This window comes from Amblyomma mixtum, chromosome 4 (genome assembly GCF_055824585.1).
Source record: "Amblyomma mixtum isolate Tamu chromosome 4, ASM5582458v1, whole genome shotgun sequence".
Taxonomy (NCBI): Eukaryota; Metazoa; Arthropoda; class Arachnida; order Ixodida; family Ixodidae; genus Amblyomma; species Amblyomma mixtum.
Window position 1 is genome coordinate 73,920,893 of NC_143015.1, and position 72,089 is coordinate 73,992,981.

The 72,089-nt window shown below is 48.8% G+C and overlaps 3 pseudogenes across 1 annotated transcript; 1 reads left to right on the top strand and 2 right to left on the bottom strand.

The window, feature by feature from the left end:
- Nucleotides 1-24,787: 24,787 nt before the first annotated feature.
- On the top strand, nucleotides 24,788-33,639 carry LOC149347022 (uncharacterized; annotated as a pseudogene).
- A 14,659-nt stretch (nucleotides 33,640-48,298) lies between these two features.
- LOC149347023 (uncharacterized) lies at nucleotides 48,299-53,702 on the bottom strand (annotated as a pseudogene). Its single transcript, XR_016292493.1, has 5 exons — nucleotides 53,155-53,702; nucleotides 52,573-52,865; nucleotides 50,993-51,178; nucleotides 50,056-50,856; nucleotides 48,299-49,099 (listed from the first exon to the last, which is right to left on the bottom strand). The product of XR_016292493.1 is annotated as an uncharacterized LOC149347023 (transcript).
- Nucleotides 53,703-58,194: 4,492 nt separating this feature from the next.
- Nucleotides 58,195-72,089, bottom strand: part of LOC149347024 (uncharacterized) — a 42,528-nt pseudogene continuing 28,633 nt past the window's right edge.

The following is a 72,089-nucleotide window of genomic DNA, read 5'->3' on the forward strand; positions in this document are numbered from 1 at the left end:
GTTCCTTCGTGCGCCTTTGCAAGGGTGTTTTCATCTTCTGTATCAGCGTTTCCGCCACAGCTACGATCATTTCGGCGGAGTAGCCAGAACTACCTAAACGCTCCACTTGGGTGTGGAAACTTTCTTTTGTTTTATGGTGACAAGACTTCAAGAGCGCTGCACGAAGACATGATGTAGCTATCCCTCTTTTGACTAACTTGGAGTGAGCTGAGTCAAAAGGAAGCAATTCCTTTTCAGAACGTGGCGTGTACGCCCAGCACACATGTCCAGGGTCATTAAAAAACAAGGGAATGTCTAAAAACTGTAACGACTCAGATTGAGGTAGTTCAAGGGTAAATTCTAGGCCTGTCGAGCACCTGTTAAAAACATCTAAAATCGAGGTAGCCAAGAGGTGTAAAGTGTCCCCGTCCCGTCCCGTCCACGTCTCCACTTTGTCTTTGTTTTGTTTTTTTGCGCTCTAACTTCCTCATACTGAGTTGAAACGATAAGCTGGCTAATCCACAAGTGTAGCCTAGAAGGGCTTTTGGGCTAAAATATGTTGATGGCAGCTTGAATCGACCAAAATAACTGCTGCCAATGAGTGCCGTCCTCTGTTACATAAAAAGCAAAATTGGAGTAACAAATTAGGAGCAAAGCTTTTGCAGCGTCGTAACGACTTATATTGGAAAAGAAGACACTGTAATCCGAGTGTTCCTTGTGCTTTGGAAGGAACAAGTTATGAAATTTCCTGACGCTTTTGTTTTTAGACGGTCAACGCATGGGAAATTTTATGTGTACAGTAATTACTTGCCTCGTACGAGTTTCAAGATGTTTTGTTTCAAGATGCAGCTGATGCCTTTATATATGCGTGTGTCAGCAGGTGTTCGCATACTGCGGCTTTCGCCTGGTGCGTTAAGCTGTTTGAAGCTTGACTTGAGTGCAGGCGATAATCAGATGTACGGGTACATAGCCACGTGTGCGCCCGCCTTCATTAGATTACGGAACGCGACTATTGTAGAGCCAATTACTTTGCATTCAGGACGCTTTTGTTGACAGTTGCTTTTGAAACGTGTAATTATCGTTACAGTATGATGCTTTTATTTAATATTATGTTTCATAAAGCTGGTGCTGCGAACTGCGTCGTCAGGGTCACGTGTGCCTCATATCGTTCTGCTATTGTTTGCGCCGGAGACCACGCGCGCCACTCGGCAGACCCCTTTCTTTCCTCCTTCCTTTTCCTTGGCTTTAAAAACGCAAGCCGTTGAATAAACGCCGACCGTTTGCCCCGACTGCTTGCGTGGTTTGGTTCGGCCCAGCGCTGCCGCCGGCCGGTTGCTAGAGATGGCGTATCTACATCTGACTTCAGCCAGATTTAGATCTTTTCTCTTTCCGATTTCTGTCGTCCATTAGTGATCTCAGTTTTCTCCGTCATATACCGGCTGTTTCAGCGAACACATTCAAAAATTTTCGAAAATAGGCTTCTTGGTGTTAAAATATGGTTTTTGCGGCATAGTATTGCCGGTGTTGGCGGACGCTAGAAATCCGGTGAATTGTGTTTAGTAAGATGTTTAGCTAATTTTTAATAACCTTTTAACTATTAGAGTTTGACGCCTAGTTGCAGTTGGATTTCTAGCGGATCGTTAGTGATAGCCGTATCGTTTGAAAATTTCGAAAACGCGATTACCTTCGACGCTGTGGCTGGACAAAATTTGACTGCATCGTGCGATGGAGGCAGAACGCAAAAGGCGCCCGTGTGCTGTGCGATGCCAGTGCACGTTAAAGAACCCCAGGCGGTCGAAATTTCCGGAGCCCTGCACATACGGCACCTCTTTCTTCTTTCACTCCCACCTTCCTCCTTTCCCTTACGGCATGGTTCAGGTATCCGCCGAGTTATGCGAGACAGATACTGCGCCACTTCCTTTGCTCAAAAACCAATTTACCAATTTACTAATTTATTGTGCGAAAATACTTGCGCTTTCGAAAGCATGTATGCAAAGTAACTCCTCCAGTGCACGTAACTAGTCGAAAAATCCATTTTGTCGAACCACGAGGCCAAAGGTAGGATGGATGGATGGAAACAACTTTATTACACCAAAAAATAAAAAAAAATCATCCAGGGTGGTCCCCTACTGGTCCAGGAGTCCACGGGCTTGCGCTTCACGTAAAGCCTGATCCACCAGCCATTTCTGGCCGGCGGGCTGAGCGGTCCGTAAAGCAGCCTACCAGGAAGAATGAGTGGGATTGGGGATAGGGGGTACTGCCTTTGGGGAAGGACATTCCCAAAGGTAGTGGAAAAGTGTGGATCTGGGCACGCCACAGGTGGTACAATCAGGAGGAAAGGTAATCGCGTTTTTAAAATTCTACAAACTGATACGGCTATTACTAACGACCGGCTATAAATGCCTAATTGGAACTAGGCGCCTAACTCTAGTAATTAACAAGTTCATTATAAAATTAGTTAACGAACTTACTGCTTCAGACGATTCATCGGTTTTCTGGTGTCCGCAAACACTCTGCCGCAAAAGCCATATTTTTAACCCAAAAAGCCTATTTTTGAAGGTGTTCGCTGAAACACCCGGTGGCCGCCGCGGTGGCTCAGTGGCTATGGTGCTCGGCTGCTGGCCCGAAAGACGCGGGTTCGATCCCGGCCGCGGCGGCTGAATTTCTTTGTAGGAGAAATTCGAGGCCCGTGTACTGTGCGATGTCAGTGCACGTTAAAGAACCCCAGGTGGTCGAAATTTCCGGAGCCCTCCACTACGGCGTCCCTCATAGCCTTAGTCGCTTTGGGACGTTAAACCCCCTAAACCAAACCAAACCGAAACACCCGGTATACTACGGATGGCACCACTTGTTTAGTTCCCAACTTGGATAGCTATAACAATTCTCCCTCATCTATGGAGCTTGAAAGTTGCATCCTGCGTTGCTATAAGAACAGACGCCTTGTACTTTGTGTGTATGCGTTTTCTAATGGCTTACCTGGGTATGTTTCGAGTTACTTCAATGGCACATGTTTGGATTCGTTTGTTCAGGTCATTTAGCGTGTTCCGCATTCCTCGGATGATCATTAATGATTATGCGAACGGTACTTTTTCAAAATCGAATACGAATAATCCAGCTTCGGTACCGAATCGAATACGACCGAGTAGTGAAAGAACCGAATCGAGTAAAAAGTTAATATTCGTGTAATTATTCGCTACTTGTGCAAATACTTGTACAAAGCGAATGTTCATGCGAAAAATCGGTGCGCTAGAGGCGGCGCTGTATATAACTGATGAGATTAATGCAGATTCACACTGACGAGTAACTTCCCAACTTGGATAGTTATAACAATTCTCCCTCGCCTATGGAGCTTGAAAACTGCATCTTGCGTTGCTATAAGAACAGATAAGATAGTTAAAGTAGCTGAAGAGTTTTACTCAAATCTATACAGTAGCGATTGCAATCAGAATGTTACTGAGAGAGGCAGTAGAGCACAGCAATGGGACATCCCGCCAGTAAAGAAGGAGGAAGTAAAGAAAGCCTTAGGAGCAATGCAAAGGGGGAAGGCAGCTGGTGAGGATCAGATAACAGCAGATTTGTTGAAGGATGGAGGAGAGATCGTGCACGGAAAACTAGCCACCCTGTATATGGAATGCCTTTTTTTTTATTTAGCAAATACTGCCGGCCTGTGTTATAGGCCTTAGGCAGGAGTGGGGTACAAACATATTGATAAAAATGACAAGTACATTGCAAAAGAAGCAGATAGCGAACAGAGCAAAAACCAGAACATACAACATAAAATCGATTGCAAAGGCATAGAACATATGATGACATCGAACCTGGCCGCAAACGAAGGCATCGGACTTGGCCCAAAACAAGGATACATAAGAGCCCTATACATCCTTCAGAGCTTGTAAAAATAAATTCACCGAATCGCAATTGACAACATCAGCAGGTAAACCATTCCACTTAATGATAGTATGGGGCAAGAACGAATACTTAAAAACATTAGTTTTGCATGAAAACGCGGCACCTTTCTTAGTATGGTAAGAGCGTGTAGGGTGTCGAGATGTGTGCTCAACTAAAATTCCTTCCTCTATGGTTAGTTTATTGTGATAATACAGGTAGAATAACTTTAATATTTCACGATGACGACGCATGGCCAGGTCTTCAAGTCCTGCGGTATGCAGTAGGGCTGTTGGGGAAATATTCCAACTGTAACAATTAAAGATAAACCTAGCAGCTTTGCGTTGGACATTTTCTATTTTAAGTTTGTTACTTTCGGTCAAGGGATCCCACACTGCCGCAGCATATTCCAAGGAAGTGCCGCAGCATATTCCATATTGTGACCCCCAGCGGACCTAGAGCTTGGAAAAACGCTAACATCATCTTAATTCATTAGAAAGGAGACGTCAAGGACTTGAAGAATTACAGTCCGATCAGCTTATTGTCTGTTGCCTACAAGGTATTTACTAAGGTAACCGCTAATAGGGTCCGGACAACATTAGATTTCAATCAACCAAATGATCAGGTAGGCTTTCGTGAAGGATACTCGACAATAGACCATGCTCACGCTATTAATCAGGGGATAGAGAAATGCGCAGAATATAACCAGCCCCTATATATAGCGTTCGTTGATTACGAGAAAGCATTCGACTCACTAGGAACCTCAGCAGTCATGCAGGCATTGCGGAATCAGGGTGTAGAAAAGTGTTATGTGAAAATATTGGAGGATATTTATAACGATTGCACAGCTACCATAGTTCTCCGTAAAGTCAGCAATAAAATTCCAATAAGGATAGGTGTGCGGCAGGAAGACACGATCTCGTCTATGCTATTCACTGCCTGTTTACAAAAGGTATTCCGGGGCCTGAAATAGGAACGGTTGGGGATTAGAGTTGAGGGAGAATACCTAAGTAATCTGCGATTCGCTGATGACATTGCCTTGCAGAGTCACTCAGGACATGAACTGCAAAGCATGATCAATGAATTAGACAGGCAGAGCAGAACGGTGGGGCTAAAAATTAGCATGCAGAAAACCAAAGTAATATTCAACAGTTTAGCAAGAGAACAGCAGTTCGCAGTTGATAGCGCAGTGCTGGAAGTAATAAGCGGGTATGTCTATTTAGGGCAGGTAGCGACAGCAAACCATTTTTACAAGGAATATCGTACAGAACACGGCGGATTTTTTTATTTTGCCTACATTGAAAAACAGCTGTCGAGGCTGGGCTCGAACTCGTCACCTTTGGTCCAGCAGCCGAACTGCAAATTCATGAAGCCATCAAAGGCAGAAGAGTTTATACCTATCCAAACCATTTGCAGAAAGGTATGCTGCATATTTCCTCGTGACTAAACGAACGCATGGGCATATTTCTGTATTGCCACTTTGCCAAAGTCTTCAGCCTATCTGAAATCACGTCCGCACATCTGTGGAAGAGACAAATGCGTCGGTTCGTGCTGAAGCGCTTGTAGAATAATGCCAACGCAGCGGAGTCAATTTAATTTTGACAGGTTTATTCGCACTTACACAGCAATACCGAAAACACTCGATAAAACATGCTGGCGACACAGAATAAATATCGTCATCATAATCATCATCAGCATCATAATCGTCATCATCATTTTTACCAGCCTGTCTACGCCCACTGTAGAGCAAAGACCTATCCCATGTTTCTGCAATTAACCCTGTCCTTTGCCAGCTGCACCCACCGTGTCCCTGTAAACTTCTTAATCTCATCCGCCCACCTAATTTTCTGCCGCCCCATGCAACACTTTCCTTCTCTTGGAATCCACTCCGTTACCCTTAAAGGGACTATGAAACAAATTAATTGAGATTACGTAAAGATAGGCAATCCATCACTCGTCACCCCAGCGAAAGAATTTTCGAGCTAGCATGAATAACAACGAAGTTATAGACGATTAAAAATCACGCTTCTCCTCTCCCCCCTCAACTCATACGCGCGGAGCACCAAGAAAAAATAAAGAAAACAGCTCCGGGACTGGGCTCCGCCCATGAATACGTCATTCGCTGACGTTCGGTTTACGGCTTCCGGTTGTCGCACTCCCGAGGAGCAGCGTGCGTCGGCAGCGTCTCTCCGGTCTCGGCGCTTTCTTTGCTCCCGAACTCCCGGCAGAAAGAGGCGGCAGAGGTAAATTGGAAACATATGCGTGAAGGCAATGCCCTGGCCCGCGCTTGCCCGAGGGGGTCGCGCGGCGCCTCGAGCAGACGATTTTCACCGCTACCGGAAGTGTGCCCGTGACGTCGTAGCTGCCGCGGCTCGAGCGAATGACAGCGTGTGGTGGCCTACCGACGTCATGGGACTAGTGACGTCTGTTTTCCCGGTTTTGGTTTTAAAATCGCTCCCTACGAAGACACCAATCGGCCCGCGAATTTTAAAAAACGCGATTTTTAAAAAGCCATAATAAATTGCCGGCTCACTTCCGAAGACTCATACTTGGTGTCAGTGCTTCTGAGCATAACTTCTAACATTTACAAGCGTCTTTTAATTCTTTTCATGGTCCCTTTAAGGACCAGCGGTTATCTTGCCTTCGCATTACATGCCCTGCCCAAGCCCATTTCTTCCTCTTGATTTCAACTAAGATGTCATTAACCCGCGTTTGCTCCCTCACCCACTCCGTCCACTTCCGGTCTCTCAACGTTGCACCAATAATTTTTCTTTCCAAAGCTCGCTGCGTTGTCCTTAACTTACGCCTAACCCTTTTAGTTAGCCTCCACGTTTCTGTCCACAGGTGAGTACCGGTAGTGCTGTATAGTTTTCTCTTGAGGGAAAATATCCACAGCAATAGACAAATGAAAAGTTGTATGCACGACAGGAAAGTAAAAATTTGATAAAGTGAGTGTGTGAACAATATGAACAGGGAACAAATGTGCAAATAAGAGTTCTGTCAACAGTGCTTCAAACCCAGTCAAGGCGGTGGTTACTGTTCAAAGTCCCGGGGCTGTACGTGGGCTTTGGGCGACGCTGTAGTGGAGTGCTCCTAAATAATCATGACCGTCTAGAGTTTGGTATTATGCACTGATAACGCGCAGTGCCGGAAATTGTTTCCATTTCGCCTCTGTCATACATCGAGATGCGACCGCCGAAGCCGCGATTTGGTCTATCGAACTTCGGCTCGCCACCAGATGCCGTGCCTACTATGTCACCACTGAACCACAGTCGTGAGCAAGGATTCATACATTTGAATTTCGGGATGCGTGGTTCTAGATGACAAACGAACACAATCTGGTATTTGACAGCTCGATACAATTTGCATCATTCGTACATATTTATAAGGGCTATCACCATTGCTTCATAGAGCTCAGGGCTTGAAGTGATCAACTGTTATATATAGCCAGGCCACACGCCTCTTAAACTGCGCATGCTCCATGGTGGCAGAGTTGGGCACTGTCCGTTTCTGCGAGCAATGCGAGCTTCTCAATGATACGAGCGATATAGAAATTTCGGCCATACAATAACACATAGTGCTCAAAGTTGGCCATGATAAGCTTTCTTCCAAAACGGCTCGTCTACTTCTACGATCCGTCACAGCAGCTCGCACGCTCGATATTGTGTATCAAAAAGTCTGCTATAACCTTGCTCTACAAATATAGACGGACCCAAGGTGACGCGAATGGTGTTTCGCAAGCTCTTGTCGACACGCCGTCGCACGATCAATGCGATCAATGCAGGTGCATAAGCACTGGCAACAGCATCAGCGAACCGGAATAGGCTGCGAACATGAAGCTGCAAACCTTGGGGCCCATTTCACCACCGGAATCCTGGATGTTGCTAATGGCGAAGCGAGGTCTTAGTACTACAGACAGCTTTCAAGCTATACCTTGTGAGTACTGTTAGGAATCCTAGATGTTGTTAATGGTGAGGTGAGGTCTTAGTACTACAGACAGATTTAACGCTATACCTTGTGAGTACTGTTAGGAATCCTGGATGTTGCTAATGGTGAAGTGAGGTCTGAGTACTACAGACAGCTTTCAAGCTATACCTTGTTAGTACTGTTAGGAATCCTGGGTGTTGCTAATGGTGAGGTGAGGTCTTAGTACTACAGACAGCTTTCAAGCTATACCTTGTGAGTACTGTTAGAACTTTGAGTCTTTACTGCACCCTCTGCTCCCGCCCAAGAACCAGCTCCAAGCAAAACACAGCCAATGACAATGCGTACAGAGACAGGAGGAAAGAAAAAAACACTGTGAACGAGGACAGCTTCATTGCTTGGTCATCAGCGTTGGCTTGAGACTCTTTTTGGGCACTGTTTTTATGAACGCCACAGGCTACCGAACTGTGATAGTAGCGATTCAGAGCAGTCTCGAACATCGTGCGCAAAAAATGGCTGTACACCTGAGAGTGCAGGAAGTCTTTCCGGACAGGGGTGGTGCCCATTGCGAGATTAAGCCTCTCCCGAGATTCTATGAATCCATCGCGGTACAATTCAAGCGAGCAGCGCCCCAGACGGTATAAAAAACACGCGGATACAGGCTTGGTTGCGCAGCTCATACACTCTTCTTGAAAACTGAAAAGCAGTGGCGTGTATTTGCTGTGTCTCTGAAAAGCGAGCCTCAGTTTCATGTCTAAGCCAACCTGAAGGTCATCCTCTTCGGGCTGTACAACTGTGCTCAAAGAACCGCCACTGACGATGCATGGCTTGAGTTGCCCTCTGTCCAGTGCTACCTCCAGCTCGTCCAAAGTGTCCAATGGGTTTGGGGGCAGCGTAACGCTTAAGCGTGACGTCACCTCTCCCCGAATGTAAACAGCCAGGGGAAATATACCTAGGAGCCAGAACAGCAAAATAATCTTCCGACCACGGCCCGAGTTGTACGTTACTGAAGTCATGAAAAAGGACGCGATCAGGAACATTGCAGAGTCGAATGCGGATTGTGCCAGGTCACCACCAAATCGAACATATTCCACGGCGATTAAGGTTAACCATGTGGCGGACATAGCGATAAAGAGAAGTACGAACGCCACTTGAGAATGAATCAGAACTGCAGAAAAGGAGACTTGAGAGACGTACGCTTCCTTCCACGTGTAAAATGTTTCGGGGTGGTAGTCAACTACAGCGGGAAACTTGACAAGGAGCAGATCGTCATGCTGAAGAGCAGTTTTTTGCATGATAACGTCAAGATTGCCCGATAGAATGTCCCAAAGTGCGCTCCTCTGAGTCTGATAGCCAACGAACTGCAGCGTTACATTCAAATGACGCAGCAGTGATAGCAATTCCTCGGCGTCTATTGTTTGGCATGAGCTTAATCTTGACTTTTTGAAGGCTCTATGGAGCAAACATCCGAAAGTTATTTTCTTATTTCTTAAAGAAAAGACACTCTGCTTATCTCTGTCCCGGATTGACTGCGCGCACCTTTTAGACAACACTGTTAGCTCTGGGATTTTCGAAGTTTTTCTGCTTTCACTTGCGTGGAGGGAATAAGTGGATCTTTTTGTACAGGCGCGTAGCTTTACGTCGAACGTGAGAAGCTCTTGTGGGTTCACATTCACGTTGTTTTTGTGGTGGAAAACAAACCAGTCGATTAAGTTTGTCCAAAGGGGCTGATATAAGGCGCGCCGCAAGCAGTCTGACTTCTCCCCGGAGGCTCCTAACAACAAAACCACCGTCTTCTTGTTGTCCATAATGTTCTCCACCAACGTACGGTAAAAACCAGAGTCGCAGCAAAGCCAACGTGTTGCCTTCGTTGGAACCATGCGCATCAACCTCGTTTCAAACTGGTCTCTGTGGTTGTGGCAAGAAAGGAAGGCCACATCGTCATCCCCTCCAACCCAGTGCTCTAGGAATGTTAACGTTTCGAATAACGGCGTGTGCTTTCGATTCCAATCTGGCATGCCTTCCCCATGTGCTGATGCAACAAGAATGCACGTAACTGCAAGAAGGCGATGCATCAGGTTCTTAATCGCTTTACTGGAGCCACGTGTAAAATAAACTACTCCTAATTTTGAAATTATGTATTTGTTACGGAAACACTGAGCCTGAATAAAGTCAGAATAGTCAAAAATAAGTCGAAAGTATTACTTTGCCGTCGAGAGAGGAGGTTTGCTGCGCTGGCGCTCGTCTTAGGCTTGTATGCTTCAAAGAAACAATAAATTACACGAAAAGAGGGGAATTCGCTCCAGCCGTAGAAATGGAATTATTGCCGGGAGAACGTTGTGAGACTTTACTGTTCTACTTTGGAGATCGGGAAATTCAATTTCTTTAAGTTTTTATGCATCGCAGTGGGATAGTATTTTACACCGCGACACTAAAATGATCTATTTTTAGAGTTACTGACACGTGCAAGGGCGGCAGAACACTGGAGCATGAAAAGTTCACCTTGAGTTCATCAATATTGTGACACTGCAATGACTTGAAAGTGAAAGACGTGTTAGCGTAGGCGACGTGTTAACGTAGGTGAGATGTCCACATCAGTTGCGAGGCTTTTGGTTGGGCCACTGCAGTTTAATTTCTTCCTCACAATATATCTGTGAACCGAAGAGCAGGTGGCTCCTGTAATGGAGAATACACGTCTGTCGCAAATCTGGATATAAAGTTTACAGCAATAAGTTTACGCAAGCATAATTAATTTGCCGAATTTTTCAGGAGCAGACAAAGAAACCTTGCTGTTTTCAGTAGCCACGTTTCGTCCATCGTTCTTTTCTGGATGCAATGCTTCTAAGAAGTGTGCTGCGAGCAGTCTCAATTTTCCTGAGATATTTCTCAAGTCACTACAGCTTAGTCTTGATGCTGCTTCAGCTTGAATGTTGCTTCGACCGGTCAGACACTACAACTGTGTATTCTCCGATTCGAATTACGGACCCTTGGAAATCACCAGACACCCTTGGAACGAACCACTACAGAGCGACATAGGAAGTTTACAATAAACAAGAAGTCAGAGGCACCGTAGCTCCAGGGTGAAAACATTATCTCTTCTGAAACATTTCAGGTTGTGTTATAAACGGCGTAAAAAACGCGGCAGGGAATCGTTACTGCTTGCCTTGTGCTGCTTCCTTCGTGCCTTCAGTGATAACCCAATATTGAATTCATTTCTTGGCCTTAGGTATGCGCGTAAACGCTTTTGCTTTGACCACAATTTCGGCTCAAGTGATTTCGGCAGCGAAAAAATTTTCGGCAACAATAATAAGCACTATTCGCTCCTCCACTCTAGGTTGGAAAGTTAATGCTAGGATTGACCAGGACAGCATTATGTTTCGAAACTATGAATGATCTATGATATTTTGCGGGGGTTACAATGAAGGCTACCTCCTAAAAGTAATTGCAGTTGGCCGGCAGAGATCATAACCCGGAAACAATGACGAGATGACGTCACGGACGTTTCCAAAATATTGCTACGGGTCGACTCAGAGAAGATGAGGCAGACGAAGTGAGAGGGCGCTTGGCGCGTGCTCGGGCTCTGAATCCTGCGCGGTGGCTTGTGTCTTGGCGTCCGGTGCGCCCTGTGCTTGTGTTGTGTTCAGTGTGACTGCACCAGTGTTCTGCGGGGTGTGAACGCCTCCTGCCACGTAACATCTTGGTGGAGGTGCTGGGAGATACGGTGGGAGATGTTCCGGTAAGAGATACGAAGATTTGCACAAGGAATATCAAGCTTAAGCTTACCTTAACGAAGTTTCCTTGATGCGCCTAATTGTTCATGGGAGATTTAATAGCAGCATTGAAGATGATTCGTGGTGTCTTCTTCTGCTTCTCTCTGCCAGAAACGTGGGCACGGATCGACCGGATGATTAATAATCATGGAGGACAATAATAAGGGGGGGGATTAAACACGTTAAAAGGAAGGGTTTAAGAAGGACGTTGTGGTTAATAATTTTTCTATCACTTGAAGTCCTTCACTGTTCATTCAGACGGGCCTATTAGCGCTCAAGTGGACACAACGGGTGTAAGACATTTGAGCATTGCATTAGTGGTTTCGAAGTTATATAATCATTAGCGTACGGTTGAGGTTGGACTTCTGTTTCTTTCAAGAATGAAATAGGGAACTGTGACAAAAAGCGGTGAAGCCTGAGGATATCACAGTTCCCCAAAACAGTGGATAAAGCAGCGTGCAACAAAGATATTCGAACTAATAACAGAGCATCACTAGCAAACAAGATAGTCACATCAAACGCCAATATATCAATGCCAAATTACATGCATGCACAGGCAGTACACCAAAAGTCAAGGCATTCTATAAGCATAGCACGGAATAACTAAATAAACGACTGACACAATCTACTAAGGTATAGCCACAAAGTTATTGGGCGCCCGACGAAAAAAAGCAACTCTGACGTGAAGAAGGTATTACACATTAGCAGTGAAAGTAGTTGGATTGTTTTGTTGCACATGAGAGTCCCAACCTCTCAGCGTAACTCTTTTCTGGGTTGTGTTGAACTATGTCTCTTATGGCAGAGGTAACCATAGGCAACAGTCCACCAACAACCAGGCAACAAACTTTAGCGCACATCGTAAACATCCAATAAAATTTTCGATTGCTCTGGAGATGGGGCTTATTGGATGACTGTGATCCCTTGAAAGTATACTGCCTTCCTGGTACGCCCCAAAGGGTGCTGTATAAAAGATTACTTTGGAAATGGAGAGTGGAAATTTGGCAATCAATTTCTTTTTCAGGCAGCTTGTTTCAGCAGTTTCAGGCAGTGGGGGTCGATAGCAATGCACTCAGGTAGTTTCATGGCTCTGAAGATGAAATGATTAGTATCGGCAGCAAATAAATTGCAAGGGCATTTGAGCTCGAACGTGATGGAAGCATAACTCCGTGCTTTTTTTTCATCTTGCTTTTTTTTTGCGCTTCTTGAGTAGCGCTTTTTGCGACTCGTGAAAGACCAGCATACGTGCCCGTATTGACGGACACAGGAGATGCATGGAGTGGTCATAGCGCCAGTTGTTCTAATAGCGCGCCACTTCTTGATTCACCCGGCAATCTGAAAATATTAGAAAGACTGGGAACGCTGCCAATAGAGCCAATGTTGAACCAGTACGGCAAGAAAGGAGGCGGTGGTAGCTGAAACACTCCTAATGGGAACTGTATCTACAAAGCATGCCTGCATGGGGCCATAAAGGTAGTGCGTGCTCAAGTTTTATTTGTGCATATTCGCGCTGCGAGCAGGGACACTACCCTTACCCCTGCTGTGAGAGGGGTTATTTGTGCACTGCACTGTAGTTGTTGTTGTAGCCTACGACAGAATGGCACATATCCACTCTGGGGGATCGGCCAAGAATCGGGTGGTAAAGGTTGGTATTCACCTGTACGTAGTAAAGGCAAAAGGAAAGCACACGGGAGAGGAACACCGGGGGAGTCTTCCACAAGAAGGGCACGGAGAGGATAAAAAAAAAGAAACAAAACAAAAAACAAATAATAGTAATAATATTTATAATTAATAATCATAATCATAAAAATATATATATATATATAAAGGAGTTTGGATTGGATAGAGAGTGAAAGAGAGAAAAGAGAATAATTCGAAAAATAATGAAGCATAAAAAGAAAATACTGAAAGCTTTAGCAAGGTAGTCGATGAGATTTCAGCAAGATATTTTGAATAGCGTCACAAACAGACCTGTGGCTGAACCCAAGTGTGGTGGCACCAAATAATAGCAAGTGTGGGCTGCTCAAACTAAGGCCAAGTTGCTGTAAGGGCAACTCCAGCAGTCTTCTTCTCAAAGAGGTGAAACGACGACAATACACTGCAATGTTGATTTTGGAGAAACGGTTTTTTTCTTCACTTCTGGATGGACAAGACTTTCGCTAAAGAGATTGATTCGGCGCATACGTGATGAAAAGACGTAATATTGAGACGGCTCTACGAGTATGGAGTCTATGCACTCTTTGCAGGAACTTTTACTAAAGCACAGTACCGGCCCGGTGACTTTCATACACGTAGCCTATTGGTAAGAACTATTCTCTGCCTTCTCTTTCACTCCCCATGGTATCGCTAACGTACCTTTGGAGGACGACGAAGTGTTTTTGAGAACGACGAGGACGCTGTGGTGCGCTCTTGTGATATTTTGTGAGCGGTTCGGAGCTGTTCAAGGACGCTGGGACTCAGGTGTTCAGGAACCACGAGCAAGAGGTTGTTCTAGTTGAGCACGGATGTGACGAGGGAAGCATCAGACCGGTTGGCAGCGAGGTGGTCGATGGCGGGGAGGATAGCGAGGAATCTAAGCTCCGTTCTTGGGAAATGTTGCGAAAGTCTGATATGGACAAAACGCATGCGTCAGGCTCACATCCGTTTGAGGAAGGGGGGTCGACAGGGTAACGGGACAAGCAATGTGCGTCTTGGTGCAAGCGTCTGGATTTATGGATGACAGAAAATGTATAATCTCAAAGGCGAAGAGCCCAGCTTCGAAGCCGGCCAGCAGGGTCCTTGAGTGAAGATAGCCAGTACAAGGCGTGATGATCAGTGGTAACAGAGAAGGGGTGGCCAAACAAGTAAGGGCGGAATTTGGCAATTGCCTAAACGAGGGCGAGGCATTCCCGCTCGGTTAAAGAATAGCTACGCTCTGGCTGGGAAAGGAAACGGCTCGCACGAACTAGCACAAAGATGCGCGCGCACAAAGGTCCTCTCTCTTTCCTTTTGCCTATCCCCTTCATTAAAATTTCAGTCGCTAGTCCAGCGTTGTCTCGTGTTCTTCTTTTATCCTAGCTGTTTTTCGTATTTTGGCTGGTGTTACTTAACGAATTTCATCGAAGCAAGGTTTGTTTATATTGCACAGATTAGCTGGGATGCAGTTTATATTATGTAAGATGATTGAGTACCAACTTGCCCTGTCGCCAGATTCGTAGGGGCACAATCAATATCTTTTAGTTTATTAGAAAAGCGCTACTTTGCTTTCTGCTTGAAGCGCCCTGTGAGAAAGGCCCTGGCTGGTATGAATAATTTAAGAGAAGGCAGTTTACGTTAGCGCTGAGTATGAGTTTAAAATGGTCCAGGCGCGCATGGCTTTTGCCAGACATAAATCCATGACATTAAAGTTAGAAGCAGTTGACAACACTGAGCCAACTGAGGCAGGTGGGATCGCTCAGGACTAGTACGATGACTGCATTGACCTGAACGAGCCTGTCTCTCTGTCTTTTTTGTTTATTCCATCGCGTAGAGCACCTTTCCTCCGTTTCGGATAGATGGCGGTAGGGTATCAAAAACGAACTATGCGCACATTCTTGCACGTCCCTGTCTTTTGTGTAGACTAAGCTATGATAACGGGAAAACGCCGCCATAAAAACGCAGCAAGCGTTCTTAGGGGCGTCAAGAGACATTCTAGACATGGTGCATTCTTGCGAATTCATTGCAACTCCCTCAAACCCTCCGACAACTCTTTCTCAGTGCAAAAGTTCGAGGTCTCCTTTTCGGATGCTTTATTTTAAACGCCTCTGGAATTACTTGGACACTTGCGGGCAGAAATGAAAGCGGGGACTCTTATGGGCAGCATTCCAAGTGGTCCTGTCCAGGCGGTGGTCCAAATAGAGTCACCAGAGTGTGACCAGTAATGTTTTTCTGTGGTTTTAAGCCCCTTGACGGACAAGAGGGACTTCGAACCTACTGACGCACGCCTTCGGAGCCAGCACGAGTTTTAAAATAAAGTGCTGATTTGATATGTGGCGCTTCAGCACCAAGGTTGAACACATGGTGTGACAATCGCAGAGGTGTTGGGCATCGGATTAATTTCGACCACCTGGGCACCTACAAAACACAGTGACACAGAACTGCACATGGCCATCTTTTGCATTTTGCTTCTATCGAAATGCGGCTGCCTGTTCAGGGATTAATCTCGAGTTGTTATTAAATAAACTGGTACTTAAAAAAACTGTTTGCTGAACAGCGCTGCTGCAAGAGGAACACAAACAACCACAAGAATACAAAAAAAAAACTCATAAGTGAATGCTCATGGAGCGTTTGCTGGAAAGCATGTGACTATAAATTAGGCTGAGGTGATGAAAGATGGCACTGAAAATGCACCTCCATCTTGATAATAATGTCAAACGAATGATTTTGCTGGGCCTCATGCCTACGGCCAGAAAGTTCATGGAAATGCCGCCTAGCGAAGAAAGACAGGCTACAATTGATCTGAATGTGGCTGCGGCAGTTGAGCTCTGCGTTGTGGTTGATGCTTTCTTCACTTGAAGTCGGGCGCATGCTTGACACAAGGCCTCACATTGGCAAAGTGTAGTGTTAGGCATTTGTTTGTGTGCAGATTCTGCGACCCACCTTGTGACCCCAACTTCGTCTTCGCCTCGAGTCCTAACACTGGATGACACCACCCCCCTTTTAACAAAAAAGGAACACCTCCGGCGCCGCACACGTGCTCTAATCCCTCCGTGTGCGGTAACCCTCCCCCGTGGTCCTACCCGCGCAGAAGAGGTTGCGCTTCGGAGGATCCGGGTCGGGGTTGCCCTAACTCCGGCCGTTACACGAAAGTGGCCGCAATTCGAAGGTGTATTTCCCCGCCCCGGGTGTCCAGTCTGCAAGAACCGAAATCTTGAGGCCGACATTCACCACCTGCTCACTTCACAAGAATTCGGCACGTGGCGGCAGCGGGTCTTTCGCCCGCTAACAGTGCTTCATACACCGCTCGGACACAAGGACCTCATCATCGTTCACTGCTCGATTTCATTATATCAGCGAACCTTTACTCATTTATTTAGGCATCCTCATTTATCATTACATGCCGTTTTATGCCCTGAGGCAATCAACATCGCATTAAAAAAAAAAAAAAAGTCGGGCGCATGCTTGACACAAGGCCTCACATTGGCAAAGTGTAGTGTAAGGCATTTAAACTATCAAGAAAAAATTAGCCTCTCCTGCAGAACTGATGGCCCTCACAGTGGATGATTTGGTGGGCCTTGCGGTGGAGTATCCAGTTCACATTCGGGAGGTGCTGGGCTTGATCGTATGTGCCGTCGAATACCCACCGCTTTACTGATGGATACAAGCATTTTCCGGAATAGTACAGTGTTTTGGAGTGTTCGAATGCTGGGGAACAGGTTACTGAACTAAACCGTAGAGTTTACGTCGGTGGTTCGTTCCGCCGTCACAGAACTGAAATCCGCATTGTGCGGTAAAGCCTTTTCGCGTCCATGTCAAGACAAAATGTTCAGTCAAGATTTCTTATATCTCTGAGAGCGAAACAGAAGACACAGAACTGTACTGTTTTGTAGTGTACAGCCTTTGTCAAAAGTAACCAGGCTGCATGGTTTCCTTCTAGCTTGTATAGTGGAGCCCTTGTGACTTTCCTAAAGACCAAAAGTTGTTGGAAGGTAGGAAGACCCCCAGTCCTTACCTTTAACAACCATTTAATCTTCAGGGAAGCTGTACGGGTTCCGCTGTACGAGCTAGAAGCAAACCATGCAGCCTGGTTACTTTTGACAAAGGCTACGTGCCGAAAGTTAGCTGGCTCGAAACTCTGCTTCAGTAACAGTACTTACAAGCAGTGAACGCACACAATAGTCTGACAGTGGTACCAATATTGGAATTTCTCATCAATTTTGGGCCGAATGAACCGCTGTGACGAAATTCTTGTCTTTACAGAAACAAACATATGCCTGTCCTCGTTAAATCGGTATTTCAGTGCAGCGCACAAATATTTCCTACCACAGCCGGGGTACGGTTCAAGCAGTGTTGTGGGTCGTTGTCTGCATATGCACATAAAGGCACATGTTTCTGACGTAGTTACACCATATGCGAATATGTGCGCTAGCATGGTGGGTTTCGCAATTTTGGCATCATTAAGCATTGCTGCCCTAAGATGTTTGTCGTCGGGTGTCGTCTTTATGAAAGGTGATGCACTTGCTTTAAAATGCAGGTGGCTCACCTGCCACCAAGATCATTTGACCTTGTGACGTCATCACAACCTGCCCAGGCTTGTGTGTGTGATTGTATACAATCACACACACAATCACACAATCACAATCACACACACAAAGTGCATCACCTTTCATAAAGACGATGTATATATATATATATATATATATTGTACAGTGCTTTATTGGCACGTTGAAGCCCTGGCGACGAAGACCCGGGCGCAAGTCGTCTAGAAACCAGCGAGGCGAGAGCCCGGCGCACAAGCGGCAGTTCTCCAGAACGAGCCTTCCACGGGCGGCGCTAGCGCTTCGTCGTCGTTGGTGGCGGTGCTGAATCATCTTCTATATATATATATATATATATATATATATATATATATATATATATATGTATATATATATAGGTTGCGAGAGCATAAAGTACTTGACTGCTTAGAAGAGTATGTAGCGAAGTATACGCTTCGTTAAAGGAAACATATTTATTCGACTCGACGTTTCGATCGGAAGACCGATCTTCTTCAGGAGTGATTTTACTTTGTTAATGCATCCCCTCTTATAGGGGTGGGTACAGAACAGGTTTTCTTTTCCCTCTTTTTTTCCCCTAAGTTTCTCTTTGTTAAGGGTCAGATTTTTATTTTTTATTTTTTTTTCCTGCCCTCGAGTTGCTGCACGGCCACGCACCTGTCGAGCATCTCCGAGTGGGACACGCCTGTCAACAAGCAAGCCTGTTTTGCTTAACAAAGCAGAGGCCGCATCTGGACGTTGTATTTTCTGCCTGTTCCTCAACCTAGCTTCTTGAGTTTCTTAAGGAAATTCGCTCCTGCTTCGATTCCCAACAACGCGTTTTGGGACGTATGTCGACTGTCGAGCACCGCATTGACACCGGTGCCTATTCCGCCACTGAACGACGACTTATTGAACAGGCGGACACCATGCTGAAAAGCGGCGTTATCCATGCTTCCAACAGCCCATGGGCCTCCCCGGTTCTCCTCGTCAAGAAGGATGGCTCCGTTCGATTTTGCACCGATTACCGCCGCACTATTAAGGCGACCGCAAAGGCGTCCACCGTTTTGCCCCGTATTGATGACGCTCTGGACTGTCTACAAGGCGAAAAGCTCCTTTCGTCACTAGATTTGCGCTCTTGTCATTGGCAGGTTCTGGGGATTCTATGTCACGTGAGGCATGCAAAAAGACGATATAAACGCTGCTTTATCGCTTTAATTCACAACAGTGCTGAAGGCAGCCTTCCTCATGAGCCAGCATGATAAAGACCGAGGAAAAAGCAATTATTTTGCAGATTTTTCATGCCTCACAAGAAGGTTTAGAGGACGCCCAGGAGGCGCCGGCGGACATGTTTATCCGAAGGCTGCCGAAGAGATGATAGCTTCAGAGCGGCGGCGGCAGCGTCCGACAGAGGCCGAGGTCCAGAGCGTTCTCTCCCGCGCATACTCACTGCTTCGTCTTCCTTGCGCGTGCTGAAACGGTGGTGGTACAACATAAAACCTATCTTTGGCGTCACAGTCCTCATTAGGCCGCTGCAACTAGAACGAAACACCATGAGAAATTCGGCAATAGATTTTTAGCCGTAGTAGAATAGAAGTTCGTAATCCACGTATAATAATGATCATTAAAAACACGAAAACGCGCACCCAAAAGTTGGACGTCCATGGTTGTTTAAAAAAAACATTTTTTGCCATTTTTTATGGTATATTCACCGTAAATACCATGACGTTTATGTTAGTTCACCAATGATTTTAACGATGATATGCCCGTACGATATAAAATATTCTTTGCTTTTCCTCGGTTGTTCGGTAGCTGCATGAGATATTAAAGAAATGCACTGGCAAAACTTTATTGGTGTGGCCTTGGGCCTTTCTTGCCACCCAGAGAATCGTTTTGGGCCTTCTGGAGGGAGAACGTGTATTGTTCCTCCCCTAAGAACATGCTTAGGGGCCCCATGGCAACCAACAGTTACCCGGAGATACTTTTATAGCATCGAGGCACACGATGGGAAATCTTGCGATGGGGCACATATCCTGTGACGTAACACCCAAATGTTAAGCCTGCTCGGATTTGCGTCGAAACAGCACGTTGCTCGTAAAGAAGCCCTGCCCCGACCGATGGCACATTTGCCATACTATATATGGCCGACCTGGGCTAGCCACAACCATCGGTAGCGGATTGGTTGCGCCACCTCCCATCCAAGCCGAGCTGCTCTCAGCAGAACGCTTAGTCTGGTTGAATGTACACAGCACATTAGACAGCTATGAATGTACCGCTTCTCGGGTATCCTTGCACTGTGGGTAGCTAGGAGAAGAGAAGACTACAGAATCTGCATAACGCATTTTCAAGAAGTATAGAAATGCAAACCTTCTACGGCTATGGTTGCGAGAAGGAAAACTTTTTCCCTTTGTGCAGCTGTACATTCGTTGAACAAGTACTTCAGACCGCGTAGTGGACACATCTAGGGTGGCCATAGTAGCTCAGTGCGCTCGTGCTGAAGGGCTCAGCAGTCAGTATGGCAATGGCAGCTAAGACATATTCTGGTAACGTAAACATCATCAGCCTCCATACGCACAGTGCAAGGCAAATGCCTATTCCATGTCTCTCCAATTAACCCTGTCCCCTCTGGTGTCTGGTAACCGGGAGCGGGAGGAGTGGGTGACGGAACAAACGAGGGTAAATGACATCCTAGTCCAAATCAAGAGGTAGAAGTGGGCTTGGGCAGGGCATGTAATGCGAAGGCAAGCTAACCGCTGGTCCTTAAGGGTAACGGAGTGGATTCCAAGAGAAGGAAAGCGTAGGAGGGGGCGGCAGAAAGTTGGGGGGGGGGGGATGAGATTAAGAAGTTTGCGGGGATATGGTGGCCGCAACTGGCAAAGGACAGGGTTAATTGGAGAGACATGGGAGAAGCCTCTGCCCTGCAGTGAGCGTAGTCAGGCTGATGATGAAGTTGATAAGCTTTTTAAAACGAAGTTTGAAAAAATGAGATAGAATATTTGCAAAAATCAAATAATATTCAAAATGTAGTAGACTTATAAGAAGAATGTGATTGTCTCTGGTAATACGAGTTGATTTTGAATAAAAGGTTAGCGCTCTACCTTAGCGGACATAGAATATAAGGCAAAAGTTGCTAAAAAAAAGAAAACGTTACTCTACACTTGCCACAAGTAGGTGATTCAATGTTAAAAAACAGAAGGTAGTGTCCAGTCTGTTTGCCATTTTTAGAGCCTACTGTACTTTTGTTCTTTTGCGTTGTTCCCTGTTTTGATTCACATACTTCAGGCTATGATGAACCAAAGCAGAAATAAAAATGAGCGCATTCTAAGTAGCGCGGTGGTACGTGGTAGCTTTAATCCACCCGTTCTGCAGAAATGTCGGTGTTGTAGACGTAGTCTTTGACGTTGGGAGGGAGAAATTGCTGCACTAGAAGTAAACGTCACTACTCTTCTGGAGGGTAATAATTGCTGCGAGGTTGGAATTGGCTTACTATGAATGATGTTCAACAGCAATTTGTGGCACCATTGATCGGAAGTCTCAGTGCTCATTAATTACTTCTCTTTTGTCGTATTGCGTTCTTGACTCATACCTTGCTTCGAATTCAGTCAGATTTTTTGAGTTGACGCTTTTTGTGATTACTATTACTTCACTTAGTCATTGTTTGATTTCTTATCCCGTCATTTTGTTACTTTATGTGTCCTAATTTTTTTATTAGTAATTTAGGGCCTTCGTTTTGTTCTCGGAATATATTACTTATTTACTACTCTGTAACTCACTTCCGGATATTGCCGTCCTTGGATTAGTGTCAATAATTAAAAAATAAATAAAAATGACGTGATGACGGCAATATCAGTTTTTGAAATTTCAAAAAGGTAGTTGCCCTCGGGGATGTGGCTCAACAAGTTTTGATGATTCCTCGGGTAATTTGAAAGTCGAGTTGTCGTAATGCGCGCAAACGGACGCCCACCGATGAGCGACATTCCGTGGCGCCTGTAATCAGGCATTCAGAATATTGCGACAAATCTTAGTGTTTGTTTGGTCAGTGTTTAAAGCTTCCGCGAAGCCGGTTTATTGCTTTGTTTGTTGCAAGACGCAACCAAATTTATCTCGACTGGTCGGATCCAGCCTCAGCCCGTTCTAGGTTGTTCCAGACTGTTGTGCTAACGTTGCGCGCGTATCTGGAAAGTTCGCTATCAGCTTTAAGTTCAGTGCAGCTGAGGGCGGCAGGCATTCTGTTCCACGACCGCCGAGCACGCTTATTGCTTTCGCCGCCGCCGAGTCAGGTCACTGTGGTCGCAGATCAGCCCAATAAAGAGATTCATTTGGAAGCCTTCTTTCGCTGCCTTCCTCAACTTAGTTGCCCTCGGGGATGTAACTCAAGAAATTTTGACCATTTCTCGGGTAATTCGAAATTCGCTTGGTCGCGAGGCGCGTAAAGAGACGCCCACCAGTGAGATATATTCCGTGGCGCCTATAATAAGGCAGGCACATTATATAATATAATATATTCAGGCACGCTTTCGTAAAGGATACTCGACAAGTGACCATATTCACACTATCAGTCATGTGATAGACAAACGGGCAGAATATAAACCTGTCCTATATATAACCTTCATAAATTACGAGAAGGCATTTACTTAATCCGAAACCTCCGCTGTCATGCAGGCATTGCGCAATCAGGTTGTAAAATAGGCAGATGTAAAAATGCTTGAAGGTATCTATAATGGCAACACGGCTACCATAGTCCTTCATAAAGCCGGCTGTAAATTTCCAATAAGAAATGGTCTCTGGCAGGGATACATGATCTCGAAAAAGCTATAAACTCTTGTTTACACGACATATTCAAAGGCGTTGTTTGCAAATTGTTGGGGATCGAAGGTAAAGGAGAATACCTTAGAATCTGATACGTGCTGATGACATCGCCTTCTTAAGTGAGTCACGCGAAGAACTGCAAAGCATGGTCAGTGAGTTATACAAGAAGAACGGAATGGTGGGTCTAAAAATTAATTTGCAAGTCTCGGAAGAGAACAGCACTTTTCAATTGGTAGCGAGGTGCTGGAAGTGGCAAGGGAATACGTCATTCTACGGCACGTAGTGACCACAGATTTCGACCACAAGAGTAAAATAAATATAAGGATAATAATGTGGTGCAGCGTACTTTACACGTTCTCTCAGACCATGAATGGCAGTTCATCATTATCCCTAAAGGCAGAAGTATATAACAGCTGTATCTCGTCGGTAATAACCCATCGGGCATAAACTTGCAGGATAACGAAAAGGGTTAAACTTGAGTTATGGACAACCCAGCGAGCTATGAATAAGAAAATGATAGGTTTCAAGTTAAGATACAGAATACGGGCAGAGTCGGCCAGGGAACAAACGCGAGTTAAATGCATACTGGTCGAAACCAAGAGGAAGAAATGGGCTTGGGCAGGGCATGTAACGGGAAGGCACGATAACCGATGGTCCTTATAGGGTCCATGGAAAGGGTGTTTGATCCTGGTTACAAAACGTTTGCACTATGCAGGGTTCACGCCCCCGAGCATCCATGCCACGTGCGAGACCTCATGAGCGAGGAAGAAATTTACATTTTTATAATTCCAGATTTTGTACATCCCGGCGACCAGCGGAGGAAGTGACGACAGCATTCGGGGGTTATCATTGATTTGCAGCGCAAACTCTTCAGAAATCACGCAGTCACCATAGCCGCGGCCATTGAGGTAATTAGGGAAGCATCATCCCTATCAAGGGCGCATTGGCACAGAACAGCGTTAATTATTGACATATGGTAGATGCTTTCGCACTAAAGCGGGCGAAGTCAGGTTAATTATGATTGTGTCTATTGTAATAGAAGGTAACCCTGGTATTGGAAGTTAGTTAACGAGCGTAATAGTTAACACGCTTCTCCTGTTCTCTGACGCCTGCCATGGAACTTAATTCCTTGCCGGAAGGTTTTTTTTTGCCACAAAGAGCAGATCTTTAAAAGCTCATGGCGGGCTTACCCAAAAGCACATGGAGATTGTTTGGTGTGTTTTGTTGTAGGCGTTGTTGATCAAAGTGTATTATGTTTGATTCTCTATAATAGTATATATGCTCTGAATGCATATCAGCGCTATTTTCGCAATTGGGCCTACGGTATGAGGAGTGCGTCCTTTTACTTCTATTTAGGTGTGATTCCATGAAGTGTGCAAGAACTCTTGCGTCGAGCGCGCAGTCTTCTGCCCCACTCGATCATGTTTATCTGCATGGGTCTCACGAGACTTCGGGTTCGGATCCGCTGAGCATTGTACATGTGAAGTTTATACTCCCCAATGAGAATAATATGAAATATAAAATTGAAAAGAAAACACCGGTCGGCAAACAGCTTCAACGGCACCTCATGTTCGTATTATTTGTGTCTAGGCCAACTGTAGGAGAAAAGCTTCTCCCATATTTTCAATGTAACCAGGGGCCGTGCAGTCTGCGGCAGCAAATTACTCAATTACATTTCTGTTAAAAAGATTATTCTTCTCATTCCAAACAGTTTAGCTTCACCAAATCAAGAAATCGTAGAGCTACGCTTATTTTCCATGCGCATTGACCAGTCAGAGCAGACTGCATTTAGGAGCAGAGAGTTCCGGAGAGAAGACGAGGTTTAAAGGAGGAGGACACGGTCAGACCGATACGAGCTGTATGGTCAGATACAACCTAATTTTACAGTGAAGCGCCGCCTGTGGCGTTATCTATCCTCGTGTGATAGTATCTATCGTAGCAAGTGCACGTGTACTCTTGTGATGCTCGGCGCATGCGTGACGTACTCAGTGTCTGTGTATATACTTGTCAGGTTGCAATAAACGGGGCTTTTTCCTTTGGGCGTGGGCCTGGGGGCCACGCACTAGTATTCATCGATGTGTCGTACTGCGAAACACCACATGGTGTCAGAAGTGGTTGTCCAGGTTATACGGGACCCACGGCAGACGTAAGGTTACCGCCTGTGGCCGCCTGCCAGCAGCATCGTATACCAGCCCGATAACAGCCCAGAAAATGTCGGAAGAAACGAAGGTTTCGTCTCAGCCTTTTTTGGTGCAGCCACCAGCGAGCTTCAACTTCGACAAGACGTTCGAGTGGCCTGGGTGGATACAAGAATTCGATGACTACCGATTCACCTCAGGACTTAAAGAACGAACTGAAGAGTCTCAGGTGCGTACGTTGCTGTACACGATGGGACGACAGGCGCGCAACATTTTCAAGACTTTCAACTTGTCCGAGGAAGACTCGAAGAAATACGACGTGGTGAAGACACAGTTCGACACCCATTTTGTCGCCACAAGGAACTTAGTCTACGAAAGTGCGTGCTTCTATCGCCGCCACCAAGAACCAGGCGAGTCTGTAGATCAGTATGTTACAGAGTTACATACGCTGGCCGATAGATGCGACTACGGGGAGATGAAAGAGCGGAGGATTCTCGACCGGTTTGTAGTTGGACTACGGGATGCAAAGTTGTCGGAAGCTCTTCAAATGGATGCGGCGCTGACTCTAAAAAGTGCCCTCACCAAGGCACGGCTGAAAGAAGCTGTGCAGCGACAGCAGCAGGATCTTCGGAGCGTTGTGGACCGCGAAGAGCATTACGAGGGCTGAAGTCGACACTGTTCATAGGCGGGCATCGAACCAGAGACGTCCGGATCACCAGACGTGTGCCGCTTGCGGTAGGGGCCCTTATTCGAGGTCGTCGTGCCCTGCCAGAGGAGCACTGTGCTACGTGTGCTAGCGCCGGGGACATTTCGCAGTTGTCTGCTCACGTACACACAGGACCACGGAACCCGAAGCATGGCCTTCAGAGGTAGGCATCCGCAGTCCTCGGGGTGAGCAACCGAACATGAACTGTGTAACATTTTCCGTGGGAGATTTGGCTGGGTCATCTGCAAAGGCTCGCTTTGTTTATATTGCTGTTAATGGTGCAGTTGTTTCGGCGAAAGCTGACGCGGGAGCCGAGGTAAATGTTGTCCCAGGGTCGTTTCCAGCACTGCCGAAGGTACTACAGCCTACTGATGTTATTCTGATGGGACCAGGCGGTGACAGGTTGAACTTGAAAGGAAAGTTTACTGCCGACATTCTGTGGAAGCGTGCTTCGGTTAGACAGGATGTTTTCGTTGTCGATTCGGTGAGCAATGCGATTCTTGGCTTACCGGCATTAGAAGCCCTGGGAATAGTTAAATTTGTAGACGAAGCATAAGTTCATCAGGTAGTGCAGACGCGATTTGGTTCCTTGTTCCGCGGTCTGGGGACCATGAAAGGCGAATACTGTATTCGTCTTAAACCAGATGCCGTGCCCTGTGCCATTCACACTGCTCGTCGCATACTCATCCCGCTGCGAGACGGCGTAATACAAGAGCTGGAAGAGATGGAAAAGAATGGGGTCATTCGTAAAGTTCAAGGGCCTACGGAGTGGTGTGCTGGCATAGTGCCCGTCTGGAAGCCGTCAGGACAAGTGCGAATATGCGCTGACCTGACTCAACTAAACAAATCGGTGCAACGCGAACGGTTTGTGCTCCCCACTATTGATGAGACACTCGGGTTGCTCAGCGGTGCCGTCAAGCTTTCCAAACTCGACGCAAACTCAGGTTTCCATCAAGTGAGGTTAGCAAAGGAATGTCAGCCGCTCACAACCTTCATTACTCCGTTTGGCCGTTATTGCTTTGAGCGGCTACCCTTTGGCATAACTTGGGCTCCGGAGTAGTCCAAAACCAAATGTGCAACCTTTTTTCTCCAAGGGGCTAGAGCGAATAATGCATAGACGTTACTACAATTTCCTACAGAAGCACTGTGTAATAGCCAACTGTCAGTATGGATTCACAAAGCATCTTAGATCAACTGAGCATGCTCTGCTTGATCAAAAAGAATACATATTAAATCACTTCGAAGCTCAACACCTCACCTTAGGCGTCTTTGTAGACTGTTAAGGACGAGGTAGCAGCACCCCACCGCTGCCACCAGTTTGTTACAGACGAGGTAGCATGGTCGTGTGCGGGAGAGAGAATTGAGGGACGCCTGAGACGAGGCTGCTGGAAAAAGACAATGAAAGAGGACTTTATACAGCAATTTTCATATTTACAAGTGAGCTGCAGGAACGCTGCATCACGACAGCTCCTCAGGAGATCATTCAAAGACAAAGAGCTCCTCGGCCGTGCCGCTGCCGAGGTTTTAAAAAGTTCCCTTCCCTAGGGTCCCTAGATGGGGGCCGGGCCTTCAGGGGAAGGAAGTTCTCACTGGCACCAATCACCGACACACACGCACTCACTCACTCCCGAGAGATCACGCCGTCGTCACGCGCTGGGAGAGGGGAACGATGCCATCCACGTAGCGCAGACGCCGGAATGTCCATGAGCGGCGTTCGCGCGCATTTCGAACGCGCGTTCACACTCGGTGTACGGGAAACGCTCGCTCAACCGAGCAGACGGACGCGGCTTCCGTGGCAATCCAGGCGCTCACCCAACGCGCGTCTCGGGGTTTGTCGGCGTTTCGCTGCTGCCATGTCGTTGTCTTCCCGACGACGAAGGCTAGACGTAACAGACTGCCCCGCCGGGGGAAGGAGATCCCGATGGACAGGGGACAGCATCCGCTGTCCGGAGTGATGTCGCTTGAGGCTGGTCTCAACCGGAGTCAGTTGTCTCTCGGCGGTTCTGGAGCTCAGCGCACCCCGAAGTGTTCCTTCGCATGTGCAGGTTCCCAAAGGGCACTGCAAAGTGACTCGTGCTCCGCTAGCGTTAGAACCACGCCGAAAACCCGACCGCACAGTCCGCAAGCACGACACAATCCCCACTAAGCAATGCCAGGCTCTTTCCCTCTTATAGAGCCAATTAGTCCCTGGGAGTAGTTCAGCAGCACTCAGAAAACTTCCACAGATCGGCACACTACACCACAAAGCGCATCTCAAATTTAAAACAATAAACAAAACCAATAGGTGCAAAATCTTACATCAGGAAGAAAAACACCAGCAAACTGCAACTATGATGCTGATTCTTGCGCTAGGGACCTCAATTTAAGCTATCGGCATTACCTTTGAGACTCCCCTTTTTGTGATGTATTCCGATTCGTAATGACCACAACATTTCATTCTGCATAGCAGCATACTGCCGTCACCTTGTATATCCCCGCAAAGATTCGCTCAACATCGGAGCCAAAGTCACCTTAATTTCCCAAATTCCAAAAAAATCAAGCGACTCCAGGCGCTTATGCTAGTGGCCTAAATGGCCCGTCTGGCTAGCACTTCGCGTTTTAACGGACGCTGCTACACATGGGCACCACTAGTGCATTTTTCGAAACAATCTTTATCAAAAGAAACGCTTTCAATGTAAACAACGCGTCGGAAACCTATGCCTGCTCAAAACTTTTTTTTTTCTGCAAAACTTTTTGTCTGCAGGAATGGTTTAAAATAGAAAAAGCAAACAGCAGAGACATCCTCGGAATCCGCTTCTAACGAGCCGCGCCGCGGCTCAAAGGGGTCGCCTATTCTTCAACCGCGCCCTGCGTGGTCGCACACCAACAGTGGCTTTAGCAGCCGGCAATTCACAAAAATCGAAGGGCGTAACTCCGCTTCGACAACTGCGAGCCCCAGACGCCACGCGACATTGATTTGTTCCGCACCCCGGCCGCGCGTCTCCAACACCTGAGCCGCGTCTGAACATTTGAATGCGAGGGGTTGACGGTCGCGCATAAAAGAAACGCCTGCGTGTACTCTCTCGATTCATGAGTACCCTTGGCTCCTTTTTTTACAGGAGCGCGCTCTGCTGCGTTCCCTCATGAGGTAGCAGTGCGGGCTTCTCTGTGGCCCGCTGCGAGTTTTACGCGTCCTGCAAGAACTACCGCGGGGTCGCCGCGATGGGTCAGGTGGCTTCCGCTTTGTCTGAACGCGCCTTGTTAGCCTGGCCCTTTTTCGGCGCCTGTCGCGTCTGGAGTACTCGGTTGACTCGCAGTAAATCTCCTTACAACAAAGCGTCGTCTCCAAACTTCGGCTGCTATTGTTCGCCGGCCGCTTCGAAGAAATGTCTCCCATGATTCCCTCATTGGGCCGGCCGGTGAGCTCACTATTCTCTTCCTGAGAGAAAACGCCAGCCTCACTTTTCAAAATAGCCTCGGCCTCAGAGTTCGAGACGGACGCTTCTTTCTTAGCACTGACAGTGCTCGCAAACAAAGCAGGTCGCTCGGCTTTGTTTTCGATGGGAATCCTGCAACTCACAGCTTGCTCTTGATTCCCATTAAACTCGGCCTTCGCAGAACTTTCATCATGACCTTCCTAGAATAATACAAGGACTACTTTTCCCTGGTCACTGAGACCTTCGGCGTCTTTCTCCTGGGTATTATCCTCTTGACCGCAGGAATCCGCCTCCGTCCCGGAAAGTGAATGCTTCTCTGGGCTCAAAACCAACGCATTGCCCCTTTCCTGATTTCTAGCAGTGCCTACATTACCGCAAGAGCCCTCACGGCTTGCGGATCTGCACTCTTCCTCGTTGCTAGCCTTAGTGCCTACATTATCCCCCAAGCCCTCATGGCTTGTGGATCTGCACTCTTCGCTAGCTTCTTGACCGAACTCCTCGGTCCTCGCTGCCGAAGTGGCCTTTCTTTCCTGGACCAAACCTGTCCTATGCCGCCACTTCTGCACAGCATTCGTGTCATCCGGCGACTGAGCGGAGCTCCTAACTCGGTCCCTGACACACTCGCGGTGTAGGTTACCACCGTCAATTTGGCCTTCCAAATCTGCCTCCGCGGGAATTCGAAAGTATCGGAGGAGCGCACTTTTGGTTATCGCATAGTTGTGGGCATCCTCGTCAGACAACCTCGCCCAGACATTACAAGGTTCACATGGGAGGAATCCCATCAACACAATTGGCCAATAATCCTCGTCTAGCTGCTCCTCCATGCAAATTCTTTCAAAATTTTCTAGAAAATCTCTGAAATTTTCGCCTTTTCTAAGAACACTTAAACGAGATCGCACACTCATTCCTCTGATCGCGTTAAGTTCACGCGTGAGTTCCCGCATCTCTCTTTCGTATTCCTGTTCCCGCAGCTCTCTTTCGCGTTCCTGTCTCCGCAGCTCTCTTTCGCGTTCCTGGTTTTCTCTACGTTCTAGTTCCTCTTGTTCTCTTTTTGCCAATTCCCTCTCCTCAATGGTCTCACGGCATTCCGCAAGCTCGACATCTTCAGCCTCTACCGCAAGAATAGCCTTCAGCAGTTCTGGTTTTCTGAGTTTGTCTGATACCTCCAGACCCAACTCTTTCGCAAGCTCCAGTAACTTTGGTTTGCGCAGCGTCTTCAAATCCATGGCTGCTCCGAGTGCTGCTTCTCTACTGCCCGCTATTGTCTTGCTGCAACTAACCCAGCAGCAACGACAACCCAATTACCAGCTCTGTTCCTGACACTAACAAAAGCCTGGCAAAACTCAGCAGAAGAAAGTCCCGCACTCACCAAACCTCGCAGCCAAGAATCCAGCGCAGTTGTTCCGCTGCAGGCAACCAGTCAACACACAGGGCTCGTTGCACTGCCCCCGACTCGCCGTTCTGCTGCTCAGCGTTCCGTTGTCCGCAACTCTCCGCTGGCGTCCGATGTTTCGCATCCCACCGCTGCCACCAGTTTGTTAAGGACGAGGTAGCAGCATCCCACCGCTGCCACCAGTTTGTTACAGACGAGGTAGCATGGTCGTGTGCGGGAGAGAGAATTGAGGGACGCCTGAGACGAGGCTGCTGGAAAAAGACATTGAAAGAGGACTTTATACAGCAATTTTCATATTTACAAGTGAGCTGCAGGAACGCTGCATCACGACAGCTCATCAGGAGATCATTCAAAGACAAAGAGCTCCTCGGCCGTGTTGTTGTTGTGACTGAGAGAAGGATGAAAAGGAAATTGCACGGGCCTGCTACTGGCTCGAGGCAAGCCACCACCGCTGCCACGTGCAGAGAGAGGAGAGCTATAAGATCAGAGGAAAGAGAAAAAGGAAAGAAAAGACGCGCGTCGCAGCAACAACTGCGTCCGCCGGAGCGGACGCTGCTCAAAAAGAAGCGGCCGAAGCCGCGCTCGCCGAAGCGAGAACAGATACTCCTAGCTCCTCGGCCGTGCCGCTGCCGAGGTTTTAAAAAGTTCCCTTCCCTAGGGTCCCTAGGGTCCCTAGGGTCCCTCACTGGCACCAATCACAGACACACACGCACTCACTCACTCCCGAGAGATCACGCCGTCGTCACGCGCTGGGAGGGGGGAACGATGCCATCCACGTAGTGCAGACGCCGGAATGTCCATGAGCGGCGTTCGCGCGCATTTCTAACGCGCGTTCACACTCGGTGTACGGGAAACGCTCGCTCAACCGGGAAGACGGACGCGGCTTCCGTGGCAATCCAGGCGCTCACCCAACGCGCGTCTCGGGGTTTGTCGGCGTTTCGCTGCTGCCATGTCGTTGTCTTCCCCACGACGAAGGCGAGACGTAACAAGACTTTAGCAAAGCATTCGATACACTGAATCACGAAACTCTGTTTAAAAAAGTCGACCACTACGGTATACGTGGCCACGCCCTCTGTCTCATTCAATCGTATTTCAGTGCTCGTCGCCAGTATGTTGCTTTAAATCACTGCTCTTCGGACTTGTTAGCAATCACAAACGGGTCGCTCCTATTCAACATATATGCTAATGACGTATGCAACATCAGTAATTTAGTTAAATATATCATATATGCTGACGACACCAGTCTATTTTTGTCCTCACCTGACATCAAATAACTAACTAGCACCGCAAATACAGTTTTGTCATCATTATCTGAGTGGTCTACTTTGAACTAATTAAAAATAAAGAAACTAAAAACTAAAGCTTTATTGTTCCATCCGAAGGGGCAGCAATAGGCAGTGCACCACCACTCTATTTCGACAATGCCCCCATTGAGTACGTGGAAACCTTCACATTACTCGGAGTGGTATTTGCTGCTACTATGTCGTGGGACGCCCATGTAAGCAAAGTGTGCCTATCCCTTTCCAGATATATTGGGATAATTTCGCGGAATAAACATATTTTACCAGCCAAAACTAAGCTGAATCTGTACTATGCGTTCTTTTATTCTTATGTATCGTATTGCTTCCTTGTATGGGGACAAACCACAGCATCTAACATCCAGAAGCTTCTGGTACTGCAAAAAAGAATACTTCGCTTAATTGCTAATGTACCGTATGATGCTCCGACACGTCCTATCTACCAGCAATACAGAATGATACCCGTAACAAGAATGTTCGATTACAGGTTTGCATCCTTCTATAAAAGAATAATAGCGAAGAGGACACATTTTTTTTTCGTATTGTGACACTTACACCACATCGGACACCGTATATGACACGACAGCGTACCATCTATTCATTGCCACGATGCAGAACAAACTATGGCTTTTCCACACTAAAATACATTCTTCCCAAATACTTCAACACGCCATTTTACGACACGTTGCTCAGCATGTCTGTCTCGGCTATTCGAAATGTGTTTGCAAGCTAGGCCCCACAGTATGCGTACCCATGTATTGAATTCTATTGCATTGAACCGTAAATGTTGTGTAAAACCTTTGTTCTGTTGTGCGGAAATACTACTTCTCCATGCAAAATAAAAACAAAGTTTCCTTTCATGCGCGTATTAAAAAAAAGTTTCTTTTTATGCACGTATTTAAAAAAAAATGTTTCCTTTTATGCATATATTTACATGCCTTGTATTTCCGTGTACCTTGCGTTGTTACCAGTGTATGAAGTAACCGTCATAGTCGCTACCAAACTGCCTGTTTGTAGGGGTGGCGAGGCTTGTCAAGCGGTCGCAATGACTGCTTTTTTCTTGCCGCCCTCAGTTTTTGTAAAAAAAAAAGCTGAAATAAAGTGATTGATTGATTGATCCTTGAGGGAATTCCGGGCGTCGTGAACTTAATGGACGATGTCCTGGTCTTTGGCTCTACTCAGAAGGAACACGACGAACGGTTGTTTTGCACCTTCGAACGCTTGGCCGAATACGGTGTGACCCTACAAAAAGAAAAGTGCCAGTTCAGTGTAAAAGAGCTTTGTTTTCTTGGGTGCCGCGTGAGCCAAGATGGCATGCGCCCGGATCCAGCGAAGGTTCGCGCAATTGCAGATCTGAAGCCGCCATCGAACGTTGCAGAAATGCGAAGATTTTTAGGTCTGGCTAATCATTGTTCACGATTCATTCCAGACTTGGCTGAGCAAACGATGCCTTTGCGTCAACTGCTGCAAAAGAACACTGAGTGGGTCTGGGCAGCGCCTCAGCAGATAGCTTTTGATAGCGTGAAGAGTGCTACCTGCTCAGATAGGTGTATGGCTAAGTTTGATGCACAACGTCCAACGATTATTTCTGCAGATGCTTCGTCGTACGGCCTAGGAGCAGTCTTAGTGCAAGTACAACCGAATAAAGAAAAGCGGCCAGTTGTTTTCGTCTCAAGGTCATTGACACCAACTGAGATGCGCTATGCGCAAATTGAAAATGAGACTTTAGCTATAACATGGGCCGCGGAACGTCTCGAAAGCTATGTGCGTGGACTGCACATTACTGTAGAAACAGACCACAAACCGTTGGTTGCTTTGCTAGGAAAGACGCCACTTGATCTGGTTCCGCCTCGCATTCAAAGGTTCAGAATGCGGCTAATGCGGTTCAGCTTTGAGGTGCAGTATGTCCCGGGCAAAAATCTCGAAATAGCTGATGCACTCTCCAGAGCACCAGGGGCAGGCCAAAAGACGATGAACTTTCTTTCGGTCCAGGAAGTCAACTGTTACGTTGCCGACGTGTTATCGGAGTTGGGCGAGTCGCAGCACTTCGGGCTAGTAGCCGAAGAACAGGCGAAGGACGAGACGTCGTGCATTGTGTCGCTACATCCGTGAGGGGTGGCCTAGTCTACATTCGTTATCGGCCGTTTTGAGGCCCTATTGGCAGGATCGCGCCGTTTTGAGCGTATTTAAAGGTGTCCTCATGCACGGCGCTCGCATTTTTGTGCCACACTGCCTTAGAAGCAGAATGTTAAAATTGCCTCATGAGGGCCACCAGGGTGTTGTAAGGTGTAGAGCAAGGGCAAGGGAGTCCGTGTGGTGGCCAGGTTTGAGCGCTCAGCTTGCGGTATTCATTGCCGGCTGCCGCACGTGTTCCCAATTTCGATTCCAGCCGTGAGAAAGAATGGTAAGAACTGTGAAAGAGCTGTTGCTAAAATCTGGAGACCTACATCTGGCTTTGTTAGCATACCGGGACACGCCGGGACGCGTATTGCCAAAACATATCCTGTACACGCATTCGAGCCGACGACGCCCAGGAGTGCTATCACGTGACCTCACGCACTTCCGCCGTCATAAAAAAATGGCGCCCTGCGTATGCGTGCGGGTTGCAGTTTCACGCGAGCGGTTTTACACAGTTTTATGCAAGCCGCCTCGTTGGATCGTGGATACTTGGCTCCGAATGCTTAAAGTGCGTAGATTCCAAGGAGCTATGCAAGCCCCGCCGTGCCGCTGTTCTACGCTGGAAAACGCATCGTCGGTCTCGCAGCCTGCCCCTCGGCTGTTCTACGCTGGAAAACGCATCGTCGGTCTCGCAGCCTGCCCCTCGGCTGTTCTACGCTGGAAAACGCATCGTCGGTCTCGCAGCCTGCCCCTCGGCTGTTCTACGCTGGAAAACGCATCGTCGGTCTCGCAGCCTGCCCCTCGGCTGTTCTACGCTGGAAAACGCATCGTCGGTCTCGCAGCCTGCCCCTCGGCTGTTCTACGCTGGAAAACGCATCGTCGGTCTCGCAGCCTGCCCCTCTGCCCGTGTGTAATTTTCTATCGATGCTCGCCGTTCGTGACAGCCGTTGGTTCGCGATATATAGCTCTTGCGGAAGCTGGCCTTAACGCAGAAGTGGTTTCGCCAGTCGGTTGTGTGAAGTCGCGTCTGCAGAAGTTTCGCTCACTACCCAAACTCACTTTTCACCAGCGCACTTGCGCTCGCGGTGCTCTTTCGAGCAACAACGGTGTGCGCGTTTTGTCCCCAAGGCTAGACTTCTCAGAACTTGCGTCAAACTTGTTTTGACGAGTGTGGCCCAATGAAAGTGCACTTACTGTAGCCGATTTTTCCGGACTGGTGGTAACGGTGTTCTTGGTGCGATAACATAAATTTGGATTGCCAAACCGCTATTTCTCAAAGTGAGGGGTAATAGGAACACTGTGCCGAGTGGGCAGTCGGGGATGCCGGCCCGACGCTAGGCACAACCTTTAAGCAGAGAAGATGCTAGTTTATCTTTTGTGTATTTCGTAAATCCATAGGCATGTGATCGGTGTGCTGGTCAGGCGCCATGATAAATTATCCATGCTTTCAGAAAGGCAGTTTTTCATGTATGCTTTCAGTTGTTTTAATGATTGCCTGCATATCCATCACAGACTATTGTAGTTCACTTCTCATCTAACAGGTAGACCTTCATTAGTGCCAAATCATTATGGTGTACAGCCTGCCTCACCCTTGTGTAGAGCGCTCAGCCGGCACACTTCTCTGCAAATAAAGTGACACCTCGTCGTACCTGCTAGATTATAGAGGAAATGATTCCATGTCAGTTGAGCCTCGCAGACCCACAAGCAATGTGGGCACTACAGCTTTGGCCAGGTATCATGGGTTGCTGTCTAGTATGAATTTTTATTGCCTGCTGGCCACTGGTTTAGTGCTCGACATGAGGGTGATGCAGACTGTACATTACTTACTTTACGAGTTATCTCTGTTGACATGCGAGGAAAATTTAGCACGTTTCAGAGTAAGTCATATTTAAAAAGTTACTATTTTTTTAAGCTGATGACGTGCTAATGACAGTAACCTAGGATGCGTAATATTTGAAAATACCAAAATAATTTTTTTCCCATCAAAAACATTTTTCCTTCAAGTGTGGTATCATACCTTAAGAAGGAACAAAGATGCATACTTTATTGTGCAGGCATATATTTTTAGTATGTTTACATGGGATGGTGCATTTCAGATTAAGCAAAAATGTGCTGGCTTCCAACAATGAGGTGCTTTCATAATAAGCTGATAACTTCTTTACTTGTGCTTCTTAGAATGGCCATGACCAAACTCAGGTCCAAACTATTTTGCAGCAGTTTCAAAAGATCGTTTCTTCATTGGTTCCTTAAATTTCACTATGTGTGGAATAAATGCTCAGTTGTTGAAGTCTTATGTTCCTTGTTTCACCTCTCTTGTGTCAAGCTTCTAAGCGCAAGTGAAAAGGAGATGTCCATCCGTTCTCTGCACCGCTCCAAGCCCCTCCTTCCTGCTGGTCGGCATGGCTGACCTTGGCGGCCCATATGCCCAGTTGGCTCTTAGAGCACATATAAGGCCTTGATTTAACCTGTTTAAGTATTTCTCTCTCTCTCTTATCTCCTGCACACAATACAGCATTGGTGTAGGAGAGGCCACCTTTTTGTACTTGATCTCAGTCTACCCATTCTTGCTTTAGAAAACTAAAATACTGATCACGCAGGGAGACACGTACTTCTTAAATCTTAATCACTGCATCATTTCAGTACGTGTTAAGAGCAATAGAATGAAAAGAATGAGGTACGCAAATCTGTGGGGTACTGAGTGTTAATGTAATGTTCGAACTTCTGCTTTCTTCTCCCCTGGTGTTAGTTTCATTATTTGTGTGCTCATAACCTTGCCAGTTGTTAGTGTAATTAACTGATTTTGTTTATGTTATCAGCTTTTGAAAGCCTATATGCAATAATATATGATAAAAAGATGTCTGTAGCACAGCTCTTCACATAAAAACGTGCATTTTCTTCCATTAGCTCAGTTGTACATTGTCAGCAACAGCCCTTTCTCTTAGATACACAGTTTAGATTTACAGCATCACGCTAGAGCACCAGATTAATTGCACCTTTTTCAATATTCTATCCATTTGCTTCACTGAGTCCGTTGAATATGGCCAGAACTGTAAATATTTCTGAATTTTCTTTGCAGTTACAGCACTATGTCTTCACAAATTGCTTTCTTTGAAGTACACAGCTGAAGTCTCAAATGAGCATTGCGTACTACCTTGGCCTTCCTATCCATAAAATTGATGCATGCGAGAAAGCAAGCCACAGGTCAGTGCTGTTGACATCAACCGCAAAACCTCGTTGATACGTTCATGGTTTATACGGTTTCTGGGTTCGTACACAGGTTACCTGTGTATGTTATGTTTTGCGTGTTGTGCTTCTCCGCGCTGCCACGTGTAAAGGGGGTCGAGGGCCTCTCAAGCTGCACTGTCGCAGCTTTTACCTTGGCCTCCTCCATTTTGTAAAAATGGACATCAATAAAAGAAAGAAAGGAAGAAAATCGCGGACACATTATTATTATTATTTACAAATTTATACATTCTAGGAAAACTCGATTTCCTGGCTACTACGTTTAGAATTTCGACAATTTGTGGTCGTATAATTCGTATATTGACCAACCGCACATGTGCAAACATACAAGTGTGTCGAACGAGAGGGCACGTTTTTTTGCGGAGTGGTGACGTCTTTGCAGTGCCTACTTGCTATGAGGCGAAGCACCACCATCAAAAACAAAAAAAAATAAAAACGACGCGTTAGCATTCGCGATGGCCTTTCCTGCGAGTACGTGATGTGAACAGCAGAAACGCTGAAGTTTCATCGCGGTGCATAAGGGCAAGGAGAAGTTTTTTCCGGGTCTGGGAAACGCAGCCTAAAAAGCAAAAACACTTCGACAATCACCCGCCGCGGTGGTTTCCCCACGGTACTTAGGTGCAAACGGGAGAAGCATCCAACAATGACACGGAACAGATTTTGGTTACTTTCGTCATTGCCGACGATTTCCTTCTGTGTTAAAGACAGCACGAACGCGGAATGAACTCAGCGAGCACTGGAATAGGGCCTGTTCAGCTCTTGTGCCAAGAAATGGCAATCGACATTTTTATAAAGTGAAATTGTCAGTACATGTTTTTTACCTTATTCAGCAGGTATATATATCAGAATTAGGCGGTTTGGTTCACGCGTTTTCCCGTATCGTAGAGTTTTCCCCGTAATTGGAAAAAAAAAACGCATCAACGAGGTTTTACTACATTGCTCTTAGGTTATCTGAAATGATAAGGGGCACTGGGCTGCTCATGACTGTGCTTGGCCTGTAATGGATGTGTGATCATCTCCAGCTGGATTAAACCCACTCTCCCAGTGTTCTCCAGTTACCCCTGTCTTGTGTGAATTTCCTTATATCATGGCTGTAACTAACCTCTGCTGGCTGTTACTATATTCGCCCTTTCTTGATATACATTCTGTGGCTCAAACTGGAAGCTGGTTATCTGTTGTACAAATTGCATGATGTGCCCTACTCCACTTCTTTTCCTTAAGTTTAATATATGACCACTGATCCAGGTTTCTCTTTCCCTACCTGTTAAAATTACATTTATTGATCTTTTTCCCACCACTTGTTCCAGTATTCACAGTTTCAATTCCAGATACTTTATTTTAAAGTCTGCACTTCTTAAGTGAGCTCTGACAGAATGCTATTTTCTTATATTAACAAGCTACTGTTCATCATGTCGGAATATCTACCAGATATGCTTTAGCTTATTCTTATTTATTTTCTAATCCTTCATTATTCGTGTCCCCAATGAATACTTGGCCATGTAATTGCACACAAGGGCTGCTTCGAGTGTTTTCCCACTTTTGAGGAAATTATTTACCAGCCATTACCTTAACTTTAGTGCAGTTACTTTATACATGTTGTAATTTTCAAACCTATCTGTCTGCAGTGCCTCATGAGCTCCTCAAATATTTGCCGCAAGTCTCCAAAGTTACTCAACAAGGTAATGTCATTAGCAAACTAGAGGTTGCCGAGGTACTCCCCACCAATTTGCATACCTCATTCTTTTCAGTTTATTGCCCTGAGCACATATTGAAATTTGGGAGTGAATAAGGTTTGGGAAGTGCACCTCCATGCGTGATACGTATCAATTTTCTGAAGAATTGTGGCAGTGTGGTTATGAAGCGTGCATATGATTGCAAGTATTTTCAATCAACCAAGTGCTCTTTTATAACTTATGAAGTTCATATACAAGGGTTATACTAGTGCAACATTTATTCTATTCCTGAATGTCGTGAACATGATGTATGGGTGACACTAATACGCAAAGATACATGCTGCACTCCACAACCTCAAGAGGAACTCAAGCAGGTTAGCAAATTTGTTCGAGAAAAGTCCGTGCACAGCTATACTTAATATGTCAAAATAGCAGCTAGTGCATTAATTTACTGATTCTTGGTAACGTTTCCTGGTTATAATGGGAAATAGTCATCGTCTTGTCTGTCCTGCGTGCCCATTTTCCTCACGACACTGCTATCACGTAAATCACCCTAAAAGAGGAAGGAAGGAGTAAACTTTATCCGTAAAAAGGAATAACAATAAAATATTTCTTGCACCCTAGAAGGCCCCTGAAAGTTGAGGAGCCCTTTGGAAGAGCGAGATGGGTTCAGGAAGGGCCCAAATGGCCATCTTGACATCGCTGTTATGTGGTGATGTCCACTTGGCAGGCGTGTATACATAGTCGCAAATTTTCCTGCAGAAGGCTGCACAAGACTGCAAAATGTTCCCCTACCTACATGGTTCTGCTGGCGACATATCATTTGAGCGACATATGTACACTGAACGAAATTTAATGCTCTCATTATCTGCTATTCGTGTGCTCAGTCATTTCGTTTCTTGCCTGACAGGCTTCCTGGTCTTTGAATATGAATGGGTCCTGTGCAGCTTGCTTTCTCAGCTCTTACTTTCCACACTCAACATATACTTATCGTAAGTACAGAGCTACACGTTCTTTTCCAGTGCATGAAAGCACCACAGAGTTCAGGCAAAGCAGTAGCAGTAGGTGCTGCACAACGGGCGCGAGAAGCGAACATTTCAGCTGTGTGATGCCTAGAAAAAGAAAGTAATTTAAAATACGTTGTACAGTGTTTCAAATCATCAGAGAGAGTTGACAACATCACTTCATTAACTATCTTCACCGACCTCATGCCCCATGGAAAGCCCTGGAAAACAAATCTAAGTACGACATATGTCATTGCAGGCAGGTCTGCACAGCACAGGCACCCGCAGGTGTAGTTTCCCTTGATTTTGAGCTCGCTCAAAACAGCGTGTCGTAGTCCACATCGGATTTATATTGTTGCTTATGCGACCAGCAAGAGGTGGAAATTTTGGTATCTTTCCACCGCCGGAGCTCGTGCTGCCAAGACACGCACTTTGCCGATGAGGTAGCTAACAATGCGCAGAGCTGCTTGAGAAAAAAAAAAGTTGAACGTCGACGATCGACACAGAGGTTGTGAGTGAAAAAAAAAAAGCTGCGACTTGTCTTCGTCCTTCGTTTTATCACGTGATCACGCACGCACGCGCACATACACATACACACGACCAGACACGACATACCTCCTAGTCCCGCGTGAAGCGAAACCAAAACTTCCACGACAGTTCACGAACGCTAGGTAGCGCTACAGTCGCCGGAAGTGACGTCACTATGTTTATTTGTTTGCAAAGATGGCCTTCTTAGAGCGCGGTGGTGAAAAGTGGACCAGAGTTTTTTCTGCGCTGTGAGCGTATGTCCTCCTTACCTTATTCGGTCTTCGTTGTTTTGCACAGTTTAATAATGAACGAAGTGCACCAGCCAGCCTGCCAGAAGACATTGGTTTGCAAACAAATGCCGTTATAAATATGTGATGCCAAGGATCTATGCAAGCAGTGCCGTTGGATGCTGGGTACGCCTTTTCTTGCAGTTTGTCAATTAGCTAGTAGTGTGTAATGTTGGAACATTTGCTCGGTTGCTTGCCGTTCGAGGTGATACTAGGGTTGCAAGTATTTTTAGGGACCACAGTGGCACTGTTGCGAAAGCCGGGGCGTAATGTTGGCAGAGTTACAGCAAGCAGTTATGTGAAGTCACGGCTGCGAAAGTTTACTACATAAACATTTCACAGAGCACTTGCGATCGCGAAACACCCTCCAGCCTTGGGGACTAGCGTTGTCAAATGGTGTACATGGAACTTGTTTACAAACTTGTTTTGTGAAGGCTGGCCAAGTGGAAGCGCATTTATTACATGCAGTTTAACGAAGTAGCTGTGCGAACGCACCCTTTGTTGTGACGCGCTGTTCACAACAGCAACCGCTCTGAACTATCGGTTTGTGTGTTCACTAAGCGAGAGGCTCGGGATTGTGAAACTTGATTCCGAGATCAGTGGGCTGTTTTGTGCAATCTGTAACGAGTAGCCACGCCGGCCGTTTGAGAGCACTGTGGTGAATTTGCGGTCGTCATGTCGGCCCTACGTTAGGCACTCCTTTTAAGCGGAGACGGTGGCACGTTTATTTTTTTATTTGATGATTTCATAGGTATATGATTCATGTGTTGCGCAGGTGCCATGATAAGATGAGACAAGAGTGTTTAAATTAAGCCCAGGACAGTTTTTAATATGCTCACATGGAATGGTGGAATTGAAGACTCAACAGTGAAGAAAATAAATAAGTGCTGGCTTCCCACAGTGAGATGCTTTCATGATAACTTTTTGTTTCTCAAAATGACCTTGACTAACTCCAATCACAAATTATTTCACAGCTACTTCAAAAGCATCTGAATTAGGTGAAACATTGTAGAACGCCATTGTACCAAGTTACCTCAGGGCAGAAGGAAGACCACAAAAGATGTGGCATAGAATGGTAACTTGGCTATAGGTAAAAGACAATAGAACAAGGGTATGCTGACATCACTTCCTGTGTTGTGCACACTGCTAGTGTGTTAGTTTTCCCTTCACTGATAATTATGAAATTTGGCACATTCAATTCAAGCAGCTTGACACTTCGTCCTCCAAATTCCAGAATAGTCTGGACAGATAGTGATCGAACATTTCAAAACAGCTTTTTAAAGTCATCAGCAAATGACACATACAGTTGACTAACATCATTGCTCATAAGATACAAAACTACTCTTAGTGAGACCCCTTGATGAAACCATATGGAGGAATTAGCAGTCTTGGAGAGTTGTTTATGTACACTGCTCCGACACTTATTGAGGCAGCGCCTTTGCCATTTAGCAAGTGCACAAGAAACACCAAGTAAACTTAAGGGAAACAAATAGCGCACAAGAGAAGACGGGTCTTCACAGCGCTTGTCTGTATCTCCTCGCTTGTCCCGTCTTCTCTTGTGCGCTATTTGTTTCCCTTAAGTATGTCATACCAACATGCCCAAGCCTCATCTCTACCAAGTAAACATTTTGCGCAAAAGCAATCTTAGTTACACAGCCAAATCCTCTCAACCTATCAACAACAGGAAAATGTGGTAACAGTGGCTTCGATTGTACATATTGTAGCGTGCAACACCAAAAAGTACACCAGCGCAGAGACGAAAAACCTGCGGCGGTCCCTCAGTGGTTCGAACGCGCGCGCGATAGCCAACTAACTTCTTCCTCTTCTAGTGCATGCACTACTTCTGTTTCTTCGAATGCATGCATCACTGCCCCCCTCGTCTGCAGCATCGACACAATGCGACTAGGAGAGAAAAGTCAGGGAAAGGGTACAACACAGCTGCAGTGGACCGCAGTTCAGTCAGGTAGCCGGTCGTGGTAAGGCTTCATGCGAACAACGTGTACGACTTCAGTTCGGTGCGACTGGCGCGATGAACAAGCTGTCGGGGCGGGAGCAACTGCATAAGTCACATCACTGATGCGGCACACTACTTCGTAAGGGCCGAAGTATCGGCGCAGCAGCTTTTCAGAGAGCCCGCGGCGACGAACAGGTATCCAAATCCACACAAGGTCGCCGGGCGCATAACTGACGAAACGACGCCCAGGGTTGTACCTAGCGGCGTCAGTCTCCTGGGTGGATTCGCAAGCAGGCTAGCTGACGCGCTTCCTCAGCACGCTGAACGAAGGTATCCACGTCGAGGTCAGCGTCAGAGTCGCAGTAAGGGTCGACGGGCAACATAGCATCCAACGGAGTGGTCACCTGGCGACCGAAGACAAGCTGAAAGGGGGTCAGTCGTGTTGTTTCCTGCAGGGCGGTGTTGTACGCAAACGTTACGTACGGCAGAATGGTGTCCCAAGTTCGATGCTCAACGTCCACGTACATTGATAGCATGTCGGCTAGTGTGCGGTTGAGTCGCTCTACCAACCCGTTTGTCTGCGGGTGATACGCCGTAGCACGTCGATGGCTCGTGTGCGTCAGAGTCATCACGGACTGGGTTAAGCGGGCCGTGAAAGCAGTTCCGCGGTCAGTAACAACAACGGCGGGTGCTCCATGACGCAAGACAACGTTGTGGACGAAGAACTGCGCCACGTCAGCAGCAGTGCCTTTGGCAAGAGACGTGGTCTCAGCGTACCGTGTGAGGTAGTCAGTCGCAACGACTATCCAACGCTTTCCAGACGAAGACTTCGGAAATGGACCAAGGAGGTCCATGCCCACTTGTTGGAAGGGGGTCTTCTGTGGATCGACGGGGTGAAGAAATCCGGCTGGTTTCAATGGAGGAGTCTTCCGACGTTGGCATTCACGGCATGTTTTTACGTAGGCCCGCACCGATGGGAGTAACCTGGGCCAATAATACTTTTGTCTAATCCGCGTGAGTGTACGGCTGACTCCAAGGTGGCCGGCGGATGGTGCATCATGACAGGCACTCAAGATTTCAGACCGCAGCTGTGATGGTACGACAAATAGGAACACTTCTTCGCTGCTGGCAAAGTTGCGCTTGTAGAGAACACCAGACCGTAAAGTGAAGGAGTGAAGCCCTCGAAGAAAAACACGCGGAATGGGAGCATCACTGCCTTCGAGGTAATCGATGAGCGGGGCCAACTCCGAGTCCGCCCTCTGAAGCTGCGCCATTTGGGTGGTACTAACAGAGCCCAGGAAAGGAAAATCATCGATGGTTTCTTCAGTATTGATTGGGATAGGCGCGCGCGACAGACAATCCGCATCCTGATGCTTACGGCCAGACTTGTAAACTACTGTTAAGTCGTATTCTTGCAAGCGTAGGCTCCATCTAGCCAAGCGTCCTGAGGGGTCTTTGAGGCTCGCCAGCCAGCATAAGGAGTGGTGGTCGCTTACCACACGGAAGGGTTGTCCGTAGAGGCACGGTCGGAACTTGCAGATGGCCCATATCACTGCAAGACATTCTTTCTCCGTCGTAGAATAATTGGTCTCGGAGCGCGTAAGTGTTCGACTAGCATAACTGATGACCCGTTCTGCACCGTCTTGCCTCTGGATCAGTACTGCACCAAGGCCAACATTGCTGGCGTCAGTGTGGATGTCCGTGGCAGCATGCTCGTCGAAATGGCCGAGTATCGGAGTGCTTTGCAGGCGGCTGCGAAGCTCGATAAATGCAGCCTCTTCGTCGGTCCCCCACAGGAAGGGCGTGTCGTCACGGGTCAGTGCGTTCAGCGGTTCCGCGATTTTTGAAAAATCTTGAATAAAGCGCCTATAATAGGAGCACAGGCCCAAAAACCGGCGAACGGCCTTCTTGTCAGTTGGGCGTGGAAAACCTGAGACGGCAGCAGTCTTGTCAGGGTCCGGGCGAACACCTTGTGCGCTGACAACGTGACCGAGAAAGTGGAGTTCCTCAAAGCCAAAATGGCATTTCTCGGCTTCGATGGTGAGTTGCGCGGATTTGAGCGCTTGTAGCACAATGCGCAACCGCTCCAAGTGTTGGTCAAAGGTGGTCGAAAATATAACGACATCGTCCAGGTACACCAAGCAGGACTGCCATCTCAAGCCGGAGAGAACAGTGTCCATCATGCGTTGGAACGTGGCCGGTGCTGAGCACAGACCAAATGGAAGCACTTTAAACTCATAGAGGCCGTCAGGCGTCACGAAAGCAGTCTTCTCCCGGTCTCTCTCGTCCACTTCGATTTGCCAGTAGCCGCTTTTAAGATCTAATGACGAGAAGTATCGGGCATTCCGCAATCGGTCGAGCGCGTCATCTATCCTGGGCAGCGGGTAAACATACTTTTTGGTCACGTTGTTAAGTTTCCTGTAGTCCACGCAGAAATGCAGAGTATTGTCCTTTCTTTTTGACAAGAACCACAGGCGATGCCCACGGACTGGTGGACGGCTGAATGACATCGTCTGCAAGCATCTCGGCAACCTGATTCTGAATGGCTTCTCTCTCCACCGGGGAAACAAGATATGGGCGCTGGCAGACGGGTCGCGTAGTCTCATCAGTGATGATACGATGCTTGGCGAGTGGAGTTCGGCCGACCTTCGAGCACGTAGCGAAACAGTCCGCAAAATCTGCCAAGAGGTCCGACAGAAGATCCCTCTGAACCGACGGCAGGGCAGGATTTATTCTGACTGACTCAAGAACGTGATGCGGGCCAGCATACTCCGGAGTGGGTCCTCCCACGGTGCACAAACCTGGAACGTCAGCAACGTCGTGGAGGAAGGCAATAGCCATGCCTTTGGCCAGGTGCTGATATTCGTTGGCAAAGTTAGTCAGGAGGACGTGGGTGCGGCCGTCACGTAGTTGGACGAGACCTCTTGCAACGGGAAGTCCCCGCTTAAGCAGCAGTGGACTATGGCTGTCCGCTAGGCCCTCGTAGTCGTGAAAGAGGTCATTCCGCACGAGTACCAGAACACTGCACCGCGGCGGCACCGTAACGTCGTTCTCGACAATGCGCAGGGCGTTGCTGCAGGGATCGCCGGAGTCAAGCGCGCCACGGCCTGTTTGGTCGAGAACGTGACACGTGCCTCCTGGAAGTCAATCAGAGCGCCGTTCGACTGCAGGAAGTCGATCCCCAGAATCAAGTCTCTGGAACACTCGGGGAGTACGACAAATTCACCAACGTACGTGAAACCACTAATCCCAACTCTAGCCGTGCACTTGCCCACAGGGGAAATTAGGTGGCCACCAGCGGTGCGGATGGGGGTCCCCGTCCACGATGTCAGAACTTTCTTGAGTTCTGCAGCAAAGGCACGGCTCATAACAGAATAATCAGCACCGGTATCGAGCAGCGCGGTAATCTGAGTACCATCAATTGTCACACGCAAATCGGATGCAGCGTATCTGATTCTGTCGCTGCCTCTCACTGTCGAGGTATCGTCGGCTCGAGGGTCGCACGATGGAGGGTCTTGACACGTCCCAACGTCAGCGGCCTTGCCTCCAGAGGTCGCTGGTGTTAGTTTTCCCGACGCGGACTCGGCGAGCGACGGCCAGCAGAGCTACTCTGGCGGCCAGGGCTAGAAGAGCGATAACAGAGAGGCGAAGGCGAACGGGATTCGCGCCTTCCAGAGTAGACAGGGTTCTGGCGTGCTCAGAGATGCTGCGCAATCTCATGCGGTCGTTCGCCGTTCTGAGGGCAAGGTGCGTCGGGATGGAAACCGCGAAGGCCCACTTGGCGGTACGGACATGCACGGTATAGGTGACCGGGCTCCCCACAGTGGTAGCAAAGAGGCCTGCGGTCCGGTGTACGCCACAAATCCGACTTGCGAGGGCGTGGCCCAGCTGTAGCAGATGCGGTTGCGGAATATGCAGCGATGTTACTCACGGGGGTCGTCGGGGCCATACCGTAGCCAGGCACGCTTGCGTGACGTGTGCCGACGTTGCTCACGCCAGGCGTTGGGGTATTAGGACCGTAGCCTGTTGTGCGACGTACAACGGATGCGTACATGGGTCTGTCATCCAACCGGGACGGCGCTTCGGGGACAGGAGGTGCCTGCGCAGCCTGTCGCACCTCGTCCCTGACGACTTCAGTCAGCGTTGCCAGCGGCGCAGGTGCAACCTGGGGCAGATGGATCCGTTGAAGTTCCTTCCGGACAACTGAGCGAATTAGTTCGCGCAAGGTGTCTGCACTGCCGTCGAGACACGACGAAAAGCCTTCGGGCACCATGCAGTTGATGTCCCGGTTGTACTGGCGGGCCCGTTGTTGCAGCGTCGTCTCCATCGTGGTGGCCTCGGTTAGAAATTCCGCCACCGTGCGGGGTGGGCTGCGCACGAGGCCTGCGAACAGCTCCTGCTTAACCCCACGCATGAGATGGCGCAGCTTCTTCTCGGTCATGTTGGGGTCGGCGCGCTTGAAAAGACGGGCCATGTCTTCGGTGTACATGCGCACGCTTTCGTTTGTGCGCTGATTTCGAGAGTGCAGCGCAGCTTCAGCCTTCTCCCGGCGGTCAGCGTTGGGGAACGTAGCCAGGAGACTCCGGCAGAACGTCTCCCAGGTGGGAAGGGTAGCCTCGTGGTTTTCAAACCACGTCCGAGCACTCTTCCAGGGCAAAGTAGACGTTATTGAGCTTGCGCTCGTCACACCAGCCGTTGTAGCGTGCGACCCGCTCGAAGGTCTCCAGCCAGTCCTCAGCGTCTTCGAACACGTCACCGTGGAAAGATGGCGGTGTTCGCGGTGGGTGGCAAAGGATTGGCGCCAAAGGCCTGGTGTCAGCGGCCATGGAAGTTGGACTCGACGGTAGAGGCTGGATCGGCGGCGGGGTCCTGGTGTCAGTGGCCATGTCAGTTGAACTCGGCGGTCAAGGCTGCGTCGTCCTTGTTGGCGGGGGAAGCGGCCCAAATTCAGGCGACTCTCCGCGGAGACGGCGGCTGGGTCGCTGGTGAACCGGTGTGAGGTCCGTAGTGGCGCTGTACAGAGTGTGCAGGTCGGGAAGCGTACCCAGCACTGCTCCACCAAACTGGAGCGTGCAACGCCAAAAAGAACACCAGCGCAGAGACGAAAAACCTGCGGCGGTCCCTCAGTGGTTCGAACGTGCGCGCGAGAGCCAACTAACTTCTTCCTCTTCTAGTGCATGCACTACTTCTGTTTCTTCGAATGCATGCATCAATATGATATAGGGCAGCCGTGCAGCTGTCATAGATCCCACTTGAAGGGCCAATAGCCGTGTTTGTGTTTCCGAGCAGGCTTAAAGCTGAGGCAGTGCACAAAATGTAGAAGAAAGCCTCAAAGCAAAGTTCACCTTACAGTGTTCAACAAAACTTGGCCATGCGATGGGCAGTAAAACTTTACAGTATGAAGGAGGGGAAAGGTGAAAAGTTTAGACTGGCAGCTGCAAGGTTGCAAGTTAACCAGTGCATCTTCAGCACTGCAACGGAAGACCTGCTGCTTGATTGTGTCATGGCCAGCGGGGAAGTGGTTAAATCAGAGAGGTGGTCGCTGAAGGCTGTCTTAAGGATCTTGAAAACACCGTGTGTCTTTAAAAAGAAACTGGCAAAGCAGTGCAAAAAACCAAAGATATGTTGCAGTGTACAAAAGCCTCTGATGCATTGGAGTCCACCATAGAGTGAGGGAAAATGCCAAGGAATGACAAACATGCACAAGAACACCCAGCAGAATTGCAGACTCAGAGCTGTGGTCACCTTTGGAGCGTTAGAGAGCCATGCTACTCTTTTCAAGCAGAAAAGAGCATAGCTATGACCAAACAGTACAGTTTGCAGCAGTCTGCCGGACTGTTAGAAGACGATCAAAAAATCAAGGCCCCGCTGCGGTGGCTCAGTGGTTATGGCGCTCGGCTGCTGACCCGAAAGACGCGGGTTCGATCCCGGCCGCGGCGGTTGAATTTCTTTGGAGGAGAGATTCTAGAGGCCCGAGTAGTATGCGATGTCAGTGCACGTTAAAGAACCCCCAGGTGGTCGGAATTTCACTATGGCGTCCCTCATAGCCTGAGTTGCTTTGGGACATTAAACCCTACTAAACCATACCAAACCAAAAAATCAAGAATTATGAGAACAGCACACATGAGAACTCACATCAGATTTTGGAATAGGAAGACTTCAGGATAAGGCCACTGTCAGGGGCACTATGCACCGTACTTTTACTGAATTATTCATGAGCATCAATCGTGTGGTGCAAAATTCCTTCTTAAAATGCATGCGTTTCCAGCTAGCAGCACAAACCTGACATCACAAGCAAGTGCACAGTGTTGCGTGCGGTACATGACACGCCCCTCAAAATCAAGTGTGTTATCAAGAATAGACATGTTGCATTTGATCTTCTCGAGAAATGTCCTCAGTGCAATTTTGCACTTCGGACATTTTCTAGCACATTACTCCGAAGGGAGTGGGGCCTTTTTTTTGGCCTCTTGGAACAGGGTTGACTGGTGGGCGTCCAGCTGCCACCCTTTTGGAGCCCCTTGTCAACCCCGGCCGGCGTCTCGCAATGCTTGTAGGCTGCACCCGGATTTGACGTCCCCGGTGCCTCCGTGCTGCTGCGGTTGCCTTGAAGGCAAGCATAAGCCCAGCTGCGTCATTTCCATTGGGCACGCGGTCCAGCTCATGCCCAAGACACCGCAGGGTTTCTAGATATGCAGGGTTGTGCTCATTCATGGCATGCAGGCGGCGCAGCTGGGACTCCAAGCTCTGGTACACATCTTCTCTTTCCTGCATGAAAGGTTGTGAAACTGAATGACTAGATTCTGTCCACTTTGAGCGTTTCGAATGTCCAAAGCTCTGCAGCTATCATCTACCCTATGATGGAAGTTCTAGTAGCAGGCTGGGCTGCAGCAGCTGAGGATTGCCATGTTGGTTTTCTTTCTTTTTATATATTAGCATTCTCATTATTTGCATGCACACTTCTTTGAAATTAGCCGCCGCGGTGGCTCAATGGTTATGGCGTTTGGCTGCTGACCCGAAAGACGTTGGTTCAATTCCAGCTGCGGCAGTCGAATTTCGATGGAGGCGAAATTCTAAGAAGCCCGTGTACTGTGCGATGTCAGTGCACGTTAACGAACCCCACGTAGTCGAAATATCCGGAGCCCTTCACTACGACGTCCCTCATAGCCTGAGTTGATTCGGGACATTAAATCCTCATAAACTAAACTAAACTTGTCTGAAATTGCTACAAGTAGCCAATTATGACCGTGGCACCCTATTGCTATCCTTGCAGTAAGCTCTGAGCTGAATCAGAATATTCATTTGCTGGACATGAAACTTCACTGTAGCAAGGCATACCTCTTCATGCATATACGGTAAAGACCTGGTCAGTGGAACAATCTGAGTTTAACATTCTTGATATATACGTCCGTTGCAAATGTTCCCAGCATTTACAGACAAAACTGTGGCTCATTTATTCATTCTTGCCTGGTATAGCCTTTCATCTGAATGGAAAGCTGCAGACTTGAATGTGCAACTAACATCGGCAAGGTAATATGTATCGCAGAGAATTCTAGAATTTGTATTTCTACACTTGTGTTACTTTCAGCATGAACTCTAAAAAGTGTCTTTTCTACAAGTTTGCAAAGATCAACCAGAAAAAATGTTCATTGTCTTTACCTGCACTGGCATTGCTGAGGAAAGAAGGATTTAGAATGAGAAGGAACTTTACAGGGAATATGCACCTGGGCAAGCTGGGGTTGATCACAGTCTTGCGCAGTAGGTGACAGCTGTCTTGATGTGGAGGGCTGGCAGTCATCTTGCATGTGGCTTGCTTCACAAGCCTGTGGGTTTTCGTAACTGCAGCTTGCCTGGTCGGGCTCTTCTTGAGGCTGCTCTCCTTCCAGGAAGGGCATAAAGAAATCCCGAGGGGGGCACTTGTTGCCTAAGGCCAGCTTGCCCAATTGATGCCTGTCTCCTGTGTTCAGGGGCGGAGCATTGGGAAACAATCCCCCAAAAGTTTCATGGACAAGCGCCTGGTGCTTGGAAAAAGCACCTTGTTTTCCTGCTGCGCAGCTGCACATTCCAAAATCTGCTGACACTTCATATATTGTGTCTTGGCGTGTGGCACTGGGCACTGCATAGAGGTTGTGGCCTGTTAGTCGTATGGTGTCAGCAGCTCCTGATGGCATCCGGGAAAGGAGCCGTTTGTAAGCCAGGTGATGACTGGCAACACGGCTGTTAGCATGGCGGAGGATGCGGCTCTCGAAGTATCTCTCCCACACCACGGCCACTGCATCCACTAGTGCAACGGCGTTGAAGGCCTCTGCTCCGCTGAGCACGATGTCTTTGAGGATACGGATGGTGGCCTCAGAGAAATTATTTGTGTTGTGCCCCCGTGTGGTGATGTTTGCACGGAAAAGGAGCACCCACTCCTCCTCCCTTTTGAGGAATGCCTTCACCCGTTCTACGTAGCCCTGGTGGGATTCAGACCCAAGCCTGGCTTTCGCAGCTTCCAGCTTCTCTTCTGTGTCAGCATACATGACCTGTAGTTGGAGTTTGGAATCCTTTAGTGAGAAATGTGCCAGTGCCTTTCACATACACATATGCACATTTACGCTGTGCCTGTAATTTCGCACAGTCCCCCTCTTTAAAAAAGAACTACGTTTGGACAAAACTTGCCTCCTGGAATGTTGACATTAGTTGCCGTCTCTGGTCCTTGCCAACATGGTTGTGGGCAGCTGTCAGCCAGCGCCACTCTGCCTGGGCCACATGAAAATGGCACAGAAGCTGCCTGGCTGTAGGCCATGTTTCCTGCAGTGCAGTCTTCTCTGCACTGGAGTTGTCTGTCATGAATACGTGTGGTGCCTGCAGCGAGAACAATAGCCGATTTCAGCACGCCTATCAAGCCAAGAACAATTGATAGCTTTTAGCGTTTGTTCTTCACGTGACCTGCAAGGATTCATCCTTGGATCTTTGTTTTTGATTAACAATATTGTGGCTAGCTTTCTTCTAGAAATCTGACTTTACATCATCTGTTGCCAAACATTTGCACATAGTGTGAATCCTGGCGTATATCCGCTACTTTCAGAGGACTGTTATAATGAGGATCACAGACAAGAAAATTCTGCCGCAGTTTAAAGCAGCTCAAATAATATCACTATGCAGAAGTGAGAGCGTATGCATACTCTGGACTCTGGCTTACTAGTAGGGGTTGGACTTTTCGGTTGAAACCAAAAAAAAAGAAAAAAGGTCAGTATCCATGACATGGATGCCATGGCTAGCTTGCTGTTAAGTAGAAATAACCCAATCCGCTTGTCGATGGAACTGCATAACCAGGCCTGGGGTTAGGTTTGACATCGGTGACCAGAACCGACAGTGCACTTCCTCACCAGAGCAGAATTTGGCCGCCCTGGTGTAGTACTTGGTCGAAACCTCCTGTATGAATACACTAGTTAACCCTGTCTCCAGCGGCAGCTCAGCAACTGACCAAGGCAGCGGTCAGGCCTGTGACACAACAGAGGGTGCCAAGAATCTCTTGCTCTGGACAGACCGCCGCTGGAAACTGAACCTGGTGACGCTTAACTCTAGCCTTATCCAGTGAGGCTAGCTTAGCAGTGCTGCTGGAGGAACTAGCAGGCATTAAATGGGATGTCGTGGGGCATAGCGAGGTTAGGACAGATGAGGCATATAGTCCTAAAAGGTGGGCACATACTATGCTATCGTGGATTAGTGGAGATAGCAGAACTAGGTGTGGAGTTCCTTATCAGTCAGAATATAGCTGGCAACATAGAGGAATTTATAGTATTAACAAGAGGGTGGCAGCTATCGTAAATAACCTTAAGTACTAACTGAAGGTGGTACAAACGTATGCACCCGCATTTAGCCATGATGACCAGATCGCTGAAAGCTGCTATGAAGACGAGGAATCTGCAGAGAACGAAATAAAAACACACTGCAGTGTACTGATAGCTGACTTCAATGCCAAGGTAGGAAAGAAGGAGACCACGCAGTAGGCGACTATGACATAGGTTCTGGGAACAGCAGGGGGAGTTATTGGTAGAGTTTGCAGAGAGGAATAATTTACGGATCATGTTCCTTCTGAAATGAAATAGACTTCTTGGCAGACAACCACATTCTTGGCAGACAACCACATTTTATGGTGGTGAAGTAATGGGGAAGGAAACATGAAGGCATATTTTCTTGAAGTTAGCTTGTGCAATGCACAAATTAAAGGCAGTGTTATTGTTTTTCCTACTTACGGCCTGACCTCCGAAGCAGAAAGGATGAGTGTCTTTTAGAAGTTGAAATGCAGCCACGTAGCCTTCTGTGCTCTGCTCATTGTGAAGTAGCACCGCTATTGGCACAGCACCAGCCATTGTTGCCACCAGCACCACCGTGACGGTGCATTTTGTGCTGTCGCAAGAGGCCGTGGAGTCTATAAAGACTATGTCTCTTGCAGCATCCAGTGCCTGGGCCCGCTTCATGATGGGGGTGACAACTAGAATAGCCCAGCAGGTGGTATTGTCACTCCGGCGCACCGTCACATCAGTGCCTGGAAATTGTGAGAAGCCAAGTGTACACTCACAAGAGATTTCAGGCACATTATATGCACTAAGAGTCTCAGAATCTGGCTCTGTACACTGAAGAACGCCTGCACAGATCATGCTGTGTGATTGTCAAAATACAAGGGTCCAAAATTTTACACAGGTACTGGCCTACATGAAATTGTTGTGGCAGGTTACAGTTACCCACAAGCACAATACTTTAGATAAAATAATGAGACACTATGTTTAGCTACATGCACTCCATGATGAGGGATGTTGTAACAAGTTTTCGCATACCGTTGGCTGCATAGAGGGGTGCCTTCTCCTCCAGCTTCAGTAGTGGATACCGCCAAAGTGGATACCGCCATAGTGGTACCGCCAAAGCACGCAGTCCTCCAGACATTGTGCCAGTGCTGCACGGTTCTTTCCAAAGGATTTAAGGCACCGTTGGCCAACAACACTGGTCCATTTTCCTCCAGGCAAAGCTTAGATTCATGCAGCCTGCGTGCTTCGCTAACTGTCATCCCATCACTGAAGTATTGCAGGAATGTTTCCCGCGTAGTGCGGGTTCCACGAAGAAGGCGCAGGGCATCTGCTGACTGTGTGCTATGGGTATGCCTGCTATCAATTCATATGATGGCAACCAAGGGCACATTCCTTCGCAGGTACTCATCATTTCTCCTTGTGGCTTCGGTAAGCTTTTTATCTTGATGTCAAGCCTAGCCATGCACGCGGAATTGCGCCGACTTGACACCTTGTTTCGCTTGTTGTGCTGGCAACGCCAAACCTTGTGGAAGACCATTCTGAAAACCACACAGATGAAACATTGAGCAGGAGTAGTGGCGTTACTACATGCTGTTTAAATTAAATTATACTAGAACAGAATGGTTTTAAGAGCTGCAGTGCAGGTTTACTGCAAAAATGCTGCGCAGTTCTTTGTTCACTTGTCAGCAAACCTAACTGTCCTTCTATCATGCAGGCTAACAGCACACTGCATGAAAAGAAGACTTTACATAAATAGTTCATGAAAATGCAAAGTCTGCACAGGAGCAGGTGCATGCTTTCTGAAGTGTGGATTTCACTTAAGAATTTTGACCAAAATTGACTGCTAAATTTGATTTACTGTTATTTGAGATGAGCTCTTGCAGTGAGTAGCTGTCTGACATTGATGCACATATTATTTTAATATTATTCTCCCCAGTCAGCCGGCAAAGGCCTACAAAATTATTAGGTAGATTTATATTGTCAACCAGCCTCTCATTATGTGATCTTATCTGAAACTGCCATCTCAGATCATTCAAACTTCTGTTACCTCTGCAGTTAAACACTACAGCTGCCTAGTGTTTACTTTAGTGGTTAATCATGCAACTTGTGAAAAGGTGAAGGGTTTGCAGAAGTTATGCTTGTTAGTTTGTTTTGCTGAGTGATTTTAGAAGCGTTAATTTTACTCAAAGTGGAGTTGTCGGGTTGATAGCACTGGCAAACATTTTGTCTCACAATTCGTTGCAGTGGAGTGAGTATTTCAACTTCAAGCTGATGCCGAGTCTCACCCTCATTCTTGCCAGACAACTACACGAGTCTGGATGCCGTCGCCTCGTGCTTGTATACTTTACACTCCACTGCAACAAGTTATGAAACGAGGCATAGCTCTGTTTTATTCAGGTAACCAATAATCAATTTATACTTTTTTTAACGCGGCAGGACCTCGTGTCGGAGAAAATCCATGAAAAGTCCCCAGAGAAGCAGACCAGGGGGCAGGTGGGCCACCTAGGTTACGTGATCTTGCAGCGTCATCACAACCTGCCCAGCGGATTGTCACACAAGCTCCACTTGTGGCAGAACTTGCCATCACAGCCATGGGGAAAATCATTTTCAGTTCAACTGGTTTATGGAACAATTCTCAGTTGGAACCAAATGGGTATTGTTCCATAAACCATTTGGAGTGGTAAGATAGCTCCCAAGGATCTATAAATGTTAAGAATTCCCAATTCTGCGCACGGCTAGACCCGGGTTCGAACCCGATCGCGGCGGCCGCGTTTCGATGGAGGCGAAACGCAAAAGGCGCCCATGTGCAGTGCAATGTCACCGCACGTTAAAGATCTCGAGATGTGAGGTGGTCGAAATTATTGCGCAGCCCTCCACTACGGCGCCTCTGTCTTCCTTCTTTCACTCCCGCCTTTCTCCCTTCCCTTACGGCGTGGTTCAGTTGTCGACCGAGATGTGAGACAATTACTGCGCCATTTCCTCCCCCCCCCCCCCAAAAAAAAAAAATAATTTTATATTGGGGCATTAACGCTACGCGTCATACCCTTAAGGCGGAGCTTAAGTACCCCCCCCCCCCCTCCCTTTTTTCATGCATATCCGTTTACCGTTCTTCCCTTTGTCTATTTTAGGCCAGGCGGCTGCGGTAGCTCTGCGCAGCAAAGCGATTTATGCTCGCTAGCTAGTGACGTGTAGTGCACATCCGAGTAGAATGCCTTGAAAATAATTGGAATACAGCGATAAAAACAGTATCGCCTATTCAGCAACGTACCTTTCTCCTGATTTTTGGACCTTCTGGACGATCCAGGACGTGTTTGTCTCGACGCCGTATGCTTCCAGCCATTCGTTGACGGCTGCCTCGTCGACCAGGTTCGCGCGATACACCGCTTCATACTATTTTGACGCGGGCTCGACTTTTACGACCTCCAGCTCGAGTGGCTGGGGATGCTCGTCCATTTTAACTGCTCTTGTTCAGTTAAAATGAAAGTGCGATGGAAACAAATTCGCGCCGATGATGAACAAGTGCTGTGACACCACAAGGACGTAGGCGGAGTGGCAACACAAGTGCTCGTACCAACTTGCTAAATTCTCAGCTCTTTTGAACCCAGAAGTACCTAGAAAACGGCCACGAAAGTACAGTGCGCGGGTGGAGGGCAGTGCGGAATGCGTAGGAGGAGGAGGTAGAAGAGGAAAGGCAGGGAGGTTAACCAAAGAATAATCGGTTTGCTACCCTACACGGGGGAAGGGGGTGAGGGAAAAAGAAAGAGAAAGGAGGGTAACAGAAAATTGAAGTCACAGCGAAAGTAAGCGTTCGTTAAAGTCACAGCCTGTCATGCAGGCCAGAAGTTCGCAAGAAGCCGAGCAGTGCCCCTTCCCCCTTTCGTCGGGGCCTTTTGTCGGGGCAATCATGAAATAAGATACCACGTAGTACACTGATTTGCTTAACATTTCCTGGTGATAAAATGAGTCATGGTCTTGTCTTTCTGACGTGCCCACTTTCCTCACGACATTGCTGCCATGCGGTGAATCTACCCTACAAGGGCGCATGCCATTATGTGGTGAAGTCCACCTGGTAGGCGTGTAGTTGCGAATTTCTCTGGAAAACAGTGCGCAAGACTGCAGAACATTCTACTGCTTGCATAATCCGACTGGCGACATATCATTTGATCGACATATGCGCACTAGACTTAACGCTTTCCAGGTTTCAGCTCAATCGTGCGTTCAGTTTCTTTTCGCACTTCATGTCAGGCATTCTTCGAAAATGAAGTCTTGTGCAGCTAGCTTCTCAACTCTTATTACCTTAGTGATACTTGGTGGGTATGTTAAGACCGGCGAACACAGGCCTGGGAGGAATTCCAGGAAGACGTGAGTCATGCAACAAAGGTGCGGCAGGGAACAGCGGCGACGGCGGCGGCGTCAGGTGGCCAAGTCTGCCCACGGGTCGCCGGACGGAGTGACGCCGTGAAAGGTCACGCTGTTGATTTTACTTGAAAGGCGACTGCTACATTGACTGAGGCTGAGGTCCTGCGTTTCGGACATCAGGCGGGGGCGTACAAGGCCCCTCCTTCACCTGCTGGGAAACGCAGCGCACTTACTTTCCCAGGGGGCACCGATCTCAACACAGTGCTGAATCGACACGAGAGCCTTCGATGACGTGTCTTTCCCCTTGTCCACCGGCTGGGAAACGGCGTGGCCTTCCTTTCCCACGGAGGTGCTGCACCTGCCAATTCGACACGACAGTGTTCGAGGTCTGCTGGCTTTCCCATCGACCGAGCTGCGGGAGAGTTCAGCACCGCCCCTTGACGTGGGTGGTACCGCCAGTGCCCACAGCTGTCCACCTGACTGGAGAACGTTTTCCGAACTTTATTCCCTAGCCAGAGATCTCAAGAATACGAAGGACATTTAATGGGGTGTTGTTTTGTAACCAACACACTCCCATCTCGACTGTAAATATGTAAAATAAACCTTATGTACAGTTTCCTCCATATCGGAGTTCGACATCGTTCTTCGGAGCTGGGACCTGCGGGGCTGAACGAGTCAGTCAACTCCAGGACCCCTCCGTCTCCAACAGGTGGCTAGTTGGTGCATGTTTCGAGAAAAAGGGTTCAACATGTGCATGTTATATAAACAGGGTTACACGTTCATTTTCATTGTGCTAAAGCACTACAGAGTTCAGGCGCTGATTGAAGGCAGCAAAAAACTAAATAGTAGCACATCATACGCGTGATGCCCGGAAAAAACAAGCTAACTACTTTAACAGCGTTTATATTCATCAAAGCTTGACATCTCGCTTGGCTATCGGCGCCGACCTCATGCCCCCTAGAAAGCCTGCGGAAAAGAAAAAGTATGTACAGTCGCCGTTAAAAGTAAATGGAAGGCGACTTGGTGAAAAAAAATATTAATTTCTTTAAATCTAAAGCATAATGGTTCATGTTTGTTGGTGGACAGTGCAATTCGCGCAACCACAATTAATCTGCACATATGTATTCAAGGATGCATGAATTAAGGGGGGGGGGTGCAATTATTAAATTTTTCGTTAACATTGCCTTCCATTTACTTTTGACGGCACCTCTACGTATCACTGCATCCACTGGTATACGCTGCACGGACACCAGCGGATGTGGTTTTCCTCTATGCTGAGCCTGAGCTCGCTCGAGCTGCACGCAAAAAGAAAAAAGCTGTGCAATGACGTCGCGCCCACGCCTGCGTAAAGAGAACAAAAAAAAAAACGCGACGAGAACCCAGGCAGTGCGTGTGAATCGAGTACAAAGGCGCCGCGTTGCACGCAAAGAGGAAAAAAAAAAAAGCTGGGCGCACCCTCGCGCAACGACAAAAAAAAAAAAAATGCGACGAGGGCCGAGGCAGTGCGCGTGAATTCGAGTCCCTGCATGAAAACAAAACCGAAACTTCTCTAGAGTCGCTTTGCAAACGCTAGGCGCCGCCAGCGCTGCTTCAGCCGACGGAAGTTGCGTGAGGTCACGTGATAGCACTCCTGGGCGTCGTCTGCTCGAATGCGTGTACAGGATATGTTTTGGCAATACGCCGCCGGGACCCCAAGGAAAAACGCCAGCAGAGCTACTCATGGGGCGGCGCCTTCGCACTACCTTGCCTCTCCACCCACAGAAGCTGGCACCCAAGACCCCAAATCTGAAAGAAGCACGGGAAAAAGACGCAGCTTTCAGGGAGACTCAGCGGCAAATTTATGATCTCCGGCATGCTGCCCGACATATGTTCCCGTTGGTGCCAGGTGATTCTGTTTGGGTCAAGGACTATAGGCGAAAAGGTGTGGTGCTTCAGCGCGCAAAGCGGCCACGCTCGTATATTGTGGTTTTGGAGAGCGGGGGCCAGATTGAACGAAACCGGCGAGCGCTAATCAAGCAGGCGCCAAACAGAGGCTCGGATTCCAGGGACGGGGAGTATGAACTTCTGTCTAGCTTAGACGGTACAGAGGAGAACGCAAACTCTGATTCTATTGCACAAACTGTCCCAGACGGTCCCGAGGAGAACGGAACGGAAGCTCTCCCAAGTGGTCCGTTGCAGCCGCCGCCGGAAACCTTTTCGCCTGCGGTACAGGGTGAACATGTCACACGCTTTGGTCGAAAAGTAAGAAAGCCGGAACGGTACGGTATTTGTGAATGCCACTCATGGAACCGCTTCCATTGAATAGTTGTTGTATTTTGTTTTGCAAGTTGCTGCTTTAGTTTTCTCAAAGGGAAAGGGAAGATGTGGCGTTATCGATCCTCGTGTGACAGTATCTATCGTAGCAAGTGCACGTGTACTCTTGTGATGCTCGGCGCATGCGTGACGTACTCAGTGGCTGTATATATACTTGTAAGGTTGCAATAAGCGGGGCTTTTTCCTTTGGGCGTGGGCCTGGGGGCCACGCACTAGTCTTCATCGATGTTTCGTCCTGCGAAACACCACACCGCCCACATTCAGGAACGGCAGACAGAATTCCTCCTAGAGAGAAGGTAGCCCGTGGTTAAAACTTATCTTGTAAGCTGAACAAGAAGCGAAACACAAGAAAAAATTTAGAAGCTCTAGAATTTTGACACCAGGCTTGTTAAATGAAATCGAACGCTAAAAAGCTGACTTCGTTCACTTTTGTGGCTGGCTATCGGAGTGATACAGGACGCCACGGACCGTGGTCCAGTGTTAACAATTGCCATTTTCTGTAAGTGGAGCCACCTGCAGCCTACCGTACAAGCCCTACCATCGTAAGGGGTCGAGCAGGTAGAGGCTATGCTTCGGAAGGCATACAAGACGGAGCTCGGTCGATCTCTTAGAGTATCGGCGCATAAATTGATGGGCCTCGGAGTCTCGAAGAGATACCTACAGCACCAGGATGTACTTCTTTTCGCTGAAAAAGGACTTCTACATACGACCATGGGCAGAACCTCGCTGAGACGACTAGGCTACTCTGACAGCCACAATACAAATCAAGAGACGGAGGACATTCCAGACGACATCAAATCGACCTATACAGACCTACCCATCTATTAACACATGCAGCCACAATTACGCAAAGGCAGGAGGGAAGTAAGGGCTCAGGCAAAAGAGCGGAACATCGCTGGCAAAAAAGAATCCGCATTTGTAGAGCAGCCAGCTACACAAGACACAGAGCCATGGTGGCTGCGGCAATTGACTACGCTCACAAGGAGCTAGCCAACATCACCATAAAGCGTCGTACCTCTATGAAGGGGAGGAGACTGGGATTGCTCTCGCAGTCACCGAAAACAAGACAAGAGGCCAATCCCTGGTAATCATCTCGGACTCGCATATTGCTTGTCAGAGATTCCAGCGATGCAGAATTGGCATAAGTGTCCACGCGTTCTAAGTCCGCGTGCCTCAAGCGAAGAAAAATACTCCATCATTGGGCACCGGGACACGCCGGCAAGGCGGGGAACCACTGAGCGGACGCCATCACTCGAGGACATTCTAACCGAGTGACAGCTGATGGGGTGCGACTGCAGCCAGTTGCCCAGACGTACGGCGACATACTGGAGCACCTTAGGGTTCTAACCAGCATCTATCCTCGCCCCATAGCCAACTCACTAAAGAGCAGACTGTAAGTTGGAGACAGCTCCAAAGAAACACATTTCCATGCTTATCTTACTTTAAACAAGGTGCACCCCACTACATACAGACCCGCATGGTCATGGCGGGGAGAGACAGCCACACTATACAACACCACATGGAGATTCCAGCATAACCCTGCAGTCCCAATCATACTGAATGCCACGCCGGAACAGTGGGAGACAGCGACGTCCAGCTGGGAACCCGGCGACCAGCTTTCACTGGTCGAACGGGCCCAAGCTGCCACAGCCGCCGCAGGAGTCCTGGTCTAGGTACTCTACCCGTGAAGACTCCCAAGACGCTATGGGCAGTGTATAAAGTTTTGTGTCTCTCTCCCCGGGGAGTTAAAATGCATAGATACAGGAGCCTTAAGGATGTCCTCTAGTAGGCTGGAAGATCAGTAAATGGCTAGATACAGCAGCCTTCAGGGTGTCCTCCGGTAGCCTTTCTTGTTGATAAACATGCCTAGGATCCTCATTTCCTCGACCCTGGGCACCTCCAGGCCTCCCACCACCACTTTAATTTCTACGTCTCTCTTGTTCCTGCTGTCGCTATTGTACACGAAGAGCTCCGACGTCTGCGGTGAGCACGCCAGGCCTCTTTCGGCCGCGTACTTCACCACTACGTCTGCTGCCCTTTGAAGACTCCACTCAATTTCCGCGTCGCTTCCGTTATTCATCCACATGTTTATGTCGTCCGCGTACATGCTGAATTTTAGATCAGGGATCTTGTTCAGCATGGCCGGGAGACCTCTCATCGCTATGTTGAATAAGAAGGGGGACAGTACGGCACCTTGCGGGGTACCTTTGCTGCCCAGCCTTATGCCAGGGGACTCTGCGTCGTGGAATTTAATCACCGCCTTCCTCCCTTGGAGAAAGTCCTTGATGTGCTCGTATGTTCTCTTGCCCACGTTTACCTCCTCGAGACCTCTGAGCACCGCCTCGTGTCGGACGTTGTCGAAGGCCTTCGTGAGGTCAAGACCTAGGATCACCTTGGCATCTAATCCTTTCTTGTCTACAATGTCATGTTTGAGTCTGAGCATTAAATCCTGCGTGCTGAGCTTAGGTCTAAAGCCCACCATCTCGTGCGGCCATAGGTTTCCATCTTCCATGTATCTCGTTAACCTCGTTTGCACTACGTGCTCCATGAGTTTCCCCACGCAAGACGTTAACGAGATCGGTCTTAGGTTTTCCAATTTTGGTTCTTTTCCCGGCTTGGGGATGAGAACAACCTCTGCCTGCTTCCATTCCTCTGGAAATTTGCCTTCCGTCCATACTTTGTTCATGTACCGCGCAATTGCATCCATCGAGTCGTTGTCTAGATTCCTGAGCATGACATTGGATATTGTCACGGGCCCCGGTAGAACGTTCTATCCCTGGCGAGCACACTGGGCGGAGCGCAGCCGGCCGACCCTAGCACCGAGCAGAAGAGAACGAAGTCCGGCGCGCGACAAAGGTCGAAGACAGACCGCACGGGGGCGCCGGTAGAGTGTGGCATTGCCCCTCCCCTCTGGAAAGGCATCGACTCGATGGCTGATATTGAGGGGGAGCCACGTGTGTGCGTGAACAGAGTCCCAGGCACTGAACGTGGTGAGAGTTGTTCTAGCGGGCATGGTATGGCTTGAGTCTTGCGACGTGCACAATTTCGGATGTCGGCAGGCGTCTTGAAGAACGAACACTCCCTTGCGGGCGCACTTCATACGTAACGTCGCTGAGTTTGCGGAGTACCTCGTAGGGGCCGAAGTAACGGCGCAAAAGCTTCTCGGAGCGACCGCGCAGACGGATGGGGCTCCAAACCCACACTTGATCGCCAGGCTGGAAAATGACTTCGCGATGACGAAGGTTATAGCGGTGAGCATCGACTTGCTGCCGCACGCAGGTTCGTCGCCGAGCCAGCCGGTGGGCAGCTTCTGCATGGCGAACGAATGCATCAGCGTCGGCAAAGGATGGGTGCGCAATATCGGGCAACAACATCGTGTCCAACATAGTCACGACTTCACGACCGAGTACCAAACGAAAAGGCGTGAACCCCGTCGTCTCTTGAAGGGCAGTGTCGTAGGCAAACGTGACGTACGGAAGTATTGCGTCCCAGTTCTTGTGGTCATCGTCGACGTACATAGAAATCATATCAGCGATAGTCTTATTGAGGCGCTCGGTTAGGCCGTTGGTTTGAGGATGGTAAGCTGTGGTCTTACGATGACTCGTGCCACTGAGCCGCATAACTTCCTGAGTAAGCGTGGACGTGAACGCTGTGCCTCGGTCAGTTAAAACAACAGAAGGGGCGCCATGGCGAAGGACTATGCTGATGATGAAAAAGTCAGCAATTTCAGCAGCAGTACCGCGGGGAAGGGCTCTCGTCTCACAATACCGGGTGAGGTAGTCGGTGGCAACCACAATATACCGGTTACCCAATGATGACGTGGGAAATGGGCCCAGTAAGTCCATGCCGACTTGGTGGAAAGGAATTCTCGGCGGAGCAATGGGTTGGAGCAAGCCAGCCGGCTTGAAAGGTGGTTTCTTCCGACGTTGACACTCGCGGCAAGTGCGCACATAACGCTTGACAGCCGCAGAAAGCCTGGGCCAGTAATAACGGTGACGAACTCGTGCCATCGTTCGAGAAAATCCGAGGTGGACGGAAGGAAGCTCGTCGTGGCACGCCTGCAAAACGTCAGTGCGGAGCGCCGTTGGAACCACGAGCAGGTAACCAGAGTCCGTCGGGCCGTAATTTCGTTTGTATAGGACGCCATCCCGCCAGCAAAACGATGACAAGCCACGCGCGAATAGACGAGGTGGTAACGAGGCGGTACCTTCTAGATAATCGATGAGTGGGCGCAATTCCGTGTCGTCTCTCTGTTGTTGAGCGAGGGCGGACGTGGTCAGAGCACCAATAAATAGAGGGTCATCTTCGAGGTCATCAGAGCTGGACGGAATAGGGGCACGGGACAAGCAGTCTGGATCGCTGTGTTTGTTGCCCGATTTGTAGACAACTGTAACGTCAAATTCTTGCAAGCGAAGGCTCCAACGAGCTAGCCGGCCCGAGGGGTCTTTAAGATTCGCGAGCCAACACAGTGAGTGGTGGTCACTGACGACCGGAAACGGGCGACCATAGAAGTAGGGCCGGAACTTCGTTATCGCCCACACAACAGCTAGGCACTCCTTTTCAGTGGTTGAGTAATTTGCCTCGGACCGTGACAGCGTGCGGCTGCCGTAAGCAATCACGCGCTCAACACCATCTTGCCACTGGACGAGGACTGCACCGAGGCCAATGTTGCTGGCATCGGTGTGAAGTTCCGTGTCTGCCTCCTCGTCAAAATGGGCAAGAATGGGCGTTGTTTGTAGGCGTTCGCGGAGCTTTTCGAAGGCGTCCTGCTTTTCTTGTGCCCAGACGAAAGGCTCATCGTCTTTTGTCAGCCGTGTGAGAGGCTCAGCCAGCCTGGAGAAGTCTTGCACGAAGCGTCTGTAATATTGGCAGAAGCCAAGAAACCGGCGCTCAGCACGCTTATCAGTGGGAGTCGGGAACGCAGCTACAGCGGCCGTCTTGTCGGGGTCGGGGCTGACGCCCTCAGGTGTCACAACATGGCCCGAAAACTTCAGCCGTTGGTACGCGAAGTGGCATTTTTCGGGTTTTAGAGACAGACCGGCTGATCGGATTGCCGTCAATACTGCACTCAAGCGTTTGAGATGTTCTCGTAGGTCGCAGCGAAAATAACCACATCATCAAGATATACGAGACACGACTGCCACTTGAGGCCAACCAGAACAGTGTCCATCATTCTTTGAAAGGTGGCAGGAGCGGTACACAGGCCAAAGGGGAGCACCTTGAACTCGTACAAACCGTCGGGGGTTATGAACGCGGTCTTTTCACGGTCACGTTCATCGACTTCGATCTGCCAGTACCCACTGCGTAGATCAAGAGAGGAAAAGTACCGGGCATGACGCAGGCGATCGAATGAGTCATCAATTCGGGGCAACGGATAAACGTCCTTTTTAGTAATCTTGTTGAGGCGACGATAGTCGACGCAGAATCGGAGAGTGCCATCCTTCTTGGCGACCAGCACAACGGGCGAAGCCCACGGGCTTGTTGACGGCTGGATAACCTCGTCGCGGAGCATTTCCTCAACCTGCCTCCGAATCACCTCCCGTTCTTTCGCAGACACTCGATAGGGGTGGTGTTGTATAGGCCTCTCGCCTTCATCAACTACAATGCGGTGTTTAGCGACCGATGTTTGCCGAACTTTAGAAGTGGTCGCAAAGCAGTCACGAAAAGAGTCGAGGATCATGTGGAGGCGGTGTTTCTGATCGGCGGTTAGGTCGGGGTTCACGTCGGTCAGAACGGGGGCGATTCATGGGTATCGGTGAGGGACAAGGCGCAGTGAGAGACTGAGTCACTAATTTCGTCGAAATAAACTATGGCTGTTGCTTGCGCCAAGTGGCGGTATTCGGCGCTAAAGTTGGTAACAAAAAGCTGCGTTCGCATTCCGCGGAGGGAAGTAACACCCCGCGCAACGCAGACTTGTTGACTCAGCAGTAATGACAGGTTACCTTCCGCAATACCGTGAGGCGTGCGTGGGTTGGAGCATTCCACCGTAATAAACAAACTGGAGCGTGGTGGCAGCGTGACATTGTCATCACACACGCGAAAAACAGGCCTGTCGGGCTCGCTGCTGCCGGCTATGGCACACTGAGGTGAGAACGTCACGACAAGTTCGCGGAGGTTGATTATCGCACCGTGTTCTCGAAGAAAATCAAACCCGAGGATGAGGTCCTTCGAGCAATGAGCCAACACAGCGAAGCAGGCAACGAAGGTTACACCGCGAATCTCCAGTCTAGCGGTGCAGACACCAAGCGGTGTCACCAGATGGCCTCCAGCTGTCCGGATGTGCGTTCCAGGCCAAGGTGTCAGGACTTTCCTCAGGACAGTCGCCAGACCACGACTCATGACGGAGAAGTCGGCGCCGGTATCTACGAGAGCAGTCACGCAGCGGCCATCAACGATGATCGGGATTTCAGCCGAAGCTTGGTCACCTTCGGAAAAACGCTGTGTGGGGGAGGTCGGACTTGGGGATCGTTCTCGCGGTCGAGTTGGTGCGTCAAGCGGAGACGTCTCTGTTCGTCGAAAAGTCGTCAGACGTAAGGGTCGTTCACATTGTCCAATTGAAGCGTCAAGCGAAGGCGTCTCTGGGCGTTGAAAGGTCGTAGCGGCGTGGGGTCGGAGGTCGGGTCGCATGCTAACGTCGGTGAGCGGAGGATGTTCGTCATTATGTCCAGTGACGGCGGCCCTACCTCCGGGGGTCGCCGTCCTCAGTTTTCCCGGCGCGGGCTGGAGGACTGCCGGACGTAGGACTGGCGGGCTGGTGAAGACAACCGTCGAGGCGACGGTGACCTGGACTGACGTTGAGCAGTGGGTGCAGGTGGAACGTTGGCCGCTAGGTACTGATCGATCTCGCGGGGTCGTTCACCATAGCGTGGCAGGGGTGCGTCTGGCGAAAAGCCGCGCAGGCCAATCCGGCGGTACGGGCAGTGACGACGGATGTGGCCTGCTTCGCCGCAGTGGAAGCACAAGAGCCTGTTGTTCGGCGTGCGCCACATGTTTGCCTTCGTGACGGGTGGGCGGTCGTCTGGCAGCGCTGCCGTATACGAGAATCGGCGGGACGGCGCGGTAGGGGCAGGAGAGTAGAACGCCGGCGGTGGTGGCGCAGAACTTCGCAATGCCTCGCTGTATGTCATCACATAGGGCGCTGGCGGTTGGGGAGGTGGAATGGGCTGCACAGTGCGGCGTATTTCGTCACGCACAGCATCCGAGATGGCGGTGACACTAGGAGGCTGCTCCACAGAGCGAAGCTTCTGCAGCTCTTCGCGAACGATGCTCCTGATGAGCTCTCGGAGGGAGGTGTTCTCATCCCCGGGCCTCGGCGTGTGGCACTCCACAGCAGTGATGTTTGATGTACGGCCGTAGTGCGCAAACCGTTGTTGCAGGGCGCGCTCCATGCCTGACGCTTCCTTCGCAAAATCGGCGACTGTAGCCGGGGGATCGCGCACGAACCCAGCGAACAATTGCTCCTTCACTCCCCGCATCAAATGGCGCACCTTCTTGGCTTCCGACATCGAAGGATCAGCGCGGTTGAAAAGCCGGGTCATGTCCTCCACGAACATCGCCACGCTCTCGTTTGGCTGCTGCGCTCTCGATTGCAAGGCCAATTCAGCACGCTTCCTCCGTTCGTTGCTGCTGAAGGTATCCAGCAACTGCCGCCGGAAGTCTTGCCAGGTGTGGATGGCGGACTCGTGGTTTTCGAACCACGTCTTGGCGGCGTCCTGGAGGGCAAAGTGGACGTTCCGAAGCTTGCGGTCTTCGTCCCACAGATTAAATTCAGCGACCCTGTCATACCCGTCCAACCAGTCCTCCACATCCTCAAACTTGTCACCATGAAACGACGCAGGCGTGCGAGGCGTATGAAGAAGTAGCGGTGGCGAACTCACAGATGGCTGGAAGGTCTGGCTGGCCACCGTAGAGGTCATCGTGCGGGATGGCGCGGTGAGGGGTTTGTACTCGGGGGCTAAGCCTTTCAAGCGGCGGCTTGACTTGTGGACAGGTGTCGTGTCCAGGGGGTGTGGCGGAGCGCTGGAGGTTTCTGGGACCTCTTCGTACATGGATCGTACCCAGCAGCTGCACCAAAATGTCACGGGCCCCGGTAGAACGTTCTATCCCTGGCGAGCACACTGGGCGGAGCGCAGCCGGCCGACCCTAGCACCGAGCAGAAGAGAACGAAGTCCGGCGTGCGACAAAGGTCGAAGACAGACCGCACGGGGGCGCCGGTAGAGTGTGGCAATATTTTATCTGGGCCAGGGGCCGAGCGATTTTTTAGCTCAGCGATAGCTGCTCTGATCTCCGCTACCGTATTGTCCGCGTCTAGATCTTCATTTTCCGCTCCTCCATATTCTGCCTGTCGTACTTCTGTCGCGTCCCCTATGTAAATGTCCCTGAGCCTGTCCATCAGCTGTTCGTCCGTCCCCTGGAAAGCGCGTCTCGCTTTCACTTGGTTAGCGCTCGCTGCCTGTTTAGATTTTCCCGGGTCGAGGAGATGCCGCAATAAATTCCACGTCTTTGCTAGGCTCATGCCCCTTTCCATTTCGTCGCACCTGGCGTACCAATTTTGCTCGTTTAGTTTAATAGCATACGTTTCCATTTCCTTGGTGTGTCTGGCTAACGAACGCCATAAATTTCTGTTCCATTTTTGAGACTTCAGTCTCTTCTCGAGCCTTTCCTTCTCCTTCCACATGCTCATTAGCTTGCTATCCATTATCTCCGGTGCATCTTCCCCTTCAGCTACTGCTTCCGCGTGCCTGGCATCTTCCCTCAGCTGTTTTGTCCAGTCTCCTATGTCTCCAATATCCTTAGCTTTGTGGCTTCTGCGAATCTCCCGGAATTTGTCCCATTCCACTATTCTCGCCTGTTTGCGTTTCCGTAGCTTGATTCCTTCTCCCAGCTTCGTAGCTACGATGAAGTGGTCACTACCCAGATTTTCTCTGGTGTTTGCCCATTCTACCCTGCCTGCATTTCTACTGAAGGTGAGGTCCGGCGCGGTGTCTCTACTTACACCGCTACCTACTCTAGTGGGCGCACATGGGTCGGTATGCAAGGTAAGTCCGAGATTTTGGGACTCCTCAAGGAGATGTCTGCCCTTCGGATCTTGCCTCGCGTACCCCCATTCCTGGTGTGCCGCGTTAAAGTCCCCCACGATCACCAACGGGCTCTGGCCGGCCAGTTTGATGGCTTTTCTAAATATCGTTCCGAATTTCATTTTGTTCTGCTTCGGGTTGCTGTTGATGTTAAGCAGAAATATGATTTTTGCTTTCTTGCGTCCCGTAATCATTTCTAGCATTACCGCTTCTATGTCCCCCGTACTCACTTCGTGCTCTAGGGTTGCTATATTCCTTTTCACCAGCGTGGCCACTCTGCATTTTTCACCCCTATCGCTATAGAAACTTTGGTATCCGGCCAGTTTTATCTGATTTCCCCCAGTTTCCTGCAGCGCTATAGCAATTGGTTTGTCTTCTACATGTTGCACGTGGTGCTGTAATAGCGCTCGCTTCCGTAGGTACCCTCGGCAATTCCATTGCCAAATGGTGGCGTTCTCTTTCTTACTTTGATTCCTGTCCATTGTTGGAAAAAACTACACTCTCCGTATTCGCCATCCTCTCAGTGAGTCCGTTTAATGCCGCTAGGATCTTGTCCATTGAGCCCTTAATGTCCCCTAGAGCGTTTAACCTTACATTCACTTCCTGCATCTGCGTTTCCAGCCTATCAATGCTGCTTCCAAATTTACTCGTTAGCTTCCTCTCCAGCGTCACAAGGGGGTCGGTCTCGGGCGCCTTTCGATTTATCGAATTGGGTCTAACCACCTCCGTATCCATTTTCTCGTCTGCTTCTTCTATCTCCGGTTTCGCCTCCGGCAATTTTCGCGCTGCCGCTTGCGTGGGAGGCGCCACCGACCTCGGCTTATTGTTTACTGATTCTGCTATCATTTTCCTCAGCTCCGCAATTTCCGTTCCTTGCCTCTTTAATTCTGTCTCTTGTTTCCCTATCTTCGCCTTCAACTCTGCATTTTCCTTCCTTAGCGCTACTGTTTCTGGGTTAGCCTGGGTGACCTTGCTCGCGAAGCTTACCGTTTCCTCGGGTCCCGTCTTGGGTAGTCTCGGGTCCTCCCTGGACGGCAGGCTCGGGATCTCCTTCTTGTCCGTGAGTCTCGCCCCGGACTCGGATCTCGAGGGCGTCCCGGATCTGGACCTTCCCTTGGGCCCGTCCTTGGCCTGCGCTGCTCCGTCTTTCCCATCTTCTCGTCTAGTTGCGTCTTTCGTCGCCACGAACGGCTTCCTATACATCTTCCTACACTTGCTGTCGCCCAGCATGTGGGCTCCCCCGCACAGCTGGCATACGGGGATGCACGTGTGTCCCTGCTCCGGATTCTCCTCCGGAACGACTCCTAGAGCTTGGTCTGCACAACACTTTTACCGAGCTCCAAGAAGCCCTCTTGGAAAGCCAAAAAGAACGCCTTCTAAAAACCAATGCGGGAAGGACGATCCTGACTAAATTAGGGACATGGCCGGGGCTGGAGACAAGAGGCAGTAAAACCTCTCTTCCACTCCAAACCCGAGAAAAGATCACCGTTAGTCCAATTCCACGTCACATGCATCATGCTCATCAGCAAGGCAGACGACAAGCGCGAGCAAAGGCACTTCAGAAACACTTAGAAAGCGACCGTAAAGCCGTTTACGTAGACATTGGGGCCTACCCCACGCCGGGAAAGTTCTCAGTCGCTGCGATTGACCACCAACTAAAACCGGCTCTCCAAGCTTCTATATATGCAGAAAACCCCTCCTCTGCAGAGGCTCTGGCAATAGCTATCGCCATCAAACATAAAGACCAAAGAGGAGAGTCCTCCCACGTTATAACAGACTCCCAACAAGCCTGCCGAGACTTTCTTAATGGCAGGCTTCCCTCAAGAGCAACACAGCTACTTGGCAATCTCAGCCTAACACACAGACTAACATGGACACCTGGTCACGAAGGACTAGCTGGAAATGAGGTAGCCAACGATCTAGCCCGAGATTTAACGTGAACAGAGAACTCCTGTGGAGCATATTAAAAGATTTAGGTATCGGTCATGAGGTAATTGATTTTCTACACGAAATCTACCGAGATAATAAACATGAAATTACATGGGAAGGAAAAAAAAAGTACCACAACTGTGGGGGTGCACAAAGGATTTAGGCAACGTCGTCCTCTATCACCTCTGCTGTTCATGCTTTATGTGATAATAATGGAGAGAAGGCTACAAGAAAGTAATCTAGGCTATAATCTGTCGTACAGATTAGGCGGAAATGTAGTTGAGCAGCGACTCCCGGGTTTAATGTATGCGGACGATATTGTACTGTTAGCAGATCGCCAGCAAGATTTACAAACTTTGGTTAATTGTTGTGGAGACGAAAGAGACGCTCTAGGATTCAGTTTTAGCGCAACTAAATCAGGTGTGATGATTTTCAACGAAACAATTGACCAGGTGCTTACAATACAAGGCCATGAAATACCCAAAGTGGCCGAATACAAATACCTTGGGATATGGCTAAACGAAGCGCAGATATACACGGAAAAGCATAAACAGTCTCTTAGGGCACAAGGACGAAGAGACGCAGGGATAATGAAACATAGGGCATTATGGGGGTATAACAAATATGAAGTACTAAGAGGTATTTGGAAAGGAATAATAGTGCCGGGACTTACTTTCGGCAATGCGGTTCTGTGCTTAAGGGCAGAAGTTCAGTCGAGATTAGACGTAAATCAGAGAGCTGTTGGAAGATTAGCACTAGGTGCCCACGGCAAACCCACAAACGAGGAAGTACAGGGCTGTAGAAATTGGACAATAGCAGGTGGGCAGCTAAGGTATTTAAATACTTATACAGAAAGAGCATTCACTCACAGTGGCGGAAAATAACTAGAAAACAAACCAGTAAGTATGAAGGTCATGAGGAGGGCGAAAGAAAGAGCATTAAATGACAGTGTAGCGGCCTTTATTGGCAAGAGATGAGTGGTTGTTAAGGCCGGTTAGAGCGGGCAAGGGCAGGTCCGGTCCCGAACAGTTGATGCTTTTGCCGCGCGTCGGTTCTGCTGCTTCAGCTGCCGATCGTCGTCTTCTCGCCTCGCGCCGCGAATCGGTTCTGTTGCTCCGTCTGCTAAGCGTCTTCCTCTTTACATTGGCCCCCGGGGAAAAAAGAGCCATCCTGGCGATTTAGGGAGTCAACAGGACGCAGGGGTCGTAATACGGCTTCAAACGCGAAACGTGAACGGTCTCGCGCCCACGTCGTCGGAGATCGGGTGATGGCGTCACGGGCTCAACGATGTAAGTGACGGGAGAAGTGCGCTCAAGGACACGGTAGGGTCCGTGGTATTTTGGCAGCAACTTGGTAGAGAGACCTGGGGCAGCAGAAGGCACACGGAGCCAAACAAGGGATTGCGGCTGAAAAGTGTCTGTGCCATGGGAGTGGTCGAAACGGTATTTCTGGCGCCCTTGGTCGTCAGACGTGAATGACCGGGCGAGCTGGCGGCACTCTTCAGCGTGTCTGGAGGCTTCAGATACGGTTGTGGATTCCGACGAATCAGGATGGTACGGAAGAATAGTGTCGAGCGGCGAGGATGGTTCACGGCCGTATAGAAGGAAGAATGGTGAGAAACCAGTAGTGCTCTGCGTAGCGGTGTTGTAGGCATATGTGACGAAGGGGAGGACGACGTCCCAGTTAGAATGGTCTGCCGCGACGTACATTGACAACATGTCACCTAATGTTCGATTGAAACGTTCTGTCAAGCCGTTCGTCTGGGGATGATAGGCAGTAGTGGTGCGGCGAGTAATGTTGCATTGCTGCAGAAGAGATGAAACTACGTCTGACAGAAACACCCGCCCACGGTCGCTCAACAGTTCAAGCGGGGCTCCGTGCCGAAGTATGAAATGGTGCAAGAGGAAGGCTGCAACATCCCGCGCCGTAGCAGCTGGGAGGGCGGCTGTTTCGGCGTACCGTGTCAGGTGGTCTACAGCGACGATGACCCAGCGGTTTCCTGCAGCAGTGTAGGGAAGTGGTCCATACAGGTCAATGCCAACTCGGTCAAATGGCCTGGATGGGCAAGACAAAGGCTGCATAGGGCCGGTCGAATGGTGATGAGCGAGCTTGCGGCGCTGGCAATCGGGGCAAGAACGGACGAATTTTCGGACGTAGTTATACATGCCGCGCCAGTAATAGCGGAGGCGAAGCCGGTTGTAGGTCTTAAAAGCACCGCCGTGACCTGCTTGCGGGTCGCTATAAAAGGCTGCGCATATTTCTGAGCGTAAATGTCCAGGGATCACTAGG